This window comes from Lycorma delicatula, chromosome 9 (assembly GCF_047948215.1).
Source record: "Lycorma delicatula isolate Av1 chromosome 9, ASM4794821v1, whole genome shotgun sequence".
Taxonomy (NCBI): Eukaryota; Metazoa; Arthropoda; class Insecta; order Hemiptera; family Fulgoridae; genus Lycorma; species Lycorma delicatula.
In genome coordinates this window covers 112,959,116-113,031,204 of record NC_134463.1, presented here as the reverse complement: position 1 = coordinate 113,031,204, position 72,089 = coordinate 112,959,116, and the positions used below count along the sequence as shown (strand labels likewise).

The 72,089-nt window shown below is 31.2% G+C and overlaps 1 long non-coding RNA gene across 2 annotated transcripts; it reads left to right on the top strand.

Annotated features, from left to right (window-relative positions):
• The first annotated feature begins 15,065 nt into the window (after positions 1-15,065).
• Positions 15,066-55,093, top strand: LOC142330184 (uncharacterized). 2 transcript variants are annotated; one of them, XR_012757723.1, is made up of 4 exons: positions 15,066-15,197; positions 27,255-27,399; positions 29,240-29,350; positions 54,118-55,093. It is a non-coding gene; the product is annotated as an uncharacterized LOC142330184 (long non-coding RNA). The 2 variants fall into 2 exon arrangements; XR_012757722.1 differs by lacking the exon at positions 15,066-15,197 and having other exon boundaries at positions 27,193-27,399; positions 54,118-55,089.
• Positions 55,094-72,089: the final 16,996 nt, after the last annotated feature.

Here is a 72,089-nt window from a genome sequence, read left to right as displayed (position 1 = left end):
ATTAATTGGGAAGAATATTTTTAAAATTATATGAGAGGAATAAGACCATACTTATTAAAAGACGATTTGTCAACTATTCCAGCTGCAAAGAAAAGGGCAAAGTGGTTAGTTTTTCTGAACCTTTTTTTATTAGGCATTACATTAGATGGGATTCTCCGGTTTTATTCTTCTCTGCTAATCTCAAAAATATTTATAACATTCTTCATCATTAAACAAATTTTATTATACTTTCAAATAATACTACTTCTAAAAAACTACTGCTTTGAGAATGAGTTATTAATGTTTTATTTTATACTGTTATCATATCTGAGAAGAAAAGATTAGAAGCTTTTGAAATGTGGTGCTACAGGAGAATGTTAAAAATCAGATGGGTGGATAAAGTGACAAATGAAGAGGTGTTGCGGCAAATAGATGAAGAAAGAAGCATTTGGAAAAATATAGCTTAAAGAAGAGACAGACTTATGGGCCACATACTAAGGCATCTTGGAATAGTCGCTTTAGTATTGGAAGGACAGGTAGTTGGAAAAAATTGTGTAGGCAGGCCACGTTTGGAATATGTAAAACAAATTGTTAGGGATGTAGGATGTATACCGAAATGAAACGACTAGCACTAGATAGGAAATCTTGGAGAGCTGCATCAAACCAGTCAAATGACTGAAGACAAAAAAAAACTTATCAATTTTCCCAAACTGATCAGTGAATTTATACTAATGTCTATTTTCCCATACCGTTATTATACTCTACCCAACCTCACTTACCAAATTTGGAAAGATTACCATTAAATCTATCGATCTAATACTCCATTTTAGAATGAGGTATAGTTCAACTTCTTTAAATTTGTTCATGTATTTTATGAACGTGTATCATTTTCTTGTTATACAAATGATTTTAAAGTTTTCTTTCCTTTCTGACCAATCCCTACATTTATATTTGGTATAAGCAGATTTATTTGCTGCATAAATGGTTCTCTTAGTTGGTGCTAATCTGTTTTTAATATCATCTTTACTTTACCATTCCTTTGTGATTTTATCATTTAAATAACAAAATTCTCATAATTCTGATATGTCACCTCTTTTCAACATTTTTGAACATCTACCTTTTATGTCAGTCATATTTCATTACTTATATTTTTTATCAAAATACTACCAGAATTTATTTTAATTAATTTTTTATTTCCACTAGAACAACTATATCATTAGCTAAATCCTTATTTTTAACCTATGTTTATTAAACTTGCTTTTTCATTAATTATATGTACAAGTTTAGAAAAATCATAGGCTGAAGTATTCATGTCTTATTCCTTTCAAAATTAAATCTTGTAAATTTTCTCTTGCTGTTATAACAGCAAGAGAAAATATAAATTTCTTTAAGAGGTGGGATGTTTATATTTGATAACAATAATGATCTAAATGATGAATACGTACAAGACTAAAAGCACCATTTTATTCACCTTTTTTTTTTTTACAATGTAGATTATAAAATTAAATACTAGTATTATATGAACCATCTAGGATAATTAGTGTTAAAAACATTTTGCTATTTATCAGATCTTTTATAATTACAATATATAAATGTTTAATTAAAATAAAATAAAAATTTATTTATTTAAATTTGTGATGATGAATATCTCCTTCAGCTGGCAGGCATGCTATTGTATAAAAATATATTTTGTCAATAAAGAAGATGAAGTTAAACTTCATTCATCATGATGAAGTAGCTTACTGCTGCAGATACATTCTTAAAAAATGAAACAAACTTTTATACTTGAAAAATATTTAGCTCAAAAATTTACAAACATTTTTATCTCATACGGAAAAGTTTACAATTTATTACTGATTTGTGGCATTATGAAGAAAGAATTATATGATGCTTAATTTAAAACTTTTAGAGCATTTACTATATATAACTTGAAAAACAAAAACAAACTATTTTTTACCTTCTTATGCTGCTTTGTGTGATTTATTCATAAATTTTTACTGGTTGTAACATAGGGTGTAAAAGAAACTTATGTTTTAAAGAATACTTATTTATTAGTTTCATAGAGTCATTACAATCATACGCCTACTTTCTACAAGAAAATGATAATGAAATTGGTTTTTATAGCAGATAATGCTATTCATAGTAGCTGTATAGGTACAATCAGAATACTACCTTTCCTGCAGCAAATGAGAAGATCAATTTGTTTTTTAGCTTTAAAGTCTAGCTTTAAAGCAACACCATGAATGAAATTTTTGTGGATGAATATTCTTCTACCTGTCCTAAAAAAAACAGCTTTAAGAAACAAAAGGAAAGGATAAGAAATGAATTGATTTTGGTGAGTTAAGTTCAAATTCAACATGAGTTTCACCTTCAAGTCTGTAAATGTTGTATTTTGAAGGTTGGGTTTCAATTAACAACTCAGTTTCAACTAGTTGGCTAGAGTCTATGCACTACGTAAATAAACTATGGTCCATCACAACCAAAATACAATCTAAAGCAATATATCGATCAACAATCACTTTTTATTAATACATGCTGCAGATGTTTATTAACTAAATCTTATTTTTATTAGGAAGTTTTTTTTTAGTAGTAATGTATAAGTTAACATTTATATTGACTTTAACTTATTTCTAATTTGATAAATAAATTCATATTTACAATAATCTGGGAAGTGAAATAATATAAATGTAAAGTTTACAATATGTTTATAACATTTTCTTTGAGTTTGGATTTTTGTTTTCTTTCAATTTTCATTTGGTTTTGAGTACTGTATGACTGAAGAAAAAGAAAAATACATCCAAAATATCTGTGGATGTACTTTTATTGTGTTCAAAGTTTCTTTTAATTAAAAATTATGACATCGTCTTACTCAAATTATTCCGCAGATAAAATAGTACCCAAATCCCTGGGACACCTTAAATTACATAAGCTGATATCTAACACCTCATATCAAACATGCTTGGGAAATATGTAGAATGCATATATACAAGCAGATGAGGTCATTATTAAAAATACAAGAATAACAAATTTCAAGAATAGCAAATAAACATGAATAGCAGTAACATTACCTGAAATTGCTTGCTCAGTTGTATAATTTTTAGAAATTTTTTTCTATTCTGACAGTTACAGCACAATGAATTATTATTGTTATACGTCCTTAAAGCACATTTTGATTTGTAGTTGAAAGGCCTAACATTGCTTTATGCAATCTCTTGAAATTAATAAAATTTTCTCAAACAAATAGAACAATGAGTGAAATAAATCTGGAAAGAATATCCACTCACACTGTGAATGGATAATCATAATTCCTTTATTTGTGTTATAATTTTGCAAAAATAAATGAAGCATTTATAAATTATTGAAGCAAATTGTATGATAGACAGTACACAGTCATCTGTGATGACTAAAATATAATTTAACACTTCTCAAAAATTTCAGATTATTTTACATTTTTACAGTTACATCTTCCTCAATTTTACAAAATACTATTCACAAAAATAAACATAATTTTCATAATATACACCTCTAATATTTTTATTCATTATATTATTATATTTTATTTTTCAAAGTTTTTCATATTCGAAAGCTCACGTTAAACTAAATTTCATCATAAAAATTTGATGATTACCTTGAATTTCTGTATGCTTTCAGCTAACTTATTAAAAATAAGAAGTTCATTATGTTATTTTTTCATTTAATACTCCTCTATTAATGAGAGTTATATTTTTATTATTATAGTCACATGAAAGTTCACGAATATTATTATTACATCTGTCATTCTTGACATTAATAAATAATTTTTTTATCCTTTTAAAATTACATTTAAGAAAAAGTATTTTTAATTATCTAACATGTCATATACCTCCTCTATGAATCATGAGACCTTGCTGTTGGTGAGGGGGCTTGAGTACTCAGTGATACAGAGTAGCTGGACCGAAGGTGGAACCATATCGGAGAGGTATCTGTTGAGAGCCAGACTAAGGAATGATTCCTGAAAGAGGGCAGCAGCTCTTTCAGTAGTTTTTAGGGGCGTGAGTCAGGATGACTTAAACGGCCATATCAACATCACTCAGTCCTCTGAGTACTGCGCAGCTGAAAGCAATGGAAAACTACAACTGCTTTTTTTCCAAGAAAATGTGGCTCTCTGCATTTTCATATAGCAATGATGGAGGCGCCTTCCTTGGTAAAATATTCCGGAGGTAAACTAGTCCCCCGTTCGGATCTCCGGGTGGGGACTACTAAGGAGGGGGTCACCAGAAAATTAAAAAATAACATTCTACGAGTCGGAGCGTGGAATGTTAGAAGTTTAAAAAAGGTTGGTAGGCTGGGAAATTTAAAAAGAGAAATGGATAGGATAAATGTGGATGTAGTAGGAATTAGTGAGGTTCGGTGGAAAGAGGAAGGCGACTTTTGGTCAGGCGATTTTAGAATAATAAACTCAGCTTCAAATAATGGGCAGGCAGGAGTAGGTTTCATAATGAACAAGAACATAGGAAAGAGAGTAGAATATTTCAAAACGCATAGCAATAGAATCATTGTAATAAGGATAAAATTAAAACCTAAACTGACAACGATTGTTAACGTCTATATGCCTACAAGCGCCCATGATGATGATGAGGTAGAATGTGTATACGAAGAGATTGATGAAGCAATTAAACACGTAAAAGGAGATGAAAATTTAATAATAGTCGGAGATTGGAATGCAAGCATTGGAAAAGGCAAGGAAGGAAATATAGTGGGTGAATACGGGCTGGGCAAAAGGAATGAAAGAGGGGACAGACTTATAGAGTTTTGCACAAAGTATAATTTAGTAATTGCCAATTTAAAAATCATAATAGAAGAATATACACTTGGAAAAAGCCAGGCGATACTGCAAGGTATCAGATAGATTATATCATGGTTAAGCAAAGATTTAGGAATCAACTCGTTGACTGCAAAACTTACCCTGGAGCAGACATTGATAGCAACCATAATTTGGTAATAATGAAATGTAAATTGGGATTTAAAAACCTGAAGAAAAGGTGTCAGATGAATCGGTGGAATTTAGAGAAGCTTGAGGAAGAGGAGGTAAAGAAGATTTTTGAGGAGGACATCGCAAGAGGTCTGAGTAAAATAGATAAGGTAGAAAATGTAGAAGAAGAATGGGGAATGTTAAAAAGGAAATTATTAAATCAGCAGAAGCAAACTTAGGCGGAACAAAGAGAACTGGTAGAAAACCTTGGGTTTCAGACGATATATTGCAGCTGATGGATGAACGTAGAAAATATAGGAATGCTAGTGATGAAGAAAGTAAAAGGAACTACCGACAATTAAGAAATGCTATAAACAGGAAGTGCAAACTAGCGAAAGAAGAGTGGATTAAAGAAAAGTGTTCAGAAGTGGAAAGAGAAATGAACATTGGTAAAATAGACGGAGCATACAGGATAGTTAAGGAAAATTTTGGGTTACATAAATTAAAATCTAATAATGTGTTAAACAAAGATGGTACACCAATATGTAATACGAAAGGTAAAGTTGGTAGATGGGTGGAATATATTGAAGAGTTATACGGTGGAAATGAATTAGAAAATGGTGTTATAAAGGAAGAAGAGGAAGTTGAGGAGGATGAAATGGGAGAAACAATACTGAGATCTGAATTTAAGAGAGCATTAAAAGATTTAAATGGCAGAAAGGCTCCTGGAATAGACGGAATACCTGAAGAATTACTGCGCAGTGCAGGTGAGGAAGCGATTGATAGATTATACAAGCTGGTGTGTAATATTTATGAAAAAGAGGAAGTTCCGTCAGACTTCAAAAAAAGTAGTCATGATACCAAAGAAAGCAGGGGCAGATAAATGTGAAGAATACAGAACAATTAGCTTAACTATCACACATCAAAAATCTTAACTAGAATTCTGTACAGAAGAATTGAGAGGAGAGTGGAAAAGTGTTAGGAGAAGACCAATTTGGTTTCAGTAAAAGTGTAGGGAGAAGGGAAGCAATTTTAGGCCTCAGATTAATAGTAGAAGAAAGATTAAAGAAAAACAAACCAACATACTTGGCGTTTATAGACCTAGAAAAGGCATTCGATAACGTAGACTGGAATAAAATGTTCAGCATTTTAAAAAAATTAGGGTTCAAATACAGAGATAGAAGAACAATTGCTAACATGTACAGGTACTAAACAGCAACAGTAACAATTGAAGAACATAAGAAAGAAGCCGTAATAAGAAAGGGAGTCCGACAAGGGTGTTCCCTGTCTCCGTTACTTTTTAATCTTTACATGGAACTAGCAGTTAATGATGTTAAAGAACAATTTAGATTCGGAGTAACAGTACAAGGTGAAAAGATAAAGATGCTACGATTTGCTGATGATATAGTAATTCTAGCCGAGAGTAAAAAGGATTTAAAAGAAACTATGAATGGCATAGATGAAGTCCTACGCAAGAACTATCGCATGAAAATAAACAAATACAAAACAAAAGTAATGAAATGTATTAGAAATAATAAAGATGGACCAATGAATGTGAAAATAGGAGGAGAAAAGATTATGGAGGTAGAAAAATTTTGTTATTTGGGAAGTAGAATAACTAAAGATTGACGAAGCAGGAGCGATATAAAATGCCGAATAGCACAAGCGAAACGAGCCTTCAGTCAGAAATATAATTTGTTAACATCAAAAATAAATTTAAATGTCAGGAAAAAATTTTTGAAAGTATATGTTTGGAGTGTCGCTTTATGTGGAAGTGAAATTTGGACAATCGGAGTATCTGAGAAGAAAAGATTAGAAGCTTTTGAAATGTGGTGCTATAGGATAATGTTAAAAATCAGATGGGTGGATAAAGTGACAAATGAAGAGGTATTGCGGCAAATAGATGAAGAAAGAAGCATTTGGAAAAATATAGTTAAAAGAAGAGACAGACTTATAGGCCACATACTAAGGCATCCTGGAATAGTCGCTTTAATATTGGAAGGACAGGTAAAAGGAAAAAATTGTGTAGGCAGGCCACGTTTGGAATATGTAAAACAAATTTTTACGGATGTAGGATGTATGGGGTATACTGAAATGAAACGACTAGCACTAGATAGGGAATCTTGGAGAGCTGCATCAAACCAGTCAAATGACTGAAGACAAAAAAAAAAAGTCATATACCAAAAGTTCTATTATTGATATTAATAACTGTTACAAATTTTTTTCCATTCATTCGCGGTTGAGTTAACAAATATATCATCATACAATCAATCAAAATAAATTTGCATAATAAATCATCAGAAGTACAGGTCATAATTCTCTTGTGAATTGTAAGTTCAACAACAAAAATAAGACTTATTCAGTATAATCTTAAGGTTCAGAAATGTTTTTCCAAGTCAGGTTTTATAAATATTCAACTCTGAAAATATGAGATACCTAGATTTTGTAACAAAAGGCAATATTTGTATTATGAACCATTTCCATGATTAGCTTGTAATAAAATGCAGTGCATTTTTTTTAGCATTTGACAGAAGGCCAGTTACTTGAAAACAATCCTATCAGAAAGATAACATTAAATAACATTATTGATGGCTATTTGTTTTGCATTGACAGTAAAAACAGTAATATTAACATGATTAACTTGGAATTATATGCAAATAAGATAGATGTTTAAGTAAGAAAAGGTAAGGAGCCAAATATATAGTGTCACATAGTTTTGTAATTTTCATCATAGATTTACACTGAATTTTCAATTATAAATCTTTTGCTAAAGTATTAGGCAAAGCAACTTTGTGTTTAATTGCTTACTCACAATACTGTATTCCAGCTGATCTGGAATAGGTCATCATAGGTCAAAATTGACCATTTTACTGAATTCTTTAAATTGATTGGCTAATAGTTTAGCAATTTCATTTGATGAATCTACTATATGTCTTCAGATTGAAGGCAAGATATTAGGTTAAAGCAGGTGTGGCTAACAGTTTTTGCCTCTGCACCGAATTAGAAAAAAAATTTTTTTCATGTGCCAAACGAAATATTAAAATTAAAAAATATTAAATATAAAAACGATTCAAGTAAACAAGATTTTAATATGGAATTTGTTGTACTTTTGTTTAGATTCATTAAAGAAAAGGTTTGTTCACAAATATATTTTGAGCTGAAGATTACTAAATATTTCTTGGCAAGTTTTTTAAAATTTCTGTATTTTCTATTATTCAATTGCTTATAGAAAAATTCTTTAGAGGAGGTTCTGAAAAAATTACTTTCTTAATTGGTTCATCTGGTGGACTATGTACCTGAACCTTAGCCTTAATTTTATATGGTTTTTAGTCTGTCAGATGCCCTTTTATTTTCATTCAAAAGAATTTTAAATTTACCCAAACAACCATTGAATGTATTTCTAGAGTTTTTCACGTAAGTAAATACTTACTAATCAAAACTTCCCATTTGGGAGTCAAGTGAATTTCCACTAAAACCTCAAACACAAGAGTGAAATAAAAACATACAAGAAAATGATGAATGGAATTATTTACAGTAATGGTTATTAAGCTTCTTATGAAAAAAAAACATAACTAACATGATAATCAGTAAAACGGCTTTGTTATGTAATTTTCTTTATATAATGGTTATTGTTCTTTTAATGTTTTTTTGGTAGTTGTGAATTTTTTTATTGAACCAACGCACAACTACTTATTTCATGAGCAATAAGAAAAGGCTTATAAATTACCACTACCTTCCCTCGTATCACCAGGTACTAAGGTCTGAGTGAACTCTTCTTGTTAACAACTCTCTACAAACTCCTTACCTCATTATGAACACATACTGATTTAAGCCTCTTTTTTCTTTTCGCTTCTGACAACACGGTTGGTTCTAAACGAGAGGGTTTACGTGAACCCTAAGTTACAATAAATTGTTCAGCCTGAATGAAAAATGGATAAACCAGAAACTGAATGTTACGACACAAACTCCAAACAGTCCTTTAAAGAATTAAAAAGTGAAATAGAAGAACAAAACGAAAACCTATCAACAAAAATGAAATATACAAGAACAACTAGCCCAAAAATATTAATAAAAAAGAAATCTATGAATTTAAAAAACAACTCACCAAACCACAAGAAGAAGATAAAGAGAAAGAAATAAAAATGCAAGAAACGTCAAATAGAATCAAAATATTCTAATATAACCAATGAAAAACCAATCTTGAAATCATAAGCATAAAGAAGCAAAATAACAAAAACCTACAATAAATTATTTATAAAATAGAAAAGAAACATGATGAACAAGTTGGGGGAAAAGATATAGAGGAAATCTACAGATGTATGCCCAATAAAATACATTAAAGATAAAGAGAAGGATATATCATAGTAAAATTCATTATAACTCAAACAAGGATTAATTTTCTTTAAAAATTATTCATGTATTTTGTGATAAAATTGCTATAACTAAAAATTGTTAATTTTTTATCTATTCGATGGCATAAGCATGTTTGCCTGTTAAACAGAAGGCCCCATGTTTGATCCCTAAAACTTATAACAAGTCAACCCTCAATGTAGTTACTGATCCGACTTAAAAATTAATGTATCTAAAATGAAATACGATAAATTTCATGTTGAAAAGCTCTTTCTAACACATGAAATACACTTGGCTTACATCAATAAATTTTACTTCCCTGTTTAATTAATATTCAAATAACTTAAAACATAACTTATTTCATTTTTCGCAACTATTTCATTTGGATACATTATCAACAGATAAACACAGTAAATAATTATTAATTTATTTTGTAAAAATAAATGAATGTAAACTGGGTTCTAACATTTTTAATCTAATAAATAATTTGAATACAACAAAGAAGAGTTTACAACGCAAGTAATTATTCACCTGGGAATTATTATTTCAAAGATGTTACAATATTCCGTAATAATATTAATAAAAAAAATAGAACTCAACTTAATCAATGATAACAGACGTCGCATTCAAAAGATGTAAACTGGATGACGTTAACAACTGGATTATGTTATGTTAAACATTAACTCGAGGCACTAACTGAATGCATATGAGCAATCTATCGACAATTTCCCGCCAGTCAGTGGCTTGATCTCTTAAGTTATTTCTCCGTTTGCACTCATTATTTTTGCTTGTCTTCTCCCCACTACGGCGCGACCGCCAACAGACATCTTCCAACGAGTACTTTTAAACATTAGTTATAAAAAAATTATTCCATCTAAATTTTTTTTTTTTTTTACCAAATCACCATCCAGCATATGTTGTCTAATATTAAATTATTTTACTATTATTTATCAGACTTGACGAACTTATAATTACATTAAATATTAAAATACCTTTATAAATGCACCTATTACTAAAACAGCCAGCGTAAAAATGACATTTTTACTTAATTATATCTAACAAATTGTTATGTATGTAATCAAATTCATTTCGTACATATCAATACAGACCTGCAAGCGCATAAATAATTTTGTTAAGTGTTACTATTATTTTTTAAATATCTAATCAGGAATTAATATATATATATATATATTTTAAATACTATTTAAAAAAATAGTATTAATTATTTTTAGAAGTAACATTACCTCCACGCTATCAGAGAAGTAGCTGCTTACCATCTTGTCTACAGATTCAATACACTATTAGGGATCTGGAAAATTTATAATAGCGTAGTTTCTAATGCCTTTATAGTTATCAGCTCAAAAAAAAAAAATTAATAAATAACAGGGCCACATCTTTTATGACATAGATTAGAAAAATCATGAACGTAAGGAGGTAATGATTAATATTATTTCTAAAGTTCAACGTTATTATATCTAACCGACCTCCATATTTTACAGTTCAGCAATATTCAATATTCAAATAAATTGGATGTGTGTGTACGCGCGTGCATACACGTAGACGATTCTACCTATAAAATTTAGTATACACGTAAAGCCTAATTTAATTTTATTTAGATCTTTTAAAATATAATTATTTTTTTTTAAATAATACTTGGATATCAATGAATGAAACACTTTAATCCAAAGATTCTATCGAAAGTTCATTAAGTAGCATGCAATTAGATTTTGTTGGGTTCATTTTCATTTTTATAATCTATTTTGTCACCTCCGTAATATAAAAAACGAATGATGTACTGAAGGTTTTGGGTTCTATTCTCGGCTTGGACACCAGCTTATATGTCTAATGCTTGTCTGAATATTGGCAATTAAAAAAAGGTTACTCAAACTGAAGGTTCCGTCCGGATTTTTTCTCAGCTTGGAGACAGTTCCCAGCATAATATGCTTATCCGAGTATCGTCTTTAAAAAAAAACTATTCATGATCTTAAAACCCCGGGATTGACTCTTGGTCACTAAAAATAATTACTTGCGTAATGCTTCTCTCTCAGATTGGTTATATTCATGTGAATATTAGATACGGAATTGATTTGTTCTTTACACAGTTTAATTTTATTTACTTAAGTATCATCTGTAAATAAGTTTGATTAATATTTTGGAAAGAACAGATTGATACGCTCAAGGTCTCGGGTTCGATTTTCAACTTAGACATCAGCTCACAAATATACAGTTTAACCAGATTAAAAAAACTAAATGTATTGGGTTCCACTCATTGAATTAACGTTTTTTTTAATATCCTCATTTTTAATTTGCATATAAAGATAGCAAATTCAAAAATAAATAAATAAAAATAATCAGATGGTGAATACGAACGTAAAGAGAAAAGTTGCACGTTTTATTTGATATTGACTTTATTTAATTTTATAAAATAGCATACCCAATTCTGCTACTGTGTAAGGGATGTATTAAAGTGATAGACTGACTGTCTAACCTTGAATGTTTATATACATAGTAGAAGTGAGGAAGGGTTACACAACCTTACATAACTGAGACGCAGGCCAGACAGCGCGGCAAGTAACGGTTATCGTCTTCACGCATTACTAAAACAAATATTCATAATCTTTTCATCTTAAATAATTAATTAATTTTATTGACATCATATTAATATCTAATTATTTTTTCTCTTTAATTATGAAATGAAGTTTTAGGATGTAAAAATACGACTCATGTTTTTATTTTCAAACGGTTTATTTTTGTAAACAGAGAATCAACACTGTGATTTATTAATTTACGTATTTTAAAATTCGACATTGTAATAGTTAAAATGAAATATTTGGACAGATTTCATAACTACTATGTCAGGCAGTTTATATATTGTGTGTAAATAACAAACGGAATAAAGTTAGTTTTCGGGTGTAATATCGCACTCAACGGTTACAAAGGGAGGATTAATAAAATCTTTGTGTGTGTGAGCTATTTGTATCGACCTATTTTAACGAAAATAATAAATATTTCCATCAAAACAAGTACCGTATACTTTGAAAGTAATATTTGCGTAAGCAATCGATTATGTGGTTCTTCATACTTAGTTTATTTTTTAATGCATTTATGTGCATATGTTAATATTTTTATCTCACGTATTTTTCAAAAATATTGTTTCTTTAAATCTGATTACGCTATAGAATCGTGGCACGTTCTAATATAACCATACTGTTGTACATTCTTTAGCTTTCTATATATATATACACGAGTATATAGAAAATATAAAATATATTAATGTGTAAAAAAAGTACTATATATATATATATATATATATATATATATATATTGGTTTGCTTGGCATTTCTCCCGCCACCACCCTATTCGGTCGTTCTAATGCATAAGACCGAATGTCTGTGCCACAAACGGCAACTGAACCTCGGAACAGCTTAGCGACCAGTCTACCTGTCCTCCATTTTATAGCGCTTGTAGTCATAATAATTAGCTGGTGGTCAGCCATACTCAGGGTTAGCTTCCCACGGCAATGCGGCAAGAGTCTTTCCCTTAAGTAAACTACAAAGCAACTGCATCTAGGAACTCCCACACGGTCCGACAATGCAGCCACATTGACTCGCCGCTTGTTAGTGGCCAATTTCCCCCTTGACCTCTAAGTTTCAGGGTGGCCCGGTCTCTGGACACCCCCCCCCCCCCCAAGAGCAGGGCAGTCAAACATCAGGTGTTCATTTGACTGGACCTCCCCGCAGACGCACAGCTCATCAGCTGCCAGGCGGAATCGAAACAGACATTTATTCAAGTTAGCGTGATTCGTGAGCACCTGGACACCCGTTGCCCTTAAAAACGAGCTCGAGGCATACCATCCCCCCAGATCTTGTATAAACTTATATAAGGATCTTCCGTTAGTTGTGGTGTCCCATTCCAGCTGCCATGCTTCCATCGTGAGACTCAGCAGCCTCTTCCGCAGGCGGGAGTGGGCAACTGAACGAAATTTAGATCCGGCGCACTGTGATCACCGTTCCTAATATTATGATCTCTTTTCAGGAACAGAGTATTTGCGTTGTATTAAGTCTTTTTCATTGCTTTTTTGAGCTGGTAGTCGAGTGTGTATCTTCAACAGTTTCACAGTCTTACTGTCTGAGAACTGCTACAACGGTTTTGCGCCTTTATTATTTAGACGATTCATCCCCATTTTACGGGGATTCAGAGTGTTTTGGCGCATGATTTGTTCGAGCACCCGCCTCATCGCGGCAAAAAGAATAGCAACGACATCTGGTTGTAAATCCCTGTTATGAGCAAAAAGGCCTTTATCCTTAGTCCTGCTCGCGCTCTTTAGAGTGGGGGCCGTAATCTGTAACTGTGTGTTGATCTTTGATTTCACACATTTGATCTAGTAGCGGTGAAGAGGTGTAAAGAGGAGAATACAGAAGGTCTCCAGCTGCCCGTGGCTCGCTGCGGTCCGTCACGCTTGTGGGCTAGTGCCCAACATTTCTGGATTGAAGGAATACAGTGAGCACTTAGTTCGTGTTCTATTAGGTCAGGGAATCTCCAACCATGACTGATTTTAGAGAGGTAGGTAAAAAGCCTAGCCGGAGGAGGGGGCCGGAACTTTTTCCTTCGTCTTCCTCGAACACTGGTTCAGATAATGTTGGTTCGGAAATGGATGTAGGGGGTGACCACCCGGAAGGGTATGAACCCAATCGCTGAAGAGTTTTCACAAGCCGGGGGCAGGCCTGTCAGCTCTGCCCCATTGGCCCATGATGTTTTGTGACGGAATAGATGGGTTGTTTTCCTATTTAGCAAACCCCAAGAGTACCAGTGCAGCTACCAAGGGCAGCTTATTGCCTCGTCTAGAATTCTTCCGAGCAGATTTCACAGCTGTCGTGAAGGGTTTCGAAAATATTGCCTCAAAGCCTAAGGAAGTAACTGTAGTTCAGAAACCGGTCCCGGCCCCGATGCAGAGGCGTAGATATGCTGAGGTGGTTAGGGACATATTTAATTACGATTTGAAACTTTATATATTTTTAAATACGGTTATAAAGAATACCTGGACTATAAAAATCATTAATCGTTAGTTAATATCATTCAGGTGAATTAACAGCTTAGAAAGTAACGTAGTTGAGTATACCTGCTTATTTTTTTGTACTCATAATTTCTTTTTTCAGAAAATCTTTGAAATTCATTTAAGATAGTGCAATTCTGATTAAAATAAGGATTTAAGCAAACTAAATCGAATTATCAATTAGAAATTCTTGTTTTTTTGTAAAAGATTATTAATTAAATTTAAAAAATTATTTTTAAATAAATATATCGAAAATAGTTTAACAGTATACAATATAAAAAACTATTAACTCAAAAATTGAAATTAAATGATTCAAAATTAATAACGAAGTAGTAGTAAAAAAAACCTAACATTAATAATTAAAAAGATATCTTAAACAATGATAGAGTTGAAAAAAAAATGTAAGTGCGGTAACTTTGTTGGTGAGGCGACTATGAAGTAATGTTTACAGAAAAAGCGTGTATTGCGTAATTGCTTATAATTGTTGATATTTGGAAGCTGATGTATGACCGATTTTGCTACCGTCCCACACTGGTTCTCGCTGCAATCTATCAAAGCAACTGCATATGTCAAAATATGTATTGTTACATTGAAGAAAAATTATATATGTTTATTAATTGCTTATTATCGGCGTAATAACCAAAAATAAAACTTACATTGTAACTTATCAAATACATGCAAGTTTTTGATAAGTTATTAATCTGATATCAGTACTATTAATGATTAACGTTGTCATATTAAAAACGTTGATTAACATTGCTTAATTAAAAACTAATCAAATTCTGTAGCGTATCCGCTGTCTTTAGTGTTTAGTGTTCTATATGAATGTAAACAGTTTAGTAAAGACTTCTACAGAAAAACTAGGTAAGTACTTATAATAATAATATTTTATATTAAGAAAAATAATACACTATTAAATAATGTTATTTGGATGTAGGTTAATGTTAATTATATGAACGTTAATTTATTAGCGGGATTGTGAAAATTTAAGAACTAACGTTTTGTCATTTACTCACTTATAAAGATTTAAAAATGATTATTTTTAGCTTAGCCAAATATGTTTTTATTCTTGTTAAGTTTAAACTGTATAAAACTTATATATATATATATATATATATATATATATAGATTTCTTTATAAAAATACAAAATTAAAATGCTCACTTTTAAGTACCAATAAAATAGAAGAGGGGGTTGCTGATTCTTTTATGGACTAATGTTTTGTTATATATTATTATTTCTATTTAAATGTGATACAATTTAAATTTATTATTTCTTTCAGATATGAGTATTTTATTGAACTTCTCTTTTTTGTTTTATAAAAGTTATGTTTTTGTTAATAACAAAATATTTTACCTGTGCTTCCAATTGGTGATTAAGTAGCTATTTATTTTAGAAAGGTAAATTACCTTTGTTGTTGGAATTATTTTACAAATATTTTTTTCACTTTTTTAAAACATACATTAATGTGTTTTGAATAATTAAAAGGAATATAATGTTACAGTTGCTGCAGAAAATATTATTTAATTTTATATTTATCTTGTTAATGTAGCAAAGTTAACAGTGATAACTCTTTTTGTTTAAAAACATAAACTTTTGAACAGAATTTGATGCGATTTAAAATTTTGACATAACATTTTTAATTATTCCTGTGGTCATGTTCAGTACTGGTACTGCCATTGTTTCATCCTGGATTCAATTGATGTTATTACTGACAATTTTTTTATGTTAAGCAAACATATATCTAGATTGTGGTCAAACAGCATGTCGGATTTGAATGTCTATTCATTGTGGATATTGTTGTGTTTTTGTGTATATATATTTATTGAGATTGTTGTCTTTAGTGTCTGTACCTTTTCTCCATTTATCCCATGTTATTGTTTTTACCTTTTTGTACATTAGTTCATACCATCCTGTTTTTCTTAATTTTCTTCATGTGAGTGGTCTCATTAAGCCATTTCTTCTTTGTTTTTTGTGTTGCTCTTCTTAATTCATTATTCAGTTTTCTCCACGGTCTTATATTTATTATATTTCTTGTAAGATGAAGAAAAAGATAAGTTGGTAACCTTGGCTTCCTTAACTAAACCGATGATTAGTGTTTTGTTGTTTTTTTTATGGAATCTTTCATATTCACACTGAATTCATTTGCTTTTTGGCCTTTATTTATTTCCTTCAGTAAAATAAATAAAAGAAAGTAAATAAATACTTATATTAAGAGCCTTTTACAATGTTTCACAAACATTTAGATGTAAAGTATCTTACATCTACTGAAATAAAAAATACTTAATATCTTTTTCTGATTTCATGAAGAAATATGGTTAACTGCTTCAGTTACGTTGATAAAGCTATGTTTTAAAATCATATTTGTTGTATTTGATTCATTTTAGATTATTTATTTTTACCTTTTGAATCAAATCTTCTTTCAGTGCTTAATATCCCAGACGAGCTGTTTATTAGTTAACCAGTTTATTATAGTCTATAAAATTATTATTAGTCTGTAAAATCTCATTATTTATTAGCCTAATTGTGTTTATAATTTTACAGCATTAAATGTATAACTGTGAACCTATTTCAAAAATAAAGTAAACTAATATATTTTAAGCCAATTAAATGTCAGAGTCACAATATATAATTAATTATCTAACTTTTTTTAACCGTTCTATATAATGTTATTGAATTTTTCATTTTATTTTAGTTAAGGATGTCTTACATTTTCTTTAATTTTAATTATTTACATCCGCTAATAAAATTAACTATTTCAGAAGCATATTATCGCAAATCACCATTATACAATCAATGTTACAATTCATATTACTTAGTCCTAGAACAACCACGAAAAAAACAAAAATATAGCAGCAAACAGTCTTACTATAATATAATGTTTATTAATAAACATTATGTAGCTCTTATGTTGTCAAGAGCAAGTAAAATACAATATTTGCACTAAACCATAGTTAATTAATTATATTCTATTAAACTATATATAAAATAATTCATCAACATCTTCCTATTAATATTTTAGGATATGATAAAATAACAATTTTAAAAGTCTTAATTATGAAATCTCTGTGCATGTATATTACTAACAATATAATCACCATTATCATTAAAAGTGAATAATGATAATGTTTTATTATGCTTCTGTTTCCATTTTTAACAAATTACTGGCCTTTAAATATCTTTCCATCAATTTTTTTTCAACAGAATTGTAAGATTTTCTTTTACAAAGGTAATAAAACCAAAATGGTTGTAATTAATGGTACGCTTTAGTTAATAAACTCTGAAATATGCTTATCATTGTTTGAGGTGTTCAAAAAGTTATGATTAAATTACTTGCATTTCTGTCTTCTAAATTGGTATTCTGTATTTATTTGATATATTTAGCATCTTCATAAATTTGTCTTACTTTTATTTCATGTATAAACAGTTATTCTTTTATGAAGAGTGTTGTGGGAGATATCAGAAAAATTTAAGGGACTGATTCACGACATCAAAATTTAAAAAAAAGTTCATGTGGAAAAATAATCCAAATCACTTAATTTGCCCTCTTTCTACCATTTTGTTTTTTTTTCAATAAAAATTTATATCTTAAGAATGATTGGAATAATTTAATAAAATTTGGTGTATGTGTACTCAATAACATTCTGCTAAATAATTAACTTTGAAAATCCAAAACAACAGCCTTTTAACTTCTTATCATTAATAGCCCCGTAGATATTTGTTTTATTGAATTATGTTTTATTAAATTAAAATTAAGCCTCTTATTATGAACAGAATTGAAATTTATTTGTTCAGATTAATCGACAAACATTTTTACTTACATTTGTTCAGATTCACTTAAACAATTTCATCTGTAACAGATAAAATTGTTTAAGTGGATCGTAAAATTATGTAGTCTTAAGATTTTGCACTTGTGTTACTGAAAATAGAAATAATAATTAATTATTTTAAATTCACAATTAGTAAAGGAAGAGAAAACAAGCACAAAATTGTCAGACTGCATAATTTTGCAGCCTATTTTCCTAGGATGTTACCTAGGAAATTCAGAGTCATTTTCCTAGGTTGTTTTGTTTATTCTAGAGACATTTTTTAGTGATTAGATTTTTAAAATGTACAAATGACAAGTTCCAGCTGAAATAACTGTGGTCTGCAGTTGACACTCATTCATTTTAACTAAATCGGCACGAAGAATACTGATAAGCTGTATTACTTTTACTTCTTCTGTTAATAAACACAATCTTTAATAGATAATATCTGAACAGTAAAAAGCTTTTTGAAGTTATAATTCAGGCAAAAATAAGTCAATCCAACTGAAAAAGAAAACCAGAGAATTTAAAATGAGTCCATATTAAAAGAAAAAACAGCTTATATTTAATTATATGAGTATGTAAAGTATAAAGTAACTAGCCGTTTAGCCAGAACCTGGACCCTTGAGACTCAGTTCAGCCCAGGCAAATCCCAGAGCCAACTCAGGGGCTCCTCGAGCTTCCTGGGCCTATGAGGCCTACCCTGTGGCCGCAAAGCTTGCTTCGGTAGCTATTCCCATCTACCCAGAGAGCTCCACCTCCTGGACCCTGCAGTGTACATTATCTTCATGGTTGTGAGATTAATACCGGTAAATAATAATTATAGTATTCAGGCTGTACAGAAACCTGAAAAAGAAACTAAATTACAAAAGATAGAATAATAGTAACTAATGTGGGTGCATACACAATTGGTGACGAAAAATTCATGATCTCTTAAATCGAGATTGTACCTGTTGTATGCAAAAGTTAGCCTTCAACATAGTTACAATACCCAGTTTGAATTTTGAAAATCATAAAATTGTGTGGAGAGATATTATAATAGCACCCCATTGCACCTCCAAAAACAGTGCCCCAGGGGCACTCTGTTTGCTACCAGTTGATGCTGAAGATTGGTCTAGCCTCTCAGAGGCTAGCATGAGGTGCTTGCATACCTCATTATTCTAGCCTCATACGCAGTTCCCACAGGAAGCCCATTATTGTTAAACAGAAATTATTTAAATTTATTTAGTATTTATATATTTAACGTAAATTTAATTCTATTATTTTTATAAAAATATAAATTCGATTGATTTGAAACATTCAGTTCAAACCCAGCTAACACAATGATAGAAACGCACAGTTTAGAGTTCATTAATTCAATTCATTAAAGTTGTGCTTCAACCAGCAAATCTCCACTGCTATGTATATATATATATATATTTTTTATTTTTTTTATTTTTGAGATCTTTCGAGATGAAATATATCTAAAAACCTTCTCATTTATGCCTAGAAACATGGCCACAAATTTTGTTGCGATTGATCAAGAAGTTTCTTTTGTTTATCCCAAACAAACAAAAACCTTCTTTCTTTTTATATGATAGTATATATTTATAGATACCCATTAATTTGGATTTTACATAGTCTATTATGATTGCAAACATATCTTTTTTTAAAAGTAATTTTAGAACACTTCACACAAGCAATAGTAGAGTTGAAGAACTGTCTGTTTGCAGTCATTCGCATACTATTTCTTATTAACTATCAAAATATAATATAATACTCATAAAATAAATATTCATGATGAAAGCTATTAATCAGTTGAGAGTAAATAAAAAAAAATCTAATTATTTACCAAGAAAAATCCTATTTTGCCATATTTCAACTCGTCACTGTTAGAAAACCTTGTGAAATGTATAACTGTAATTTAGTCTGGGACATTTGTGATCACTATCTTGGATCATTTCAGAAAATGTCTTTCAGTATTTTTCTGATGTATTTTGGGTGTCAGATCGATAGATATATGAGGTCTATAAATAAAGTAATAAGACTGGTTCAGAAAATCTTTTTATTTACAATCCAATTATACATGGACTCTATCATCTTTGAAATAGTTCTCTTGGGAAGCCATGCAACACTTCAAATGGTTTTCCCACTCGTCATAGGTTTGTTGGAACTCAGAAACAGGAATATCCTTTAGATGGTCGGTTACATTTTTTTTTTTTTGTTTTCTACTGTTCCAAAATGCAGTCCTTTGAGATGTTTTTTTAAAGTCAGGAGCAGGAAAAAGTTGCAGGGACTCAAGTCAGGTGAATAAGGTGGTTGAGGAATGTTTTTATTTTTGCCAAAAACTCATTAATTGAGAGGGCAGTGTGACAAGGTGCGTTGTCATGATGCAACATCCAGTTGTCTTTGATGGCTGGTCTCATGTAAGCAACTCTATTCTGCAGTCTTTCAAGAATTTCTTGGTAAACATATTGATTTACAGTCTGTCCTGTAGGCAAAAACTCCTTATTGATAATGCCATTATTATCAAAGAAACAAATTAGCATGGTTTTGATATTTGATTGCTCATTTTTGCTTTTTTTGGACGTGTTGAGTTTCAAGTGTGCCATTCCTTGCTGCGGCATTTTGTTTCAGGGTCATACTCAGATATCCAAGATTCATCACCAGTATTAACATTTTTTTTTTTTTTAGAAAATCAGGATCAGTTTCAATTCGCTCTAAAAGATCACGGCACACTTCCACCCTGTTGTTTTTTTGTTCAACTGTGAGGTTTTTTGGGACCAATTTTGCACAAACATTTTTCACGTCCAATTCATTTGTCAAAATTTGACGGACTATGGTATGCTTCAAATTCAATTGTTCTGCAGTCATTCTGACAGTTAATCGCCATATCAATCTCCGTTTCGCTGTACATTATCGTCACTTTTTGACGTTAACGATCTTCCAGAGCGTAGATCGTCTGCAATTGATTCTCGACCATCTGAAAATGTATTAAACCATCTAAAAACTAGAGCTCGTTACAGAGCGTCATCTCCATACGACCTTTTCAATTTTGAAAAAGTTTTAGTAGTATTTTCATCGAGTTTAACGTTAAACCTGATTGCAGAACGTTGCTTATAATTAGTATCACTCATTTTTGTTACGCATAATAAAAAAAATTTCACAAAAGTTTGTTTACGTCTCACGGGGCAACAATATACTAAAGATATTAATATTAAATATAAATCAGCTTTTCATATAATTATATGTTTACTAGTAACTTGAATTTACTAAAAACTTGTTTTCTAGTAACTTTATTTAAGGTAGACCGTTTCTGAGGTGTGTGCTTAATTGAAACCCAACCACAAAAGAACACCGGTGTCCACGATCTAGTATTCAAATCCGTATAAAAGTAACTGCCTTTACTACGATTTGAACTTCAGAACTCGACTTCGAAATCAGTTGATTTGCGATGACGAGTTCACCACTAGACCGCACCGATGGGTAGGTACGGTAGACCTGAGTCTATTGAAGACTACACGTTTACTGGTTCATTTACAGTTACACCCCGGTCTCGCCAATGAATACTTTTTTTTTAGATGAAGTGCATCGACGGCTTTAGTCATTTCGCCCTATGATAATGGAAATTTGTAGCGTATGAAAAAATGCCATGCCTGACTGGGATTCGAACCCAGGACCTCCAGATGAAAGGCTAAGTCGCTACCACTCCATCACGGATATCAGCATTTTAATTGTTGATGCGACTGTAAATAAAAAAAAAAAAACGATAGGTAATTACAATTATGAGAAACTTTTTTTTATTTTCATACTTTTTGTTATTTGAAAAACGTAATTAAAAATTTTTTTTCTGAAAAAATACGTCTTTATTTCTTTATTTTATCAAATTTATTTTTGAATAAAATCATATTAAAGAAAAATCTAAAAAAATGAAATTTAAAAAAAATTAAATTACAACTATTTTAGGCAACTTTTAATCGATTATTTTTTATCATCAATAGATGTTGGGAAGCTGATACGGGTGGAAAATTTTGCATATAAAAGAAAAAAAATGTATAATAACATTTTTTTAAATGTTTGTGAAATAGTAGAAAAAGAAAATATTTATTCGTTGCCTAAAAACTTTAGATAAAGATATCAATGTAAAGGAGTAGTTAACTTTTGTTTTTAAAAATAAAAATTCTGAAAATAAAAAACTAATTTGTGTGTAATTTTGAGTAAATCTTGATATCTGAAAATAAATATATTAATTAATTCCTTTGTGTTACTCATGTCATTGAGGTGTGGGCATGCTAACCGTACAGTATATTACAAATTATGATGTGTCAACAGTTTGTACGTGATAAACTAATTTAGGTAGTGTGTATGCCGGTTACCACATGGAGCATAATGCGAGTGTGTATGCCGGTTTTCATCGAGCAGTACGTGACCTTCGGCAAGTGTTTGAAAACATGTTAGTTGAATTTTATATTACTGTTTATTTTCTTGCAATCCCATCCAAAGACAACAAAATCAACGTTGTCAGATTCACGGAGCTGATCGTCAGACAATGCATTTATTTATTTTTTTATTATGGCTGTGAAGTGTGGTTAATGATGTAAGCAATATAATATTTTTTACTTTGTGATACTGGTTTACTACTCTTTAACACACAATCTATTCGAAATGCAATAATGTTACGTCAGTGGGGAAAATTTATATGTATATATATATATATATATATATATATATATTCGGCAGTATCTCGGGAGCTAATTCTATAGCTAAAAATAGGAAAAAATATATAAACATAGGCCAGAAAACGCTTCGTTAGCTAGTTCGGCTAGCGAAAGATTTCGTCCGGATTTCGGTTCCTTCGGGGAAATGAAGACTTCCTGAAATTCTGGGAAGGTAAATTAAGGGGCGAATTTAATTGTTTTTTATGGTGTTTGACCTGAAAATATTAAAAAAATGGGTCCCAGAACACTACCTCCATTAATTTTAAAGATAACCGACGTAAGACACAAAAATTGAGGGTAAAAAATAACACAATGAAATTGATCTTGTAGTTTTGGAGATTTTTGTGTCTCAAAATTTTCAATTTTTGGAACAGTTGAATGTAGCTCAAGAACGACTCAACCAGTCTTCACCAAATTCTCACATGCTCAACTTCAGATATAGTACCACAACTGACATAAATTTCAATGAACTTGATTTAGTAGTTTAGTAGTGTTGTGACTTTCAAGCCAAAAATTTTATACATAGGTCTACACACACACATATATATATATATGTTTAAGGAAATTACATTTTAAGTAAATGGTATTTTCTACTCCTTATACTTCAAAACATAAAGAAAATTCAATTTCACCCCACAATCCCACTGTTCAACCAAAAGTAATACCAAAAAGTAATTTTTCTTTGAAAAGTCTGTAAAAGGACGAGACATAAATTTGGTCCTTACAGGATATCAGTGAGTGAGTGACAAATTGGTGCCATAAAAAAATATCAATGTAACAAATATATCAAAGGACTTCTGATTAAGCATCACCAAAACATTTTTTCAATTCTTTAATTGCTGATTTATCAAATTATGATTTTTAGTGCCTACTCAAGGTTTATTATATATATATATATATGTGTGTATTTTTTTTTTTTTTAATTTTATTGGGTATAAAAAAGGAAAGCTAACGATTTTGGTCTTACTAGTTAGTTGTAGTGAATATTTAGAAGATAACAGTTTAACAATTAAGATTCTTAAATATTACACAAGAGCGTACTGTGTAGCTATACAGTAAGTACCCTTTCTGAATCCACTCTTAACAATTTGAGACTCTCAGCTTTTTATCAACCAGTTTGAACAAATGAATTTTGTTCATAGTAAAAGATTCAATATTTTATATAACAAAAACAATATTTCATAAAAGTAATAATCATTAAAAGATTTTAATCACTACCAATTTGAAATTTTAAGAGCTAAAATTTTCAAATATTTATCTTCTAGAAGATATTGTGGTACACATTATATTTTGTTTAAATATCACCATCTACTCTAAATAAATAAATTTATTGAAAAAACACCTAATTTTGGACAGAGGGAAAATGAGGTGAGATAAGGAATTTGCCCACATGAACCTTTTTGTTTATTTTGATACCCTAAATCAGTCCATTAAATTTGGCCAACACTTCCCCAAACACCTATACTGTTTTATATAATAAAGCTAAAGATGAGTGGAAAAAGAAGGATCAAATTTGCTGATGAAATTAAAATTGAAGCTGGATGTATTAAATTAATTTGCAGTTAGCAAGTATAACCAATGAATAGTTAGTTATTCTTAATAGCAAAACATTGTGAATTTGTTTTATTGCCATCAAGCTGGTACAAATGCATCTAATTGCATAAGTCTATTTTCTATTATCTTTCCTTGACTTTACTTTCAAGGTTTAAGGAAGTTTTTATGTGAGGGAGAAGCAAGTCAGGTTACAATTACAAAAAGATTATTGATTTGTACTGGAAATAGAACTACAAACCTGTAACAGATTGTAATAATATTAATGCAATCAACATTTGCAGTCAAGATGATCCTGATCTTAAATACTCTGATTCCTCATATTAAAAAAAAAACATTATTTTTACTAACATTAATTTTTCTGATATTATGTTCAGTAAAACCAAAGAAATTTTAAATACTTCTTTCCAATAAATCATCAGGTTTTGATGTTTTCAATACTTTGGCAACCAAAATAGAAGCCATTTCTAAGCTAAGTAATTTCAAACATGCTGAAAATTTGTATAGAACTGCACATAAAACTGACGGAGTCTCAATTTTTGTTTAAGATTAACTATTTTAATAAAGTTAAAATTTATTCTGTTGTAGAAGAAATTAATTCTGAATGTTTTTCCAAAGTCTAAAGTTTTTGGTAATTAAAGAATTAATTAAAGTTATATATCTTTCTGTGAAGTATTGGAATCTGTTTTTAAAATTCCTAATAAATTTTACATTGTGTTCGGAGACTTAAATTTTAACCTTCTAGACAATTCTAATATTGTAACAAAAAAACTAATTCAATTTGAGTTAGCAGGACTAAATATTTCTACACCACAGTCAAATAGAATTATAAGTACCTTTGCTGCCTGTATTGGTAATATTTTTTACAAATTTACTTACAGGTAATTTGTTGTTGTTTTGCACAAATTACAATCTTTCAGACATTAACTGTCAAAATGCAGAAGAAAATTTTGAAATAAAGTAAATTTCATGAAATAAGTACTTTTATTCTTTTAACGAAGTGGTCAATGAACATATAATTAAAAGAAATCTTGTCAGAAACAACTTAGGAATGTAACAAAATTAGCCTTGATGAAAAATTTAATGATTTTCTTAATGTTTTTCCAAGTCTTCTCTCTTCTTAATTTCTTTGCAGCTAAAATTCGTTAGTAAAAAATAAATAGTTTAAACATAGAAAAGGCTTTAGAAAAGAATTAAATTTTCTGTAATTAAACTACAAAAAAAGGATCTAAATATAATTATCTGATAACTTTCAAAATTATTTAAAAAAAATTGTAAATGAATTTATATAAAGTTATTCATAAAGGTAAAAGATTATACTGTGATAATATTTAGTTCAAACAACATCCTCTGAAATAATACCTAACAAAATTGAGTTATTTTTTTCACAAAGTTAAAAATTATGTGGGGATTTGTTAAACGTAAAAGTGCATTCTGAAATAAGACAAATCAAATAACTTCACCAAAAATACAAAAGGATTCAATTAATGTCCATTATCTCACCCTCTATTTTTATAGCGGAACAATTCTATAAATTTTCAGTATTTCAAACAGCAATAACAGTGATCCATTTCAAACACAGCCATTTTTACTTTGAATGTTTTTGTTTTGAATTTGTTTTGATAAATCAGTATTTTTATTTCCTGTTATTTGATAGCCAGTAAATAAAAATACTGTTTTAATACTTGTTTTATTTTAATAAAATAAGTAAATGTTAAAAATGTACACAATCTGTAAATACTGATTAAATCCTGCCAATATTTAAAAAAAAACAAAAAACCATAGATGCTTCATCCTTATACAAATTTAATTAAGGAATCTCAGCAATGGAAATTTCCCAGCTGCTTTAAAATTTAAATTCTTATTCATGTCCTTAAGAAATGGTGTTAACTTAATTAAAAAAATTATGGCCCAATTTAGATATGTCTGTATTTTCCAAACTGTTTGAAAGAATTATGAAAAATGGACTTTTAAAATTTATTGCTAAGCATAGCATATTAACAGATTTTCAGTATAGGTTAAGGAAACGTTTGTTTACTGATTCAGATATTTCCATTTTTACATTCTTGTACAAAGCTAAGGAAGTATTGTGATCACAACACATTTTGGTTTCCAGATTTCAATGGAATATCCATTTTGACCACCCCTGAATCGATTTTCACTAGTTTGGCATGACATCTGTTTGTATGTACATACGTATGGATCTTGCATAACTCAAAAACGATTAGCCATAGCATGTTGAAATTCTGGAATTCAGACTGTTGTAACATCTAGTTGTGCACCTGCTCTTTTGATTTCAATCGACTCGATCAAAAGTGTCCAAAAAAGACAAAAATTAAAAAAAAATGATTTTTGACTATTTCTTAACTGCAGTAATAAGCCCTCATTGACAGCTTTTCAATACTATGTCATAAGTAGTACTTATTTTCATTGGTTCCGGAGTTATAGTAACAAATATTTTAATTAATTAAAAATATTTGGATCTTACAAGGAAAAGAAGGCACATCGGTTACACATACTTTTTTTTACTTCGTACAAGGAAGTAAAAAAATTAAGAAGTGTATTAAAAAAAGATTATGAATTCCTATGAATTAATAATATATTTTAAATATAGATAATTTATTAATTTTAATTTAGTTTTTCCTTTTTTATTAGGCTCTTTATAAGTTCCAAAATAATACTGGTTTTAATACATTTAGTAAGATTTACAATTGACTTGTTTCCCGGGTAGACTTTAAAAATCAAAATCTCGGCAGTAAGGATTTTCCGGTTTAATATTGATGCGACTGCTGTAAGTAGCGTCCTTTCAAACGCTACGTTAGTATCTGTTACTCAGTTAATTTAATGGCGTCGGTTTGTGTGTTGTAGGTCGCCAATGCTTTTATATGATTTTATGGATCTACTGATAGGTTTCTGTGAATAGTGAAATAACATTTTTCACCCTTGCTCCTCGTACTAAAAGTGTGTAATGATATATACATATTTAATCTGTTCTAAATAAGTGGATGAAAAAGTAAGTAATGGCATTTAGTTAATTTTGTTGAATTACTGTACGTAATATTAAAGTTAGTTTTTGAAGGCGGCTTTACACATTAAATATTTGTAGAGGTATGCTTGATAAATTGTGATAAATGAAGAGGTAAATTGAAAATATGAGTGATTATGACGTTAACATTTATAGTTAATTTGAACCAAATTTAGACCTAAATTTTTGGAAACTTTTTTTACTGTTTTAAACTTATTTTTTTGTGTTCATCGACTAAGTTTCTTTTCATTATTTTCTTGTTATCAGTTCTAATCAGAATGTAAATGATTTTATTCAAAATTATCAGTTGCATATTTGTTATTCCTGCTGAATATTAAGTACCGCTAATGATTTCCCCTATTCTAGCTGTCTATTTTAATGGTATGCTTACAATGTTGTACAATTGTACATAAAGAAACGCGTAAACGTCTGTGAACTAAGACAATTGATTTAAATTAAAGCTTTTCCTTAGAAATTCTGTAGACCTTACATACTACACACTTCTTTAAAACTATGCTTTCCTAGTGTCTTAATTATGGGTTTTTGAATAAGAATTTTTTATTTTGTTGAAAGCCACTTTCATTTTTTGTGTTTTGGTTTTTACTTCTTTTTAAAAACATTCAGAGTAATTATTTCACCTAAATGTTTAAATTTTTGGACCTGTTTGATTCTTATTCTGAAATTTTCATGGTTTGGATTCTACATTTATTATTGGAATCCATTATATGAAATTTGCAGCTTGATTTTGTTTGCACATTTTTCTAATTCTTGAATTCTCTAATGTCTATTGCCAAAGTTACCAAATCATCAGCAGATGCTAAAACATTTACATTTAAACATTTAGATGTTGTGCCCCATTTTTATTAAGTATTTGTATTATCCTATTCTATTTCTCAGTAAAATTTTTCCAGAGTGCAGTTGAACAGTATTAGTGAAGAGACCATCACCTTGTCTCACTATAGTTTTTGTTTCAAAGGGTTTGGAAATTCCTCCCAAAAATTAAAATTTTGAGTATGTTTATTTTATTATGTTTAGTGTCTTATTATTGACATTTAGGAAGTTTTATCGCCTTTAGGAAAGTTTACAAAAATAAACTATTAATTCCAGATTTGTAATTTTTTTGTACTTTTATAATTATATAATTATTTTTTTTTTTATCAATACCAATTGTTTGTGATTTTTATGTTATCATTATTTTCAAACCATCTACGGTGGAAATATGTGAATCTTTTCTAAGCTCAACTCTCTCAAACCAGCTGATATTTTTAAATTAATTAACAAGTGGTTTTAATTTTTTTTTAAAAAAAGGTAAGGAAAAGTTTAAGTTTTTCTAATTTTTATAATCTGATGTAAACAATAATTTTTGTAAATGGTGATGTAATTTTCAACAATTTTTTTAGACTTATTTTTAAAGCAAATACATTCTGGTTAAGTATATTGAAATTAGAATTTCAATTATAATAAATAAACATAAATTAATTTTAAATTATTCAGACTAATTTAAGTAAAAGTTTTGGAAAAACATATACTGCTCTTTTCCTATTGAAAAACTCAATTTTTTTTAAAATTTTTGTAACCCTTATGATCAGGAGCAATGTAAACATCAATTTTAGCTTTGTACCATATTGGGTGCCTATAGATAGTGGATTGAGAACACACCAATCGGCAGATTATTATTGTTTATAAAGTGCATGCTTTAGTCGTAAATTCGAATTTTATTGAAAATTGTTAAGATTAAAATATAATTAACATCATAATTTTCCTTCAGGCTTTAACATTGTTCTATTGTTTTTTAATTATAGTAAATCTCTATTTTTATATTTTCCAGACAGAAGTGATGCACCAACAGAGATTAAAATAACATGCCCAGGTATATAAAGAATTTAATTAATTAGTAAATGATCATAAAAAAGAATCAACATCTGGAATAACGTTAAAGGTAAGAACTGTTGTTATTTATTTAATAACAGATTTGAAAAATCAATTCCATATTTATGATAGAATGTAGATTTTAGCATCAAAAATTATATAATTTTGTGTTCTATTAGCAACGGTGAAAACCAGAAAAAGATTTTTCCTACTTAAGGCATGGTTTCATAGACTGCATCGTGTGTGGGTGGGTGGGTGTGTGTGTGTGTGTGTGCAAAAAAATTATAAATTAAGTTAAGTTATCAGTGGAATGAATCACCACTGATACACTTTAAACACATATTAGTCCAATTTATTTGTTATATATATATTTTTTTTCAATTTTGCTTTTCCTTGAGATTTTGTTAAATTAATTTTGCTTTTGTAATTGCTATTTTTTTACTTGATTTAATGATGACATACTGATAATGGTTTTAATATTTATACTAAGAGAGTATATGCATGAATATTGTTGGAGATGCATTCATTTGATTTTAGAAATAATCATCAGGATAAAGCATTGCCAATATTTCCCGTTTCATTATAATTTTCACCATAATTTTATTAGTTTTAGGAAGGGTAAAATTATCAGTTGCGTGAGACTATGAATTTTTATGGGGTCCATTTGTATTTAAATTTAATTTTGGGTTGTAGTGATCACAACAAGGCCCTGCTGAGAATAATTCAAGGTATTTTTTCTCCTTTGGGAAAGTCATCTTTTTTTTATTTACAGATAAGACCAGTCATTATTACTGATGGAATTATTTTTTATTAGCATATTAATAAATATACTATATTTTATATTATTAATAAATATAATATCTATGCAATAAATTAATATTTAATTTATTGCATCAAAATTGTCTTAACTTGAGCTGCTTTACTCTACTACTGCGGCTGAAGATACCAGAGGAAAGTTTTATTTGTTAATATTTTAGGTGCAACACTTCATTGAAACCTCTCCTCCTACTTTATTTCTACCTGTTGAGTGTGGGTATACCCTTGACATTTGAAGGTATTATCGTTTCACTAGTCATAAATTTTAAGTAAGAATTTTGGAAAAATGTTTACTGCTGCTCTTTTCCTATTGAAAAACTCAATATTTTTTTTAATTTTTGTAATCATTACAATCAGTGGCAATGTAAACATCAATTTTAGCTTTGTATCATTTTGGGTGCCTATAAATAGTGGATTGAGAACACCAATCGGCAGATTATTGTTTATAAAATATATACTTATTTTATATATTTATAGTTATATATATATATATATTTATTTATTTATATATTTATAGTCATAAATTCTAATTTTATTGAAAATTGCCAAGATTAAAATACAATTAACATCATAATTTTCAGTCGGGCTTTAACATTGTTCTATTGTTTTTTAATTATAGTAAACTTTTATTTGTATATTTCTCAGACAGAAGTGATGCACCAACAGAGATTAAAATAAAATGCCCAGGTACATAAAAAGTTAAATTAATTAGTAAAATTTCATAAAAATCAATATCTGGAATAAAGTTAAAGGTAAGAACAGTTTTTATTTATTAATTCCATATGTGAAATTCCCTAAGATTTTTTAAAATTTCACAGAGAATTAATAGATTTTCTCAATAAAATTCTTTTATTACTTTTGGTTCACTGAGAGTTGAGATGAGAAAGTTGGGCACAAAGTCATATTGTTTAGTTTATGTTTGAAAGTCCCTTAAAGTTTAAAGAAAGTCTATAAAAAACAGAATATTATTCTTACCACTACAACAGTGTTAGTCGTACATCTCGCATACTTATAGCATCTCTTCACTCCCAATTGTATGTGTATTTGAACAGTTAGTTGTTTGAAGTAAATTTATTCGTGGCATTAATTTAAATTATCAAATAAAATATAACATACTGCTTACTAAAAAGTCAAACATTTATACAACAGTTATCAAAATCGGAAACAAATTTTGTTAAAATAATTAGGTACACCTCATGTAAAATAGCAGTATGACCAATGTAGTCCACATACAAATTCCTGGTCAAATTATCCATTATTATATCAAATGGGTTTTAGGAAAGACTTGCTATAGGATTACATTTACTATTTGGTGACAAAATTTGATTTGCAGACTTTAAAGCGACGAGAGCATGTAAAATAATTTTACATTATCAACTAATATATAATACACTGCTTGCTTTTACGGATTTTATTGGCAATATCTATCGACAATTTAACCATAATTGTAATCTCAAATACACAACAAATATTAGGGTAGATTATTTAGTACATTAACATAACACTGACAAATAATTTACATTTAATATTTGATGACAAAGTTTAATTTGTGGACTTAAAAAGCGACGAGGGCACATAAAATAATTTTAGTTTCAAATAATATATAATACACTGCTTATTAAGTCAAACATTTTTACAAATTTTATTGGCAATGTCTATCAATGATTTAACAATTATTGTAATATGAAACGCACAACAAATGTTAGTTTAGATTTGGTACATTAACATAACACTGACAAAATATTAATATTTGATGGCAAAATTTGATTTGTTTTGCAAAAAGCTGTGAGAACACAATAAATTTACATTATCAAATAATTTATTGTCCCCACCATGCTAAAGTAACAAATGTGAAAAACTTAACTTTTCAGGAGAGTTAAACAACAGCTTCAATGTTAAATTTAGACTAGGAATGCATATTCATAAAAGTGAAAAGGTTTAAACTAGGCTTCCTAAAAGAGATTGGATAATTTGTCAGGACGTTCAGATTAGTCAGAAACTGTCAAATCTAAAAAAAATTCAATTTTTCACATTCATTATTTTAGCATGGTGGTGACTAATATAATAAACTGCTTGCTTAAACATTTTTACAAATTATATTGCCAATGCCTATCAGTGATTTAACCATTAGTGTAATCTCAAATACACAGCAAACGTTTGTTTGGTACATTAACATAACAATAAATGTCACCACCACCATTATTAATCAGTTGTTTTTTTAGCACTGATCATATCTTAGATCACCATTGAACACTTGATCCCAGATATGAAATTTTTTTCTCATTTTGGTGTCCTGAATCGTACCTTTTTTTATATTTTTTCAGACCCTTTTTAAATACTCAGGGCAACCGGTAATTGCCTAGAAGATGCTGCCTTGGTCGGGCCTGAGTGATGTGGTTGTAGATAATCCACCCTGTGCTTGCAGCTAAAAACCCTGTACTGTAGGTCGGGGTCCCTCTTGGTTCATTGAGACATCATGACCACCACTTCTGGTCGCCACGACACTTCTCCCCAGGAACGCTACTTTCCCCGTCCTTATATCCTAATCAGGGTCCGGGTATGCACCCCACGCATACCCCCTCTGAATCACGCGCCCACCTCGCATACCTTGAGGGTCCTCAATGCTTCATCGAAGCCCCCAATCCAACCACTCTTGCGTGTGGGTGACTAAAACGGGCTCAGCATTGAGGCTACCTCTCTTGTCCCTACACGTGTCCACGATTCGATCCCTGGCGATCTCGTTTTTTTCGCGAGTCTTTTTTTTTTAAATATACTTATTTTCTATGCAATAACCCTGTGACATACTCCCAGTATTTTTAGGTGTCACCTTACTGGAATGCTAACTTGTCATTATGGACCTAACTTCCTATAAGGTAAGAACAGATAAAAATTGAACAAAAAAGTAACAGGACCTACAACTAGACATTTTTTTAAATAAAGATCCCTGAGCAACAAATGCTCACATATCAAAGAATCAGAACGACTTAACGTCATTGACATACTAAATGAAAAACAGACAGGAAGGCGGAGTCCCTTATAAACAGTTTATATACTAAAACGTTAATTAATTTGGAGGTAAATAAAACACGGCCAGTGTACAACACCTCAATATACATTTCTAACCTGACATATAGAACAAAATAAAATACACATATACAAAAATCATCATGTACAAGAAAATCAAAAATCTATCGCCACTTAATTGCGAACCCAAAAAGGACTCTTGGGTAATCTATTGTTCATAGAAAGACCGATCTCGAGTGGAGGACACGACAACGAAAAATATATACAAGGAGAACACTAGCAGTCTTTCTATCTATTAGATCCAGGCAGAAAAAAGGAGAACCGTGTATGAAAACTAAGGTAAGGTGAGATAGATAACTCACCTTACCGAAATACGTAGATGGAAAGAAAAATTGATTGATAAGGAAACTCATATGAAAAAATAGACAACAATTACAGCACTGTAGTTCGTTTAAAACCGTGGTTTGGCCCAGCACGAAGTTCCCACGATGGGTTTAATTAACTGTACAAAACAACAGTCATAACCACAACGGTCACATATCTTAAAAACACAATTATATCTTAAACTAATATAAAATAAACATTAAACAAGAAATGGTAGTAACTGTAACAATGATTGCGTCACCGAAACCCGTGATTCTCACCGCCACTGTTGTCTGCCTGTTCTTTCAGGCCCCATTCCTGCATCTCTTCCAGCTTGGTCTTTAGGATGCACGTGACTAGTCTGGACACCTCTTCCCATGGTTTTTAAGCATATGGTCTTAAGCATATGGCTGACCGTGTTCTCTGGCATCAGCCAATGTAGTCCTTGTAGGCGGCTACTCGCCCGCTTTTCACAACGGTAAATCTTGTGCTCTGGGGTGTCCAGCTATCCAAAGTAAACACAATATGGAGAGTTCGCCGCTTGAACTTGAAAAGATAGGTCCCATACTTCCCGTGCCACGAAAGAAAAAGTAAGTGGGAAACCTCTCCATGCTTCCTCTGAATCCAGGGGGCCAGATGGAGGATCAACCATCGAGTCCAAGCGCCTTTTCGTGAGGCATCCCAAAGCCGCTGTCTTCCACCTTGCTGACCTCGAGATCGGAGGGATGCCCGCAATCACTTGCACCGCATCCCCTGATATGCAGCCGTCACCTTAATCGCTGCTCTTCGTTGCAGCAAGGTCAGCCTGTCCACATTTTGTTTCAGATCTTGTGCGTCCACCCAGACCGGAACTGCATACGTAAGTGTTGACCGCGCAGCTGTCATAATCAGTCTTGTTTTGCTGGCCTTCGGCCTGCCCGCACTGCCATCAGTCGACCTAATATGGCAATAACTGCTTCACATTTAGTTTTAATAGATGGGTGGTGAAGAGCCCTGATCTATCTACCCAGAAACCTAGATACCTTGCACTCCACCACCATAACCCCGTCAACCTCGATTGCTCTAGTTTGCAGTCCATGCGTCCAACAACAGCTACCGTCTTCCTTGGAGCAAGTTTCATTCCTTTCCTCCGTAGCCAGACACTGATTCATGCACCTGCCTTTCCGTGCGGCTAGCAAGTAGTAGTGCTAGGTCGTTGGCATACATGACCACCACCTCTGCCCTGTCTTGAAGCTCCATCTTCAGAAGGTCGTATACCATATAACACAAAAGTGGACCTAGCACCGATCGTTGTGGTACCCCTACACGTAGTGACGAAACGCATCACCTCTTCTGTATAGGTGATGATACTCCGATCGTGGAGATAGTTGTTAGCTATCGCCACCAGATATTCACTCAGGTGCTTGCCGCAAAGTCTTGGCCCAGTCCACAACGTAACGAATAGAGTCAACGGTCGCTTTCCTTTGAGAGTCCTCCCCTCGCCAATTTCTTCCCATATTCGGTTCACAGTTAGCCTCTCGTAAAGCTTCGCCAGCTAGTTTAGAAGACAGACTGGTCTGTACTTTTCCTACGGATGTTCAGTAACCGGTTTCGGGAGCAGAGTCAGTCTAGCCTCCTTCTAATTTTGAGGGAAAGTCCAATTCGTCAACGCCTTGTTCATGAGCTCTAATACTACCCAGGCGTGGTGGCTCTCCAGGTTGTTTACGATAATGATGAACTTTGTCCGGCCCCGGGCTCTTCTGTCCTGTAATTCTCAGGGCCGCAGCCCGCAGCTCCTCTTCCAAAGGCCTGGGAATCGCGCTCTCGACCTCCACCCAGTCCAGATCAATGACTGGGACAATACGGTTTTGTGAAGGGGAGGTCCACGTTTGATGCGTTGTAATACTAACTAACTGGTCTGCATACTGAGCGGGTGGTACCTGGCGTCAAAAGAGGATTCCTTAGTGGTCCTGCTAGACGTCAGGAAAGCTTTCGGCTGTCTCTGTAATCAACGAAGAATTACGAGAAAGGAATATTAGTAATTATCTGAGGGGCATAATAAACTCTTACCTACTCCAGAGTAAAATACATGTATGTAACGAAGAGGGCGAAATTCCGGTATAGATATTCAGGGGGTTCCACAAGGGTCTATCCTTGGGCCTTTGACGGAGTATTGAGACTGCAGTTTGAAGGGGACGCCGAACTGATAGCTTATGCCGACGGACAAGAAATGGAGGATTGTGCAGCAGTCGCGGTCGATAGTATACAAAGGTGGCTTGAAGAAAAAGGACTGACATTAGCACCTAATAAGTCACCGGCGGTCGCCTTAACAGGCAGGAGAAGAATCAGAGAAATAGGAGTCAGAGTAGGTGGCATGATAATCCTCATATCTAGATGTATTAAATATCTATGCGTATGGTTGCAGATCGTAGGCTACATACGGAGCACTAGAACAAGGTAACGCAGCGTCCCGAGGCTGTGATTGGTAAGCTAAGCAGGCTCATGACCACATACTGGGGTCCATGTTCATCGAAAAGGAGACTGATTTTGTCAATTGCAATGACAGTTATTTTATACGTGGGGCGAGGCCTTTGATAAGAAGAACTTAAATAAGATTGCTCTGCAGAGGAGAGCTGCAATACGAATTGTGTCTGCCTATATGACTGTATCGATATACTGATGTAATAGATGGGACGAGATTAGACACTCATTTGGAATAAGTCAATTGCATCCGGAAAACACGCTGCAGTACATGCTATAAGGGAAACATGAATGGGATAACGTAGCCTGTATGGTAACCAGAATAATACAAATCAAGGGGAGAGACGCTTGGGAGTGGTATGGGGACAGTTACTGTAGGTAGGGAAATACAAGGCAGCCCTGCTTATGAGAGGGCGGTTCGCTGAGGTGGTGGGCGGCTCTCGATGATTGACCGTTGAGTTAGGGGAAAATTGAAAAGACCGGGGACCCGGCCAGATCCCCTCCTTGCTTCTTGGAGGGGATCTGGTTTGAGATATGGCGCAAAGGAAAGATCAAGTCCCGGCCTACTGGGTGAGCGACCCCCACAGGGCACGGATTCACCGGATCCTGTGGGGTCCCGGGAGGTTAGAGGCCATGCAACCATTGAGAATCGCAATGTGTAACTGGTGAACCATCATCGGTGGTCTTGGGGAATAAAAACCACCAAAGAACACTGGTACCCACGATCTAGTATTCAATTCCGTATAAAAGTAACTACTACCTTTACTAGGATTTGAACGCTGGAACTCTCGACTTCGAAATCAGCTGATTTTCGAAGAAGTGTTTACCATAGACCAATATTGAACATTTTATTGTATTTTACGCCATAAGGATCCCCTATCCAGTTATATAGAGATCAGTGACCACATGGTCCAATTTTGTCTAAGAAATGACATACATTTTATATCTATTTAATAAACAAATTTGACTTTAATTTTCGTTAAGCAGCTAGTGCACGTGTATTCTTCAGGTTTATGGTGTTAAGCGGTAAGTATCAAATTAGAAATGATCGCTGGATGTAAAATATCAATTAGAAGAGATTTTCAGGTTTGTTTCTTTTGCTACAGATCTCAGAAATCCTGTCTGATGTCCTTACAGGACTTTGCCTTCTTTAAATAAAGTTGATGAATCTCTTTAGAGGATAATATTCACTAAGATTAACATATGAACTTCCCACTACATAATTTTTGGTTATTTTAAAGCAGATAGTATTTTGGAAAAAAAGTTTTATTAACGCAATCTGATTTTTGTAAATTATGGAAGCAGGAGAGAGAGACGGCTTTGAATCTCCCTCGTTGATGTGGTATTTTTATTTTTCTGAGAGTAAAACGCATCTCAAAAAACGAGAGTAAGTTTATCCTGTGAATAGGTTTACATTAAAAAAAAAAGAAGAAATACTGCTCAGTAAGAAGTCTACAGCTTTAGCAGCTTAAAACAGACTTAAGATTATGGATAGCACTGCTATCCGTAATTTAATTTTGAAGAAAGTAGTAAAAGTAGATTTTTGTTGAAGGACACTATTGGAAAAATAGTTTTTATACGATAGAATGTTAAATCTTTTGCAGCTTCGATTACCAATATCTATCGGTTCAAATTTATCTTTTACTTCAATGAGGAAGTCGAACTCAAAGTTTGGTAATTTGTTTTGATTTTCATTTTTTCCTAATTCAATTATAAATATTCAGGTGCCACATAAAAGAGATGTAATAACTTAGACACTATATTTGCTGAATCTTTGTTCCCGAAATATTACCTTGCGCGAGCATTTACTTGTCTACTATTTTAGTAAAAATTCTTTTTGAATAATAAACTACTAAAATAATATTTCATACTCTTGCTAGAATTATTACAGCAATATCCAGTAAACAGTGGCTGTGGTTGTCTATAAATTATGAGTTGATTATTTGTTTTTATGGCTAACTGCAAAAAAAGGCACCGAATATCCAATTATATATTTAAAAAACCTGCAGGTGATCGAGGAATAAATGAAAAAGAGAAAGTTAGTATGTGAAGTGTTATATTACACTGTGCTTTTTTAAATGTAAGTTGAGGTGATATTTGTAGGTTATGTCAAACTTAAAGAATGTAAGTACAATTTCATAACTGATTTCATTAGTTCATCGCGAATAAAATAGACAATAGTAATAACAATAAATTTGTTTATTTTCAACTGCATCAATACATAATACATACATGGAAAAACACAAGAAACCCATGAAGTATAACTCGGCGAGTAGGTCTAGTAGTTTACTACCCACAAAGCTAAAGCTTGACCATATAGGTAGGAGTACCAGATCAACAATTTAATAAATGAAAAATTAAAATAAAAAACCCTTAATACACTTAACAACACACATGCACTGTTTTCTTCAGTCATTTTTCTCTCACTTAAGACAACAGAATATCTTTACATTTGTATCAGGTTGGTGTCAATAAAGATACCATTTAATACAATTTAAAATGAATATGATTGCAATCAACATTTTTTTAATTAATGAATCTAATAAGCTTTACCATAAAATATATGCGAAAACAAATCATTAATAAAGATTATGAATAGAATATGCTTAAGAACTGATTCCTGAGGAGACTCCACAACTGTATCTGTTGATTTATGAATATCAAGAAATAAGCCAGAAATTTTTTAACCATAAAAGTCAGAAACCATAAAATTATTAGCAATTTCACTTTCATCAGAAGCAGCTTTACCATATACACATATTATTGATAGTTTATTTTTGATAGCAGACATACTAGTTCACTGATTTGTAAATCTCCACTGATTCTTGGCAGGTAATTCCTTCATATTTTAAAAATATTGTTTTTTAGCTGTCGTAATCCCATCAGTCTTTTTCTTCAGTTGATCCCCAGCAGTCCTATCCATAATTTAATTTTGAATGAAGTAGTAAAAGTAGATTTGTTGAAGGACACTATTGGAAAAATATTTTTTATATGATACAATTTTTTAATGCATATAAACTAATATCTTTTCACTTCGTATATGCAAATTCCATGAAAATTTGTCATCTACCATCAACCTTAAGTATTTAATAAAATTCACCTGAGATGACTCAGTTGCATTGTAATTGAGTATGAGCACAATCACCATTACTGTATATTAATGGAGCTAATAAGCTGGAAGCAAACATAAAAATTAGATATTGGGATTTTAAAGCATTAAGAGATAATATATTGACATAACTGTAAGCCTGAATTTTCCAGATAAGTCTGAAATCTAAAAAGATTTTTAGATGAATATACTAGAGCAGTATCTGCAAAACATGTAGCTTTACCATAACATTTATGTAAAAATAGGTCATTAATAAATATTATAAATAGAATAGGTCCAAGAATCATATCCATTAAAAATATTCACAATTTCATTCTCATCAGAATCAACATTACCATTTACAAATTTTATTTTTAATAGTAGGCATACCAGTACAGGGGTTTATAATTTTTCACTGATTCTTAGTAGGTAATAAATATTTTTAAAATATTAAATTTTAGCTGCTGTAATCCACACATCTATCTTTTTTTTTTTAATTTAATTTATTCAGTATAATTTTGTGGCTGTGAGGATTTTTACACCCTTTCTTAAACAATCCATCTGAGAAATTGTAATGCACAGCCCAACTGTTCATGGCATAAATTAAAATAACAGATTTTGATTAATTAATATACCGTAATAAAATATCAAAAAAGTTATTAAAACTGAAAATCAACATCATTATCAAGAATTTTACTGCAGTCATGTTCATATAAATATGACCTTAATTTTATCATAATCCAGAACCTCTTTAAAATCCTTAACAAAATTATTTTGAGTTCTGTCCTTAGAAATGGCAATGGCAGCAGCCCTATGACCATTAAAATGTCAGAATAACAACACTAGAAATATTTTGTTTATATAAACTTGATTTATAAAAAATGTGATAAATACAGGCTAGCTTATTATCAGTAACTCTAGTATCCGAGTGATGATAATGTGAAAACATTTTTCGCCAAAAAAAAAAAAAACTAGTATAAAAATTAACTAAGGAGCTGTACCCATTCATAGTGAGTATTTCTAGATATTGTTAATATCCAGTATACAATCTATTGGCATACAAATAAAACCCTCCATAACAGATGCAAACACAATAAGCCCAGTAGCTTTAGAAAAATTACTACACACAAAAAATTATGTAATCCATTATTCTATATAAAGAAGCCTCATCAACTGATTTCATGCATGTTTCAGATAGAAAGACAATATCTTGTTTAATCTTCCAGCTGCTTACCAAACACAAAAAAGGATCAAAATTCTTAATATTTTGGTGAATTATCAAGCTATTGTTTACATCATTAACACTCTTCCACAACATTGTGATAACTTCCATTATCATAGCAGAATTTAAAAATTCACATCTAACCAGTAACCAGTAAAAATGAATTTGCATAACATGTACAACAAACATAATTTTTTCACACACACCCATAGATATCAATAATATCTCCTTGTCAATTAAGTACAGACAAAACAACTCTCACACATGCATTCATACACTCTTATCACACACACATTCCCATAACCAAAAATAAAAAAATCATCATCTATCCAGAGAAAGACACTGCTCGTATGAAGCTCCTAAACAAATCGTAGGTTAACTCTTCATTAATTACTGGTGGTATACAATTGAATAAAAAGTGAAAATGCTTAACTTAAAATATTGTAGAAAAAATTGAGTAAGTACTGTAATTAAATTTGTGTAATTAAGTAATTGACTGTTTCTATATAATACACAAGCAGAAATGGAATTGAAAAACAAGTAATTTTACTAACTCAGCAGTCCCCTTTAAGAGTCTTATTTCATTACATTTATGATTTAACTTGTATTCCAATAATCATTAACAATATGTATTTAATTATTACATATATATTTCAGTACATGGCTTTTAAGGATTTAAGTCTGAAGATGATTATAAGGATGACTATAACTTTAGCTGCAGACATATTATTTATTTAACAGTACCATAAATTTTCCCGTTGTGGAACACAACTTTTCTCTATAGATTTAGCTGGTCACCTTGAAGCCTCCAATTTTCAGTAGACATAGATTCATTCATGTAAACAAAGTTTATCAATTTTCCCAACTAATATCTGAAAGTTTACCATTTTTACTTTAGGAACTCAACTTTAGTTCAAAAGCAATTAAATTTGACTATTCAATAGAGGTAGTCTGCAAGTTTCAGAATTTCTTTAAAAAATTGTGCGATAATTGTCAATCATTACTTCATTTAACTGAAACCCAATTACAGGTGATATTCTATTCAAAATATCAAAAACATGTTCAAGTTTCCTCAAAGGGATCCCAATTATATTTTCTCAAGAACTGGTTTATATTATTATTTTTAGTATTAAAAGTTTTTGACAAATTTTATTTAACTTTAAATTTTCATCATTTATTTTCAACAGTTTATTAGAGAAATATATTATAATCATGTTATTCCATTTTTGAATTTATGGAAGTATCATTTCAATATTATCAGTTGATAATCCTTTTTTTCGTGTTACAGTTAAAATTTCCTTTTCAGTGTTATCAGATTTGCTTAAAATCAAATCCAATTTATCTTCAACTGATAAACTTTAATTTGCCTTTCCCCTTTCTTTTTCTCTTTTGTACCAGAACTTGTTCTTGATGTCATTTTAAATTTCTGAATTATTAATTCTGTTAAAAATTTAATTTTCAATAAATACTACCAGTGTTGACACAGTTAAGGTTATAGATGTTGAAATACTTAGAAAATACTGCCAGATGAGTGAAAATTTAAAAAATGCTCAAGAAAAAGTAGAAAGTACTGCTTTAGGATGAACTATTCTGGAGGAAGTTGCAGGTGTAGCAACTTTATATTTGGTGATCTGTGAGTAATAGTAATAATAATTCAAAGTACCTGGGTGACAGTGATTGCAAAGCTTTCGTTTAGGTACTTGAAGATTACAAAGGAAAAAACTTGATGTAAATTCCTATTTGGTACTGGAAGATTGATTGATAGGGAAATTAACAGCTTGCAGAATTATTTTGGTCTTGGTCTTGCTATTTGATGAAACCCAAACAGTTTAGAAAAATGAGAATAAATGTTTTACATAAAATATACATTTATCAAAGACCGCACAAAAATTCCTGTTGGGGAAAAATTTCTGGTGCAAATTCAATAGATGCAAAATCACAGGTGAGCAGTGTACTCATAAACATTCTTTACTGCCAGCTGTAGCTCAAGTTATCAAATCAATCTTTGAAAGCCTATCAGATAGAAACCTGTTATGGAAATATTTACATGTCATTACCCAAAATCCCATGGAATCTTTTTATAGTCATCTGGAACAGACTTCCCAAAATGTTTTCATTGGACTTTATGCATTCAAAGTTGAAGTATATGGTGCTGTCTTGTCTTTCAAAGTTGCTTAGGAAATTATGTTTAAATAAACACTTAGTATTTTAACCCGGTCATAGTGCATTAAATATCTTCAAAGAAATTGACAGAGCAAGAATTAGTAAGGGACTATTTCATGCAGTTCTATTTCTGAAAATTCTTATTCTTTAGTATAATTTTCTCAAAAACTTAAGCTAGGATGATGAAATTTATGCTAGAACCTTATTAGAATGTTTAAATTTGCTTTTTGTAGCTATTAACCACACAACAGAAAAATTTGTTCATTATTTTTTATAGCAAAAACAGAAAAATTGGGTAAATTAAAACAGTTTTGTATAACTATACAAAAGTCAGTAAAAAGTGAAAGTTATGAGGTAAATAACTTTGTTTTTGAATCATAAAGGTATCATAAATACTTCTAAAAATGTACAATTTATATTAATGATATAGCCTATATTACCTCCCCTTAAAAAAATTAAAAAAGTTTTCAATTCTAGTGATGGGTTGTTCTCATAGAATCAAATATCCAATTTAATGGTATATTTTCTTACAGTCAGGTTTTATTTTTTGTAGTTACGAGTTAGTAATGAATGATATTAGAATGAAGGGATACCAAGGGTGAAATTGGGTAGAGAAAAGGGTTATGAATCATATTATATAATACTATAGGTTTTAATTTTATAAGTATATTATGTTTTGTTATTTGCAAATTATATTTGACATTGATCTAATTAATTGGTCCTGGGTAAGACTTTTAACTACTTCAATCTGCTTCTCTTGCACTGCCTACTTCCTTGAAGAGATAGGAACCATGAAAATTGTATCACTCACAAACATATATGTGGGCAATATAATTTCCAACAAGATCCCCATCTATTGTGCCACGGTGGTGGTATCCTTAAATAGCCAGCTGCTTCTTTATTGGTACTAAGTGGGATGTAATCTCTACCTGCAGTAGTATATGGAAACATTGTTTCCAGTTGCATAATAAGCCAGGAATTAGCTTAGATGCATACTGTAATATAATAATTAAAAAATATAATAATATAATTTAAAATTACTTACTGGTCTTGTGGTTAACTTGTTGCAAATCAGTTGTTTAACAGCTGATTTTTGAAGTTGAAGGTTCTGAGATTAGAATCTTAGTAAAAGCTATTTAATCTTAGTAAAACCGGTGTACTTTGGTGGTTGGGGTTCAATTAACTACACATTTCAGGATTGGTAGGTCTGGGTCTGGTACGAGACTACATTTCATTTGCTTGTCACTTATGTCATCCTCATCTAATTGGGCCGTGGTGGTTGCTTATTGTTCACAAGTTGAACATATTGCAATGTACACTTTAGGAATATAAAAAAGTTTTTATAGTACTATATTTTTCAATATTATTATTTTTCTTTCTCGTTGATTTTTATTAAAATCTTATTTAAAAAGTAAAAGCTATGTGTGAAATTTAATATTGTTATATTGGTATAACAATATTTGTTATAATATTATTATATTTAGAAAGTATATACAGAAATTATCTCGTTAAAATGAATTTTAGAAGTACAAACTAACCTCCACTTCAGCTACCATGTAATCAAGATATCACATCTATTTGAATTCTGATTAAAGTTAGTAAATCATTATTGATAGAAATGGAAATATTACATAATTTATTACATCTAGAGGTCTTCACAGATAAAATAGTTTTGGTATGCATATGTGTTTGCTGGTACAGAAAAGATAAGTTCTCCCTCTCTTTTACTTAAGTAACTTTCAAAGCAGAAGGAAAGTGATAAAAATATAGTTATTTGACCTCTTGGCCTCTAACTTCATGAAGTAATTTAGTTAAATATGGCAAAAAACAAAAAATGCTTTTGCTGTTCCCATCCTGGGCAAAATTACTATGAACCAATGAGTTGTGGGTGGAATGAGCATGTGCTGCCTGGAAGTAACTTTTACTGCCCCTCTTACCGCTTTCTTTATTGGTAGATTGCCCATACTTACTATTTATCTCTTTTCCCATTCACTTGATGATGAGTTATGTGAATGCCAGTCAGATGCTCTACCTCTACCTGTGGTCACTAAAACCTTGACAGCCAGTGCAAAGACCTTTAATTAGCAAATGTGTTACCTTTCGACTTGACTATCATGTAAATTTTAATCATCATTGTATGAATGCCCTGCCAAAGAAATCAGTGGACTTAAAATTTTTCATGATCACGATCACAAACTCAGTTCATTTTGTTCTGTGTTGGGTTGCATATGTAGTGTGATGGACTACTACTATACTTCTATAGTATTAATAATTATTTTTAGTGGTAAGTGTTGTATTGTGTAAGTCTAAAAAATTCATATACAGTATAATTATCAGGATGAAAAAACACAGAAAGCTATACAGTTTATATTTGAAATTTCAAAAGAAAAAAGAGTTTGTGATCATCTCGCTGAAAGTGTTGCTTTGACATGATAGGGCAGTAAGTGACTAAATGTGTAACTAGTGATTCACTCTTGGAACCAGTTCACCTAGCTCCGCTAAAGAACAAAAGTTTAGTAATGCCTAGATTGATGATCCTCCTCTATGAATCATGAGACCTTGCCGTTGGTGAGGGGGCTTGAGTGCTCAGGGATACAGAGTAGCTGGACCGAAGGTGCAACCATATCGGAGAGGTATCTGTTTGAGAGCCAGACTAAGGAATGATTCCTGAAAGAGGGCAGCAGCTCTTTCAGTAGTTGTTAGGGGCGTGAGTCAGGACGACTTAAACGGCCGTATCAACATCACTCAGTCCTCTGAGTACTGCGCAGCTGAAAGCAATGGAAAACTACAGCTGCTTTTTTTTCCAAGAAAATGTGGCTCTGCATTTTCACATAACAATAATGGAGGCGCCTTCCTTGGTAAAATATTCCGGAGGTAAAATAGTCCCCCGTTCGGATCTCCGGGTGGGGACTACTAAGGAAGGGGTCACCAGAAAATTAAAAAATAACATTCTACGAGTCGGAGCGTGGAATGTTAGAAGCTTAAAAAAGGTTGGTAGGCTAGAAAATTTAAAAAGGGAAATGGATAGGGTGAATGTGGATATAGTAGGAATTAGTGAGGTTCGGTGGGAAGAGGAAGGCGACTTTTGGTCAGGTGATTTTAGAGTAATTAACTCAGCGTCAAATAATGGGCAGGCAGGAGTAGGTTTCGTGATGAACAAGAAGATAGGGAGGAGAGTGGAGTATTTCAAAACGCATAGCGATAGAATCATTGTAATAAGGATAAAATCAAAACCTAAACCGACAACGATTGTTAACGTTTATATGCCTACAAGCGCCCATGATGATGATGAGGTAGAGTGTGTATACGAAGAGATTGATGAAGCAATTAAACACGTAAAAGGAGATGAAAATTTAATAATAGTTGGAGATTGGAATGCAAGCATTGGAAAAGGCAAGGAAGGAAATATAGTGGGTGAATACGGGCTGGGCAAAAGGAATGAAAGAGGGGACCGACTTATAGAGTTTTGCACGAAGTATAATTTAGTAATTGCCAACACCCAGTTTAAACATCATAATAGAAGAATATACACTTGGAAAAAGCCAGGCGATACTGCAAGGTATCAGATAGATTATATCATGGTTAAGCAAAGATTTAGAAATCAACTCGTTGACTGCAAAACTTACCCTGGAGCAGACATTGATAGCGACCATAATTTGGTGATAATGAAATGTAGATTGGGGTTTAAAAACCTGAAGAAAAGGTGTCAGATGAATCGGTGGAATTTAGAGAAGCTTGAGGAAGAGGAGGTAAAGAAGATTTTTGAGGAGGACATCGCAAGAGGTCTGAGTAAAAAAGATAAGGTAGAAAATGTAGAAGAAGAATGGGAGAATGTTAAAAAGGAAATTCTTAAATCAGCAGAAGCAAACTTAGGCGGAATAAAGAGAACTGGTAGAAAACCTTGGGTTTCAGACGATATATTGCAGCTGATGGATGAACGTAGAAAATATAAGAATGCTAGTGATGAAGAAAGTAAAAGGAACTATCGGCAATTAAGAAATGCTATAAACAGGAAGTGCAAACTGGCGAAAGAAGAGTGGATTAAAGAAAAGTGTTCAGAAGTGGAAAGAGAAATGAACATTGGTAAAATAGACGGAGCATACAGGAAAGTTAAGGAAAATTTTGGGGTACATAAATTAAAATGTAATAATGTGTTAAACAAAGATGGTACACCAATATATAATACGAAAGGTAAAGTCGATAGATGGGTGGAATATATTGAAGAGTTATATGGAGGAAATGAATTAGAAAATGGTGTTATAGAGGAAGAAGAGGAAGTTGAGGAGGATGAAATGGGAGAAACAATACTGAGATCTGAATTTAAGAGAGCATTAAAAGATTTAAATGGCAGAAAGGCTCCTGGAATAGACGGAATACCTGTAGAATTACTGCGCAGTGCAGGTGAGGAAGCGATTGATAGATTATACAAACTGGTGTGTAATATTTATGAAAATGGGGAATTTCCATCAGACTTCAAAAAAAGTGTTATAGTTATGATACCAAAGAAAGCAGGGGCAGATAAATGTGAAGAATACAGAACAATTAGTTTAACTAGTCATGCATCAAAAATCTTAACTAGAATTTTATACAGAAGAATTGAGAGGAGAGTGGAAGAAGTGTTAGGAGAAGACCAATTTGGTTTCAGGAAAAGTATAGGGACAAGGGAAGCAATTTTAGGCCTCAGATTAATAGTAGAAGGAAGATTAAAGAAAAACAAACCAACATACTTGGCGTTTATAGACCTAGAAAAGGCTTTCGATAACGTAGACTGGAATAAAATGTTCAGCATTTTAAAAAAATTAGGGTTCAAATACAGAGATAGAAGAACAATTGCTAACATGTACAGGAACCAAACAGCAACAATAACAATTGAAGAACATAAGAAAGAAGCCCTAATAAGAAAGGGAGTCCGACAAGGATGTTCCCTATCGCCGTTACTTTTTAATCTTTACATGGAACTAGCAGTTAATGATGTTAAAGAACAATTTAGATTCGGAGTAACAGTACAAGGTGAAAAGATAAAGATGCTACGATTTGCTGATGATATAGTAATTCTAGCCGAGAGTAAAAAGGATTTAGAAGAAACAATGAACGGCATAGATGAAGTCCTACGCAAAAACTATTGCATGAAAATAAACAAGAACAAAACAAAAGTAATGAAATGTAGTAGAAATAACAATGATGGACCACTGAATGTGAAAATAGGAGGAGAAAAGATTATGGAGGTAGAAGAATTTTGTTATTTGGGAAGTAAAATTACTAAAGATGGACGAAGCAGGAGCGATATAAAATGCCGAATAGCACAAGCTAAACGAGCCTTCAGTAAGAAATATAATTTGTTTACATCAAAAATGAATTTAAATGTCAGGAAAAGATTTTTGAAAGTGTATGTTTGGAGTGTCGCTTTATATGGAAGTGAAACTTGGACAATCGGAGTATCTGAGAAGAAAAGATTAGAAGCTTTTGAAATGTGGTGCTATAGGAGAATGTTAAAAATCAGATGGGTGGATAAAGTGACAAATGAAGAGGTATTGCGGCAAATAGATGAAGAAAGTAGCATTTGGAAAAATATAGTTAAAAGAAGAAACAGACTTATAGGCCACATACTAAGGCATCCTGGAATAGTCGCTTTAATATTGGAAGGACAGGTAGAAGGGAAAAATTGTGTAGGCAGGCCACGTTTGGAGTATGTAAAACAAATTGTTGGGGATGTAGGATGTAGAGGGTATACTGAAATGAAACGACTAGCACTAGATAGGGAATCTTGGAGAGCTGCATCAAACCAGTCAAATGACTGAAGACAAAAAAAAAAAAAGATTGATGATCCTTATTAAAATCTTGGATTCCGCCTGGTGATGATAAAAAAACAAATGCCGTACTATAAATACTGTCATATTGAAATTAACAGTAACAAGAGCCTTATGCATAGACATGCAAATACTCCTTAGTATAAAGCAAATGTAGAATATACAAATCACCATCTTTAGTGTAGCCACCAGTCTATTAACAGCATCTGTTCCTCATTACATAATAAAGTTACTGAAGCAGAATTGCAGAGCATAATCTTCCTTTAGAATTAATGGGTACACTACCATCATTAATATAATAAAAGCAATCGCTCCTGATAGTGCAATAATTAAAATATTAAATGTGGTTGAACTGATACTTTATATTTAATAAGTAATGCTTTAGTGGTTGATGCTAGACATATCTTATCAGAAAAACTCTTTCTCTTTGATTGCTGATAAATCAATAAACATTTCTTTTAGAAAATCATTAGCTGTTGCTTTAAGTCAAAAATGGTAGAAGACTCATTCTTAAGCATCACTGACAAGTCAGTTTTTGCTGCTTGAAGAATTAGAAGTACCACTTACAAACTTGTTAGGATTTACCACTCCACAGAGAATAATGCCTCTGTAATGATGGGACAGCAAACAGGAATTCAAGCTAGGCTTAAAAAGTTGAATGAACATTTATATATATATATATATATATATATATATATATATATATATATATATATATATATATATATATATCTAGATGCATTTGGCACAGCGTTAGTTTGTAGACTTCACAAGCTTGTACTGTAAATACCTTCCACATGCTGTTGAAGAGCTCTGTAGTGACATATCCAATTTTATTCTAAAGAAACCAGAAAGATTAGAAGAATTTAAGGTGATTCAACATTTATTGAATCTTAAAGTTCATAACTTAAATTAGGTGAAATATGATGGTTGTTTATAAATGATGTAGTTCAAAGGATTGTAGAACAATGGAATGTTTTACTGTCTTATTTTAATTTTTGTGTTGAAGATGGAATAAAGCAAGCCTGGTCAATTTTAAATTCTCTTCAAGACCCTGTCATAAAGGTGTATTTTTTTATTTGTTGCCATTTTCCTACCACTTGTGACACACCTAAACTTAAAGTGTATCAGGAGACTTCATGTAGGTTTCATCAGTTGTTCTTAAATCTTGCAGACAATAGAGGTTCTTATACTGCATATAGAGACTCTTATACAGCAGCTGAAGAACAAGGAATAAATTGAAATACCATAAGGAATTTTAAGTCAAGCGTCTATCCTTCTATTCTGGATTCTGCAAACAAGTTTTGAAGAGGGTGGATTTATTTCAATCCCTTTTTAAGAAATATCTGTCTGTGCTGAGCCCAGAAAATTGCAAATGTTAGTATCATGCTATTAACTGTACATTTCCCTAATGTAATTGCAGAAAGTGTTTTGACGTAGGTGGGGAATGACAGTTAGCCAAGTCCTCAGAGTTATTGAAAGAGAATCAAGAATTTATGAAATTTTGGAACACTGCTTTTGAAATGAAAAATCCTGTTGGTGATACATCATCCCAAATTTTACAAACTTTTTTAAGGCAATGATCTGCTTACCACATTCTTATTCTGTTGTAGCAGGAGGTATATTTTCTGCTGTTGCTATTAACAAGACCAAATTGTGAAACAAAACTCCAATCCTCTACAATATGGGCACCTAATAAAGGAGAAACTGAAACATTCGTCATACCAAAATTCATACATTTCAAAACTAATTATTGGCCTTGTAAAGTCTTATAAGGATTAAGAAAAGGCTAAAATGTGTGTATTTTACACGAACGATATTAGAATAAAATAATCATTATTTTTATCTTTGCAATAATAATTTTCGATGTTTATTTTTCTACTGAACTAAATTAATTATGAACTTTTTTTTTAGTTTTGGTTGTACTACATTATTCCATGTAAGTTATTGATAAATACTACTGTAGGGATAATTATAATGTTTTTTTCATAGCGTGAACGATAAACCAGCGTCCCGGAAAGCAGTTACGATAAGAAAACATTAATCAACTTTATTTCTTATAGGCCTATTCAAAAAATAAAATAAGAATTCTAAATATCTGTTATAAATTTAGTAAATTACTGACCTAGCTAGTTTTTAAATGTTGAAAGTAACAAACATTATACACAGTGTACTTACTCTGACTTCGTAAATCAGGTGAAACTACAGATATTTTTACAACAGACTACATACTCAAGAAAACATTACTACAATCACAGTTAAAAATACTAGTGGTGAACGCGTCTTTGCAAATCAGCTGATTTCGAAGTCGAGAGTTCTAACATTCAAATTCTATTAAAGGCAGTTACTTTTATACGGATTTGAACACTAGATCGTGGATACCAGTGGTTGGTGGTTGGGTTTCAATTAACCACACATCACAGAAATTGTCGACCTGAGACTGTGGAAGACTACACCTCGGTTACACTCAAGTGGGTGTGACAGGGCAAATAGATGCTACCGACAGACAGTGGGGAAAAGCGCCAATATAAATGGAAATGAATTTATAGTATACAGCCAGTATAAAAGACAGATTGGAATATAGTTACTAACGACAGATACGGTAAACATTAGTTATTTAATGTTGCATATTATTACTCACTTCAAAGTAATTTGTATAACGATATTAATATCTTAAAAAAATGAAAATTAATTACTTTTGGAATAAGACCAATTACGATACGAAATTACATTAAGATAAGCTGGAGGTGTGTACTGATTAGAATATTATATTATTAGAAGTATATTATCTTAGTAAATGCTATCAGCAATATTAATAGGCCGTTGCATAAATAAATAATGTTAACAAAAAATAAATTCATAATAATTATGTTTTCATAATTTAAAAGCCAGTTGTAATATACGAATAGACAATTCAAATAATTGATATTTAAAAATTGTAAATAGTTGTTGTTAGTGTAACAATGATAGATACGTATAATCACTACATGGTGTATTTTATCGTAATCTTTCTTTCTCTTCTATAACTCATACAAATTTTATTAAAAATTTAAAACTTATTCACTCTACACTCTATAGATAACAAACAAAAAAAAAACTAACCGCTCAAAGTTGTTTAAATTTTACAATTTGACCAAATACACTCGAAACTTATTCTCTCCTAACTTTCAACCAAAATAGAATTACAAGTAGTAAGTAATTATAAGTAATTTTGAACGTAACTGGTTTATTTATAAATTTCCCTTGCGATTTTGAATATGCTTAGTGTCCGAATTTCATGCATATAAAACTGTGTGTAGAAGATTGTGCAAAATTGTATTTCTCGTACAAACTAATTTTACATGTGCCTTAAATATTCATACGTGAACTCAGCAGAAGAATTTTTTTTATCTCTAAATAAAAGAAATAACTTTTAGATTTAAATGAATTTACTAAGAAAAGATTTCTGAAAGAAGAATCTCAAAAATAACTCTAAAAATTAATCGCTGTAAACATAAAAAATACGAAATAGATAAATCCTTATTCTGATTGGTATATATTAATGCATTACATAGCTCCACGCCAGGAATGTATACAATTAATTAATTATAAAATGAAAAGATCAGTTTGGTTTTGAAGTTCGTATTTATTATTTAATACAGTGCAATAATGTTAAGATTTATTCAAAATTATTCACGATTTCAAAGGCGTTATTGAAAATTATTTTAGCACATTTATGTATATTTTTAACGGGATGCAGAAAATTCAAGATGTTTATAATAATAACAACTTATATTCAAAATCATCGTGATAACATAACCAATGGTATATTTGGAAAATCATAATCTGTTAAATTTGTGAAATATTGTTATAATCTTTATAAATTAATGAAATTCAATAGTAAATTTTGAATCCATTTAAAACATCCTACCACGTAACGTTTCACGTATATTATATAATTTACTTATGAAGCGCAAGAAAAATTTAACTGGTAATCGTAAAAATTTATTAATTCTTGTACAAAACCTTATTATGGTAGAGGCTAAAGTAAGAGAATGTAAAATACTAACAAACCGGTGTTCACGAGTATTCAATAATAGTGCAATTTTGTCAAATATATTTAACTTTTGCTAATTCATAACAGTCACATAACATTCGTTAGAAATAGAATGAGATACGACCCAAAACTCGATTCAATTCCTCCCACAACTAAGCCACTAAAAATAAACCAATGACAACTCACATTCATCCTCGCATAGATAACACTAACACTTACCCAACTTCGCCACTACAGATTATATTATTTCAGCAACAAACCAATCAGCTTACAGCATTAGCCTAAGCAATCACTAATAAGAGTATGATTTAAAATCAAAAATATATTTTTTTCAACGCAGAAATCACAGCTGTAAAAGAAACTGACCAAATGAATAGGAGTGAAGTAATGCAATAATGAATTAATCAATAAAAAGGCAATTATAATCCATTTTTTAAACCACTTATAAGGTGTGAGTAAATACAACATCTGTCGAAATACAACAAATTTCTCCTGATAAAATACGGACCGTCTTGAACGCTGTTAACTCTTTATCATATAGGTACAATCGTCAAACTTCTCGCATTTCATAAGAAACAAAGAATGACAACCATCCGGAAAACAATTAATTGTGACCAAACCAAGGAGAGATATGAAATTTTAGTATAAGAGCTTGACTAGAAGTATGTAAACGTCAGTCAATATTAGAGTATTAGTTAACATTTTTAGGAGAGCCTAGTCGGAAAATATAATGGATGCTTCGTAGATAAATTGTTACATTGTCATAAATATATGTTTAATATTAAAATTATTTTGGCAAAAATTAAAGTTAAATATCAGTTTCATAGATTCTCAAATCTCTCTATTACCATACATTCGTTTGCAACTTTAATGCAACATTTAATGTTGCATTAATGTTACAATAAAATGTTTGCAACATTTAATCTCTGCATAATTACTATTTTGTCATCTTAGTTCGACCAGAAATCTCAATGATTTGATAGGGCAATGCATCTTAAATTGTTAATGGTGATTATAATGAATGATGTTGTCACATCGCGAGAATATTTAGCCAACATCACTCACTGTATGAGCTTACAGACCAGCATACAAATGTCTGATTTATTTATTTATTGATAAGGAATAATAAAATTGTTTTAGAATTAAAACACATCATCATCTATATAAACACTGAAATTCACCCTCGAAAATTTCTATTTACGACAAATAAGTTTGGAATTTTATAACTGAATGTGCTACAAAACTGGTTGTTACCCCAACTTCAAGAAGATCTGAATGACTTATTTTTATGGAAGATGATGCCCCACCTCACCTCCATTGGAGGTCCAACATTATTTAACGGACAACTTTTACAAGATTCTGGATTGGAAGAGGTGGATTAAAAGATCTTGTTCATCATCTGTAGCCTCCCAGGTCAGTAGATCTTACTCCCTGCAATTTATATCTGCAAGCATAAATAAACAAAAAGGTGTTTATACACCTATAACTGGTATTTTTCAAGATCTGATGCATATTGTTATGAATTCAATAACTAAGGATATGTGTGTGCGCACGGGCACGGGCACGCTTACGTATGTTTTCCATAATGTGAAAATGAGATCCATGCATGTTTTGAAATGAGTAGAAATATGTCAGGTCTTACCAGATATTACACTAAAAGGCAGATCTGAAATGTATCTTAAACATATTGAATTTATTTAATTTTAAACCACTTTTTTTAACTTTATATTCAAATACACGTAGTGAATCCACTCCACCTTGAGTTCAATTTCTAGTTCACAAAAGAATTTCTTATCTAAGTTCTTTTAATAATTAGAACCTTATGTGATATTTTAAAAATAATATTTGTTTTTTTCAGAGGGAGGTGGAAATACATTTACACACGAAATGTCGGACTGCAGCTGATGGTATTATCCAATCACTATCACCAGACTACCAACTAAAACCACTCCCCTTTCTACCAGGACTCGACCCGGAACCGTTTAACACATTACTTCTGTTCAAGTCCTCTGATACTAGCCTGATTAGGTGCTACCTAATTTTCAGGACTATCCAGGTCAACCTTTTTGGTCATGAGAATATTGGTCATGTTGACGAATCGGGCTACGCTTTCCCAGCTGCTCAGATTACAGAGCATCATTGCAACCACATTGTGGGGGCTCAGTGCTTCGAGATCTGCCTATAGTGTCCCTCGACCTGCCGCCCACCAAGCACATTTGAAAAAGGTGTGCTCAGTGTCATCCCATACAACGGGACAATAGAGGCAGTCTGGGGATGGCACTTCTCCTATGACATGGAAGTAAGTGAAGTACCCGTCACCCATTAAAAATTGGGTCATGTAGTACTCCACCTCTCCGCTCCGCCGCTCTGTGCACGGTCTGACCAGAGGAATAAGCCTTGCGGTCAATCGTCCTCTGGTCTCATGCTCCTAGGTCTCTTGCCGTGCGAGGAACGTGTGAGTGCATTCCTTGCATGGCAATTGTTTTTGAATTTCTCTTAGACTTTGTGGACTTGAAGAAAATCTTACCAAAATTCTGAAAAGTTGTGGCATTGTTACATAAACTGATATTAAGGGACTATATTAAAAGTAGTATGATAAATGTTAAATTTATTTAGATGATATGTGACAGATATAAACATATTATTTTTTTAAATTTAGTAATAATAACAATCATTCATTACATACTTATCAATAATTTAAATTCTTTAAAAAACATATTACTACTTAGAATTCTAAACAAATGTTCAAACAATTACATTCAAAAAATGAAAATTTATAACTAAATATGTATTTAGATCGTTCAACAATCATCATCATCAATAGTTAAAAAGAAAGTAATTAAAAATAGATGTAAATTAAAAATCAAAATATAAAAAAGTTGTAATTATTAAATAAGTTCTGTATTAGATGAATGTATATACTTATTTTTCATAATTAATTCCTTTTAACTGATTATAATCATTTTACAATAGAAAAGTCTATGTAATTGTGTAGATTTTGATTTTATGCAAACAGTTCTTGAATGTTTTCGCTATTTTATTTCAAAATTCATTTATCACAACCCTTTTTCTTTATTTATTTCTATTTACATAATTAAAATATACATAAAAATTAAAATAGAATTCTAACTTAAAAATAATAATATCTTGACATTAAATTACATGGTACATAATGGTAACATTTCCTTAGGAAAAAATATTGATTATAATAAAGATACTACTAATATAACAATAATTTCCTACATTACAATCCTCATTATTTGCAAATTTAATACTTATTGCTTTAGTTATTTTATAGTGGTAAATTATTAATTATTGCAACAGTAGAATTCAAGGTAGTGTTTGAAATTTTTTAATTTAGAAAAATGTGTGTAAGAATTAATAATACAGAATCAAAGATGTAGGAAAATAATGGCGAAAATGAATAAACAGATGACAGACATATTTAATTTTATAATGAATCCCATAAAATGAAATTCTGCGTTGAACAAGGGAGTTGTTTACCAATTTTCATTTTTGAGCAATAGTAGGCACAACCTTTTCTCCCTTTAACTTGAAAAGCTTAGGGTTAAGTCCCTAGTTAGAAAGGCATTTTTCACATGATACAAAATTCATTGTAAACACAGTAATTGTTATTAGACATCAGCTTGTTACAGTTTGAATGAATATTCTGAGTCAGATGTATTTCTTTGATATATTTATCAATAGAATAAAAATAAAAATTTAAAAGGTTGAAAAGCAGTGATACTGTAAAAAGATATCTTCAAAGAAATATAAAGTATTAAAACTATTGAAACTTGTATTTTTTCAAGCAGTGAACAACAAATAATTAAATACTCAAATAATTTATGCTCAATGGAGTGGAGTTTTGCCTGAATAGTACCCTTCAACTGAGCCAATAGTAAAGCATAATACTCCCCAATGATGATCCTCTCCTTTTATAAACATGCTTCAAAAAAGGAGATGGTGTCCTCAATTTGACCTGTAAGTTTTTTTAAGCATATGATCACTCCTTATTCTTCATCATAAAAACAGACTATGATGATTTTATGTTTACTTCAGTTTTTTATGATTAAGCAAAAAGCTTGTATGTGGAAATATGAAATGGAAAATTTGTAGCATAAGAAAAATACAATGTCTGACAAGGATTTGAACTGATACTTTCCAGATGAAAAGGTGAGATGCTACCATTCCATAATGGAGTCAACAGAATTTTGTAAAGGAGATTTTTGTTAGAAGATAATTTAAGGTAAAAAGATTTTTTAAGAATTATATGGTCAATGTAAATATCTTTGTGGTTGATAAAAATTATATTATTTTTTTCATAATCATCTCATAGCTTAGAATTGGATTATTTTTTTTTTTTTTTGTCTTCAGTCATTTGACTGGTTTGATGCAGCTCTCCAAGATTCCCTATCTAGTGCTAGTCGTTTCATTTCAGTATACCCTCTACATCCTACATCCCCAACAATTTGTTTTACATACTCCAAACGTGGCCTGCCTACACAATTTTTCCCTTCTACCTGTCCTTCCAATATTAAAGCGACTATTCCAGGATGCCTTAGTATGTGGCCTATAAGTCTGTCTCTTCTTTTAACTATATTCTTCCAAATGCTACTTTCTTCATCTATTTGCCGCAATACCTCTTCATTTGTCACTTTATCCACCCATCTGATTTTTAACATTCTCCTATAGCACCACATTTCAAAAGCTTCTAATCTTTTCTTCTCAGATACTCCGATTGTCCAAGTTTCACTTCCATATAAAGCGACACTCCAAACATACACTTTCAAAAATCTTTTCCTGACATTTAAATTCATTTTTGATGTAAACAAATTATATTTCTTACTGAAGGCTCGTTTAGCTTGTGCTATTCGGCATTTTATATCGCTCCTGCTTCGTCCATCTTTAGTAATTTTACTTCCCAAATAACAAAATTCTTCTACCTCCATAATCTTTTCTCCTCCTATTTTCACATTCAGGGGTCCATCTTTGTTATTTCTACTACATTTCATTACTTTTGTTTTGTTCTTGTTTATTTTCATGCGATAGTTCTTGCGTAGGACTTCATCTATGCCATTCATTGTTTCTTCTAAATCCTTTTTACTCTCGGCTAGAATTACTATATCATCAGCAAATCGTAGCATCTTTATCTTTTCACCTTGTACTGTTACTCCGAATCTAAATTGTTCTTTAATATCATTAACTGCTAGTTCCATGTAAAGATTAAAAAGTAACGGAGATAGGGAACATCCTTGTCGGACTCCCTTTCTTATTAGGGCTTCTTTCTTATGTTCTTCAATTGTTATTGTTGCTGTTTGGTTCCTGTACATGTTAGCAATTGTTCTTCTATCTCTGTATTTGAACCCTAATTTTTTTAAAATGCTGAACATTTTATTCCAATCTACGTTATCGAAAGCCTTTTCTAGGTCTATAAACGCCAAGTATGTTGGTTTGTTTTTCTTTAATCTTCCTTCTACTATTAATCTGAGGCCTAAAATTGCTTCCCTTGTCCCTATACTTTTCCTGAAACCAAATTGGTCTTCTCCTAACACTTCTTCCACTCTCCTCTCAATTCTTCTGTATAAAATTCTAGTTAAGATTTTTGATGCATGACTAGTTAAACTAATTGTTCTGTATTCTTCACATTTATCTGCCCCTGCTTTCTTTGGTATCATAACTATAACACTTTTTTTGAAGTCTGACGGAAATTCCCCTTTTTCATAAATATTACACACCAGTTTGTATAATCTATCAATCGCTTCCTCACCTGCACTGCGCAGTAATTCTACAGGTATTCCGTCTATTCCAGGAGCCTTTCTGCCATTTAAATCTTTTAATGCTCTCTTAAATTCAGATCTCAGTATTGTTTCTCCCATTTCATCCTCCTCAACTTCCTCTTCTTCCTCTATAACACCATTTTCTAATTCATTTCCTCCGTATAACTCTTCAATATATTCCACCCATCTATCGACTTTACCTTTCGTATTATATATTGGTGTACCATCTTTGTTTAACACATTATTAGATTTTAATTTATGTACCCCAAAATTTTCCTTAACTTTCCTGTATGCTCCGTCAATTTTACCAATGTTCATTTCTCTTTCCACTTCTGAACACTTTTCTTTAATCCACTCTTCTTTCGCCAGTTTGCATTTCCTATTTATAGCATTTCTTAATTGCCGATAGTTCCTTTTACTTTCTTCATCATTAGCATTCTTATATTTTCTACGTTCATCCATCAGCTGCAATATATCGTCTGAAACCCAAGGTTTTCTACCAGTTCTCTTTATTCCGCCTAAGTTTGCTTCAGCTGATTTAAGAATTTCCTTTTTAACATTCTCCCATTCTTCTTCTACATTTTCTACCATATCTTTTTTACTCAGACCTCTTGCGATGTCCTCCTCAAAAATCTTCTTTACCTCCTCTTCCTCAAGCTTCTCTAAATTCCACCGATTCATCTGACAACTTTTCTTCAGGTTTTTAAACCCCAATCTACATTTCATTATCACCAAATTATGGTCGCTATCAATGTCTGCTCCAGGGTAAGTTTTGCAGTCAACGAGTTGATTTCTAAATCTTTGCTTAACCATGATATAATCTATCTGATACCTTCCAGTATCGCCTGGCTTTTTCCAAGTGTATATTCTTCTATTATGATTTTTAAATTGGGTGTTGGCAATTACTAAATTATACTTCGTGCAAAATTCTATAAGTCGGTCCCCTCTTTCATTCCTTTTGCCCAGCCCATATTCACCCACTATATTTCCTTCCTTGCCTTTTCCAATGCTTGCATTCCAATCTCCAACTATTATTAAATTTTCATCTCCCTTTACGTGTTTAATTGCTTCATCAATCTCTTCGTATACACACTCTACCTCATCATCATCATGGGCGCTTGTAGGCATATAAACGTTAACAATCGTTGTCGGTTTAGGTTTTGATTTTATCCTTATTACAATGATTCTATCGCTATGCGTTTTGAAATACTCCACTCTCCTTCCTATCTTCTTGTTCATCACGAAACCTACTCCTGCCTGCCCATTATTTGACGCTGAGTTAATTACTCTAAAATCACCTGACCAAAAGTCGCCTTCCTCTTCCCACCGAACCTCACTAATTCCTACTATATCCACATTCACCCTATCCATTTCCCTTTTTAAATTTTCTAGCCTACCAACCTTTTTTAAGCTTCTAACATTCCACGCTCCGACTCGTAGAATGTTATTTTTTAATTTTCTGGTGACCCCTTCCTTAGTAGTCCCCACCCGGAGATCCGAACGGGGGACTATTTTACCTCCGGAATATTTTACCAAGGAAGGCGCCTCCATTGTTGCTATGTGAAAATGCAGAGCCACATTTTCTTGGAAAAAAAAAAATTGGATTATAACATAACTAATTTGGTGACTATATACAGAATAAAACTAATTTTGTTTTACTGAATTATCAAAGAATACAATGCTCTTTTTTCCATGTCACTGACACATAAGAGTTTTTTATATTAGCTTGCGATAAATTACTGAAATGTATCATCCTTGAATAACAAGAACTTATTACAAACTTATTTACGTTTGTACTGAATCAGTATTTACTATTTGAAACTATATATTATAGTAATATTTTTTCATATCTATTATAATAAATAAAAAAAATTAATAATATGTAAGTAAATAAATATTTTTGCTTATTTTATAATTAAATGCTGTTAATTTTATTATAATAATGAAATATAAGTACTAGAGGAATAATCACTAAAACCTAAATAAAAAAAAATTGAATGATCAAACACTGAAGCCATTGGAAAGCAACAGAACAAAATTATAATACTAGTAGTATTAAGAAAAATAAGCAAACTTGATTCACAAAAAAAAACAAACTTAATTGTAGTCATGATTAATATGAAATGATAATAGACAATAGCAACAAATAAGATAAATAAAAAATAAGTAACAAAAATTAATATCAATTATTTGTTAAAAAAAAAGAAGAATTTTAACAACACAATATAATCTACTTATAAATAGGTTTTCTTAGATACCTTAGCACAAACTTTCTAATTTAATTATATTAACTTAAATCCTAATGGTAATAAAATACAATAACAAATACCTGAATGCTTTTCTATTAATATATACACATTACAATTAGGATAGGATAAAATAAACCAGCAATTGCGACTCCTCCGGAGTAGGGGTTGCATTGCTCCCTCCTGATAGTTAGTGCCCCGTTGTGGCGTATTCCTGCTAGCCTCTGAAGCGTTAGCACCGAAAGGACTTCAGTGGACAGTCTGAAGGGGAATTACGTCGGGAGGACAGGTTTCATAAGCCTAGCCTTCTGCGGTCGGCCCATAAAATGGGTTCGATAACGCTGGTTTAACAACGGATTGGAATGCAATTAAATCCGTCCTTAAAATACTAAATAATAAACAAAACTTGAAAAATTAGACCTGCCATTTAAAATAAACCTTTTAAAAAAACACGCCTGATTAGAATCATGCAGCAGCAAGGGACTCTGTCCAGGTTCTGCGATTTGTAGGGAGAAATAAACTCCCGTCAACTTTGCATTCCAATTAGGATAGCTTAGCTAGAAGACTAAATCCATTTAAGACATGATTAAAACCACGTAGATAATATTCCATTCAGTTTCAGTGAACAGTATGTACACTTTCAATCAATTACGATAATTAATGAAAGCTAATGAGTTACCACACAATTACAGACAGAATTTTATAAAAACATAAATATTTTAACATACTACAAATCAGCCAATACAATAAGTCAAAACCGATTTCATCCAAAGTTGAGCTGTGAGGTACTGATGTTGCTGTCTATTGAACTTCAACAACAAAAATTGAATAGGTACCAACAAAAAATCAGATTCAGTAAAAAATAATTATATTTTTAAGTAGATCAGAACCTGAATTCTGCAATAAAATCCAGGAAATACTTTTAAGAATGGAAACCTAGATAGGAGTGAAGAAAGTAAGAAATTATGAAGGCATAATTGAAATTAAATTAAATTAAGCATGATTTTAATGAAAAATTCAGTAATGGCTCCCCAAGCATTAAGAAGTTGGGTAAACATCTACTTCTGTTCATAATTTTAAATGTGTTCATGAGTTAATTTTGCAGGATAGAGAAGAGAAGATAATGGTGATAAAATTACTGTTAACAAAGTTTCATCTATATAAAACTTATCTGCATAAAAAAACCACTTGCAACGGACTTTGCAAAATCTATTCGCAATAGAATTAGCTATAATAAAGTCTCTATCTATAATGAAATCCACTGACTAACAACTGGCAGTGTAGAGTTAAAAGTTGATTTATTAATGATAACACTTATCAATATGATTTTTGTCTCACGAGTACCAATAGGTGTATTTAATGCAGTTTTTTTATCTTTTTCAAATATGTTTTCGGAATTTCTCCATCGCCCACAGTTTTTTTATTATTTTAATTCTTTTAAATATTTTAAAACGTTTTTTCATCCATTTGTCCATTGTAAAGTAAAAGCTATTAGACCATTGTAATTATGGTGGGACCAAATGAGCTAACGCAAAGGGTAGTGTTGCTACTGTTGTGCAGGTTCAGATGTGTATAGACATGTACAATGTGACCTAGTGTTGCACACACTCATCAGAACGATGCCAGTTGTAAGGTATTAGTGAACCAGTAAACACATCATTGTAAGTGCTTTGTGTGTCTGAATTATTGTTTTTTTTTGTCTTCAGTCATTTGACTGGTTTGATGCAGCTCTCCAAGATTCCGTATCTGGTGCTAGTCGTTTCATTTCAGTATACCCTCTACATCCTACATCCCTAACAATTTGTTTTACATTTTAAATTTTCTAGCCTACCAACCTTTTTTAAGCTTCTAACATTCCACGCTCCGACTCGCAGAATGTTATTTTTCAATCTTCTGGTGACCCCTTCCTTAGTAGTCCCCACCCGGAGATCCGAACGGGGGACTATTTTACCTCTGGAATATTTTACCAAGGAAGGTGCCTCCATTATTGTTAGTGTGAAAATGCAGAGAGCCACATTTTCTTGGAAAAAAAAAAACAGCTGTAGTTTTCCATTGCTTTCAGCTGCGCAGTACTCAGAGGACTGAATGATGTTGATATGGCCGTTTAAATCATTGTGACTCACGCCCCTAACAACTACTGAGAGCTGCTGCCCTCTTTCAGGAATCATTCCTTAGTCTGGCTCTCAACAGATACCTCTCCGATATGGTTGCACCTTCGGTCCAGCTACTCTGTATCACTGAGCACTCAAGCCCCCTCACCAACGACAAGGTCTCATGATTCATAGAGGAGGAATTATTGTGTATTACATATTTACAACTTTATTTCTTTTAATTAGACTTTAGTTACAAAATGCCTAGAATTTGTTTAAATCATTCTAACAATTTTTGTTATGTATGTGGTGAAGTGATGCTCAAGTCCCAAAGGTGAAACCTTACTCCTTTAGTAAAAAAATGTTATGAATTTTATTTTGGGTGTAAAGTCAGGGACCAAACAAGGACCTGGGCCCCACATATCTGTTGTTTGTCGTGTTCTAGACTTCTCACTGCATGGAAAAATGGCACATGCCACACACTATTTTCTATCTCTGTGATTTGGAGGGAACCCAAAGATCACTCTTCTGACTGTTATTTCTGCTTAACAAACATTAAAAAGGTTACTCAAAATCAACACATATAGTGGTGTACCCTAACTTGCAATCTGTAATGAGACCAGTTCCACACTGTGAAGAGCTGCCCATACCAAAGCCTCCAGAACATGTGACAATAAATAAAGAGAGCTCAGAGTCTGATGGAAGTAAGAAAGAAAAAGAAACAGATTCTGGTAACACAACTTTTGAACAAAGGACAGTTTATCTGAGCCTCATTTACTGACTCAAGAAAATCTTAACAATCTCATACAAGATTTAAATTTATCCAAAAAACAGTCTGAAATGCTTGCTTCCGGGCTAAAAGGATGGAATCTTCTTCAAAAGAGTACAAAGATATGTATTTATTGTAATCATAATTTTGAATTTAAAGACTGTTTTTTAAGAAAATGGCTTCGTGTTTTGTAACGACATTTCTTCTCTTATGGAGACACTTTGTAATGAAGATAAACCAACAGAATGGCACTTGTTCATTGATTCCTCTAAAGTTAGTTTAAAAGCTGTGCTTCTTCTGCATAATGGCAATAAATTCCCATCAGTACCTGTGGCTCACTCTGCTAGTATAAAATAAACATATAAAACTTTAAATTTATATTGGAAAAGCTTCAATGTGCAATGTATGAATGGAATATTTGTGGTGATTTGAAGGTAATTGCACTTATTCTTGGTATGCAGCTTTGTTAAACAAAGTACTGTTGTTTTTTGTGTGATTGTGATAGTAGGGACAGAAAAAACCATTTCGTTAGAAAAGAATGGTCTAAATGTGTATCACTCGATGCTGAACAGAAAAATGTGAAACATGACCCATTGTGTAATCCTAAAAATGTGTATCTACTTCTGTTATACATAAATTAGGATTAATGAAGAATTTTGTCAAGGCTATGGACAATACTACTGGTTTCATGTGCTTAAAACAGAAGTTTCCTAAAATTAGTGATGTAAAAATTAAAGAAGGAATATTTGTGAGTCCACATATACAATCACTAATACATGATGAAAAGTTTGAGGAACTATTTATTGAATCCACTGGAGAAACCAGCTTGGCAAGCATTCAAAAATTTTACTCAGAGTTTTTGGGGAAATTGAAAGGCAGAAAATTATCGTGATATTGTCAACAATCTTATAACATCTATAAAAGTTTGGGTTGTAATATGTCCTTAAAAGTACACTTCCTGCACTTGCACCTAGATTTCTTCCCGGAAAACCTTGGTACAGTTAGTAATTAGTATGGGGAGCACTTTTATTAGGAAATTTCAGTTATGGAAAAGTATTTGCCCTGAAGTATCAGGGCAAATGGAATCTTAATATGCTAGCCGATAATTGTTGGACTATCAAGAGGGTTGCTCCACAGGCAAAATATAGCAGAAAATTGTAATTTCTTACGTTCTGAGTGAGTCAGATGTTTGAATGCAGTTAGTTAAGAATGCAGAAAGTATTAAAATGTTTGAAATTATAAATATCTGCTCTCAGAAACCTTGCATGATGAGGAAAAACCGATATCATATTTGATTTCAGAAGAAAGAATAATATCAAAATCACACATTTTTCTTCCAGAGAAAAAAAATTCTTTTTTGTTCCCCAGCGAAACTGAAACATTTTTTAAATGTTCAATTCAATCATATTCATTATGATTAAGTAAAACACTAACACTATATTACATGCAGAACCTTAGAAAATGTTCAGCATTTAAATCCCTCCTATCCACACAAAACATTTCCTTACTGTTCAGCAAAGAAAAATGAATTAAAATGAACTGACAAACAAAAGTAACAGAGATCTATTATTATTTGTACTAAACAGATCATATAAGCTGACAGTAACTCATTTGGTTTAAGCAAGCAGTAACAGCACCATAAAGAAAGAATAATTCTTATATAGCAAATAATTTCTGACATGCTATCATGTTATAAAAATTTGGTATTATTATCAAGTATCCTTGAAATATTACACTTACAATTACATTTAAACTAAGGTAGATAAATTTGTTGTTTTTTCATTCACTAACAGATACTGGAATACAGACAGCTGATTGATTTTTTCCAACTCCTGACCAATGAACATTAGTATGCATTGTAGCTGAATAATGGATTAGGATTCTGTCATAAATAAGGTTTAATATTATGTAACACTAACAGAATTAATTCTAATTTAGCCTATGCAGTGCTAAAATCAGCTGCTATAAGAAGCCTAGATAGAAATTATTAGAAAGGAACCATGGCTACAGTACTCCCCCTCATAAGCAGACATAACCTGTTAATGACTGATGTAGTAGTTGACAAGATTTAAATTATAATATTAAACATATGCAGCATAGTCAACCTTCTTAACAAAGGACCAGCAGTTTTCTTCTTACCACAGACCCATTAAAATTTGTAATAGATCTGAAAAATATTCAATTCTTCAATCAATGAATAAGGAATCCAGTGCAAGTTATTCTATCCTCTACATTTAATAATATTACTATCGATATCAACTTATATTAATTAATATAACTATCAGTCTTCACAACCTTTCTCTAAAACTATATATAAAATAAAATAAACTAACATATAAAATGGTAAATTTCAACATATGAATTAAATTGAAAAATTAATTTTCAGTGCATTACTCATTAAAAAACATTAAATAAGTTTAATCAAATAAACAACATTCAGTCCAAAATATGTTATACTGCTTCTTGAAATAGAGCTGATAAACTGTAAAAAAAAAGAATAATATTTTTAAGATATATACATATTAAATTGTACAGGGTGAGCAACATAAAACTGAACGCATAGTGAAACCACTACCCAACATTATTTACGAAAGACTCTCACACAACTAGTGTGACTAGTGGATGTACGTATATGTTATTACTAATTGTTTCTGTTTGTCAGGTGGTTACATGTCAGTGTAGTATACATTTTGTTGCGGTGCAGTATTGTGAGTGCAGTTGTGTTTGTGCTAACCCACCGGTTTGGTCTAGTGGTTAACGCGTCTTCCCAAATCAGCTGATTTAGAAGTCGAGAGTTACAGCGTTCAAGTCCTAGTAAAGCCAGTTATTTTTACACGGATTTGAATACTAGATCATGGATACCGGTGTTCTTTGGTGGTTGGGTTTCAATTAACCACACATCTCAGGAATGGTCGAACTGAGAATGTACAAGACTACACTTCATTTACACTCATACATATCATCCTCATTCATCCTCTGAAGAATTATCTAAACGGTAGTTACCAGAGACTAAACAGGAAAAAGAAAGAAAAAAGTTGTGTTTGTGTAAAACACCTTATTCAATCCAGGAGAGGATAGCTACAGTCGAGGCCTACATTCGTTATGGATTGTATGAAGAATCACATCAAGTATATGTAGAAAAATTTCCAAATGCCTGAATTCCAGCGAAGAGTAGCATACATGATTTAGTTAAATAATGGTGTACAATAGGTTCAGTTTCAGATGCAAAACGAAATGGGCAACTTTCATTAGGACTCCACAGGCTATTGCCGATATTGAAAAGAGAATTACTGCCAGGCCAAAAAAAACTCTACACAATTTATCCCAACAATCTGGTGTTAAATACACATCTTGTCATAAAATTCTTCATGAATTAAAATTGAAACCATATCGTGTTACAACTGTGCTTCAACTGAAGGAGACAGACAACAAGCTGTCAGCAGAGGACGGTAGCTTCCATGTTCCCCAGAGTGGTCTACTTGTGATTTTTTTCCTTTGGAGCTACTTAAAGGAAGTTGATGCATCTAATCCCTCACAATATTAATGAACTGAAGGTGAACATTAATGAGAAATCAATGCAATTGACAACATTTTGTGTGACAACTTTCAATATGATCAGTTGAGCACAAAAGTGCATCAATGTCCAGGGTGGTCATTTTGAACATCTTTTGTAACAATAAGGTAAATAAATGTAACATTTAAATTATATTTTATGTTTTTCTTATTTAATTTATGTGTATCAATCATAAAATTTCATTCCAACATAACCTACTGATTCTGCAGCGATTATGTTATGGGTTCAGTTTTTTGTTGCTCACTCTGTATTATTCAAAGTAAAAGTTACAAATATAAATTTATTTAAAGACTAGTGGTTAAATAATACAGCTTTATTTAATTGCCATAAATATTGTTTTTTTTTTTTAAGAGCCACTTCTCAAAAACATCAAAATGTTCTCTTTTCCCCTAGGATGTTTCAGTCTAGTATTACAGTGAAGTTATAGTAAGATTCATTCTATCACATCTTTCAAAACATGCCAATAATTCATTTTTATCTAAATAACTAACAGAATTTACAAATTAAAATTTTTTTATTTGCTTATTTAAGAAGCACAGAAATTAAAAAAAATCCAATAATAAATATTTTTTCACCTCAGCATGTTAATTCAAATATATGAAAAAATGTTATTTTTATAAAATGAAAATAAAAATACTGTCTTTTGCACAGAATAAACATTTCAGTTAAGAGAGCTTCAATAAATCGCAAACTTGTCAGAGAACATGATGTTCTTTTTAATATTTGCTCTCAGAAAGCATTCAGTCAATAACTGACATGCATAAACACATTGATCAAGGCCATTGCCCCTCAATTCATTAACTGTAACTGGATGAAAACATTTAACTTTAAAGTCCTTCTGCATACAGTCTCGCACTGTCCATCTTGTAATGCTTAATTCTGCAGAACGTCTGGGCATTGATTTCATCGGAGATTGTTGAATCGATGTCTCCACATGTCTCAGCTCAAGTACTCGACATCCCATTATGTGATGCATCAAGAACACTTCCCAATGCAAAAGCCTTCTTCCATGCCAGTAACATTTGCTGTGATGGTGATGATTTCCCAAAATGCACAAAAAAGTTATTCATAATATTCTCTTACCAGTGTGTGGACGTTCATGAACCCACACACAACCTAACAAATGCTCTTCAACAGTGAACATACTCATATCTGCCATCATTCCACAGTCAACTACTACTAAGGTCATCCCACCATGAATGAACACATTGGATGACCCCCACCATGGCTTATCCTCCCCACCTTTTCCAGCAGCACTGAGCAATGTCAACATTGAGAATTGGCAGCAGTAGAGAGTCCAATTAAGCTGTATTTATTAGTCGTAGTATGGGTGGGGGACTTCCCACCCATATAGAACAAATATATATACTTGTAGCCTATCTTATTAAGAAGAAAATTATATAAAATTTTTAGTAGCAAAGTTGTATTTTCAATTAGTAGTTGAGAAACAAATTTAAATTAGTAAGATTTAGCACTTCATTATTGTTCCCCTGAGATTCAGTTCAAAATTATGGCTACATAATAGGAGACAACACAATAGTCTAAATAACATTTTGCAGAAACCATTTACAAATATTTTGTAGACTGATCAACTTGGAATATTTCTTCATTTCTTATTTTTTTTATAATTCTATTGTAAACTTACTACAATCAAAACTAACACTAAAATCTGATTAACTACTTTCAAAAATAAACTACTTATAAAAAGTCAGATCTGTGAATTACCACTACATTGGCTTACATCAAGTAACTCATGAAATATTTTGCAGTTGATTAGCACAGATCGGGATCATAAAAATTGGGAAATATATATTAACTAATTTAACATTGTGAATAGTTTCACATAAACCCTATGGATAACAGAAAGTTTACAGTTTCTAACTACGATGACAAACCATATCTAACACAGAAAAGAATTAAGTAAATATTTAACAAGCAGATTAAAAAAAATAATTTGATCTGTATTAACCTTAAAGCTTATGCTCAGATAAAAATTTTAATCATAATTTTTTATTAGGGATTAATTATTTCCTAACAAAAATCTTTTTTAACAAGTGGTCCTCCCAAAATATTGATCTTTCTATATTTGTTCATATTATGCTACTTAAATGGTAACATAATGATATAATGGAACATAAATTTTTAGGTTGTAATATTTAATGTTTTATCTAACAATATAATCAAAGAATCATTATTATAAATTAAATAAACAACTACTTTTATTAAATGCATCTTATATCTTTGATCATTATTATAAGTTATATATTTTATTGGAATATCTCTGGTGATATCAAATGGTGAAGTACAATAAATTTTTCTTAAAATAATCTTTACCCAAAAGACTGGAGCAAAACTGGTATTTTTAAATAAAAATTGATAAAGCAGACTATACCAATTATTTCTACAAAATAAAATATAGATTGGAGCAAAACTGGTATTTTTAAATAAAAATTGATAAAGCAGACTATACCAATTATTTCTACAAAATAAAATATAGATTGGAGCAAAACTGGTATTTTTAAATAAAAATTGATAAAGTAATACCAATTATTTCTACAAAATAAAATATAATTTAAGCACTGATGTGATCTTTCAATTGTTTGATTGTTTATATATAAGCAACATATAATTATATATGGAGTGTACTGGGACGTATTTTCCAAACTTCAGGAAGTGATTTTGAGCACCAAAATGAGCAAAAACCCTACTTCAATTAAATTTGGAAAATCTAAGAATAGTGTCTTGTTCTACAAAATAAAAATTTTGAAAACGTCACCTTCAAAGATTTCAAAATGGCCGCCATCTTAATTCTTTAATCTTCAATAGCTTTGTAATTATTTGTTTGATCAAATTATTACTTTTACAAAATTTTATTTTGAACTAAAGTACACCTTATTCGTAAAAATCTATTGATATACAATTGAGTTACTGCAGACAATTAACCTGGCAGTACGCTTTGGCACCATAGTGCAAGCTGATAATTTTTTTGCCTGTTTTAATTTCCTCCACTAAATGTAATAAAAATTATTAATATTTTGTTGATTCTGCTTTCTTTTTTTATCCTACATAAGAATTTGAGTAACCGCTGCCCCTGAGCCTTGTCAGCAAAAGTAAGCAAAGCATGAACCTTTCTCTACCTAAGATACGTAATACTAGAATGGCTCTAAGCAGATTAAAAACTTGATTAATGATTGCCAAAGTGATGAAATAAATCAGGAGATATTAGTTAGTGGTCTTAGGATGCTAACTGAGAATACCAAGCTCCAGAAATAACTACTGAGGAAAATTATGAAAGGTGATAAAACTAGATAGAATTTCAGTATACAAATTTTATCATTTTACCCTGTTTATGTAACATAGTTAAATCTAAGCACTTTCTTAGAAAACATAATCAAAATCGGTAATGTGTTGCAAAGTTCTAAGTTGATATGCCAATTAACATATACATTTAATGAAAATAACTACTTCAATGTATTCATTTTTATGAGTATTCAACACGATGAAACAATGATGGCAACTGAATAAAAATCAAACTAAATAAACTTAACCAAGAACTCTGCCTAAATAATACACTGCTGTTTAAAATTAAACTCATATCAAAATCAAAATTTTGCACTTCATAAAAATACAGGAATGTATTATTAACCCTCCTAAAATAATATAATAATTTCAATAACAAAATCCATGCAATACTCCCTTACATTACTTTCTTAGAAGTTAAAATAAAAACTGAAATCAGGTCGAAAATAAAAGCCATTTTAAGTTTTCAGTAAATAAACATAAAATGCTGAAACAATTTTCAATTTAAAGATTAATAATTCATTCTTATTGCATTAATAGAAATAATTAAACAATTCACTAACTAAATACTAAATTAATTAATTAATTTAATCTAATTAAATACTAACCTTTTGGACAAGCATTCATCACATTATTAACAATGTTTGTAAAACATTCAAATAACCATACACTGTTTATCAGCTTGCTCATTTTTAGCTTATAATCATCCATCCATTGGCTGAAATCTTTTTCTTTATTTTCTAAAACTTTTATGATTAAAAATTAAAATGACTTGATAGGTGGTATCATTGATGATATGTTTACTACAAAACTATTTTTTTTTAAATCAGTAACACAGTGCATTATACTACTGTGTATTATTATATAATATCACAGTCAATATTTTTTTATTTATTAATAATTTTAAAGTGTTACCTGAAACAAATAAAAGTGACTAATTATCATTAAAAATAAAAACAAAACAAAGTAATAATTTTAATAATTACAAGTAATATTAATCACCATCTTATAGGTATCTGATATAAAATCAACTCAAGTTGTACCAGAAGAGCGTATAATATGTAAGCAATGATATTGATTTCCCACCACTAGTTTAGACAGCAAGTACTTAAAGCAAAAGAAAAGAAAAGCATAAAACATAGACAGCGTTATGAAGGATGTAATACCATAAAAAAAAATACTTAGAATAAATTTTCTCACTATTCTCAAATTTAATATTACAATAATTGAAATAGGCACAATGTATCTAAATAGTTTCTTGTTTTAGACAAGTGACATTATCTATCAACAAATGGCAGAACTACATAATAGTTAAATCGCTCACTAAGAGTGGTACTTGAGAAGTAAGAATTTTGACTTGAATTTTTTATTTTGTCCCAATTTTGTGATGGAAAAGAGAGAATTTATAAAATTTTCTATAAATCTTCAAAAAAAATTCTCCAGAAACCTAAGTTGATAAAAGCAACATGTAATAGTATGTCCTTATGTGAGGTAATGATTGGCTATTGGAGTGTTTTAAGCAATTAAAGTGGAAATCATTAGTTGATAAAATTTTCTTTCTGGCAAATTTGAACAAATCAGACGGTTCAGACATAAAGATTGAAAACTATGCATCATTTAGAAAATATATTAAAGTTTCATAAGATTGAAACAATTAAAGAAACATTTTCTTGATTTACAATTTTTGTGGGTGAAGCTATATACTAGTCCTTACCCAATGAAATAGAAAAATTAAAATCAATATGATATATAGCCAAGGGTTACACAAATAAATAAAAATCAAATTTTGTAAAAACTGCATATAACATATAAAATTGTTTATGGAATTTTACGGTACTGTAACTACCATACTTTAACTTTGGTGATCTACAGAAACCAGTTTGTTAAATGCGAGATTTTACCTTTCACACCTCTCATTTTCAACATCCTACTCCCTAAGATGTTGAAGGTATAGCAGAAGCATCAGGTTGAAGAAAGAATCACATTTTCAAGGAGTTTAAACATTAGATTTGATTACTTCAATGTATTTGTGATAATACAAAAAAGTAGATAAAAAATTATCAAAATGATA